The following is a 60,105-nucleotide window of genomic DNA, read 5'->3' as shown; positions in this document are numbered from 1 at the left end:
ACTTTCTGCTCAGACCAACGAAAAATTAGAGGGAACATTGCCCGCGACCCTAGTGAGGATAAAGCGGTTGAAAAAATAAGATGAGGAAATGTTTGAATGAATTGATTCATTCAATAAAAATTAAAAAGTACTGTATTTTGGAGTTGTTGTGTGAATGAATTAATACCCTTTCAAAGGGGAAAATTACCTTGATGGTCAGGTGTGCCGTGTACAATGTAATATTTAGAGAGAAAAATTAATATGACTATAACGAGATTAAAATTGAACTATTATAAGGTTAAAATCAAAACATGATGAGCGTTAAATTATAGATAATTGAAATTGTGAAACCATTATTTTTGCTTATTTTTCTCTAACATGAACTGGAAGTTGTTAGGTTTCGAAGGCATCAACTTTTGGTGACGTAATGTCTGGGTGAGCACAACATTTATTTTTAAATTAATATTAGGAAATTTAAGTAATATTTGGAGAAAAGTCATAAAATTATGCGATTAAAAATATTTCATTACTTAGTTTTGATCACTCGAACCGGAAGTTGTTCAGGGTCCGCAAACATCAACTTTTAGTGACGTTAGGTCAGTGTGGAAAAATTTGACTTTGGAATAATTTTGGAGGTTTATGTTATTCCTGCTGATAAAAAAATGATGGGAATGATTATTTTTAGTATAGGCGAAATAGGTTTAAGTTAAAAGATTTTTAGATGGTGTGCCCCTTGAGATTTTTTCAATGCAAAAAGTTTGGCGCAGCTAAAAAACGTTTGGGATGTGAGCATTAAACTGCTTCACACAGTAGTAACCACTAGAGGGCGACAATCAACCGTTATATTTATATTCAATCGCTCGTTAGACCCCAGAAAAACAAGAGAATTGTATTTTTGGTCATATATGTCAACCTCATGTCATTTATTCGCGTCCCTTAGTTTTAAAACATGATGTTTTTGTGGTTTTTTTTAATAATCACTGATGTTGGTAAATTGATTTAAAATAATCAAGAATCCAAGGCGATCAATATGTAATCCATTCATAAAATGTGCAAGATTTAAATGCCCCTCGCTGCTAAAATGGGGTTAAATGAAATCTAATTCCAGCGCACGTGCACAAAACCCACGTGCACACGCACTGGGTGTTTCTCTTATCAATCCACCTGTTCGCGCGCTTGCGGATGATGTGTTCTCGTTTCCCTTCGCAACCGAATGGAGAAAGCATCAGATCCCACCAAATAATCCGCCTTATTCGGTCGTATTTATTTTTCAATCTTCTTTCTCAAGGCACGAGTCTTCCGATCAAAGAGCAAATGGACTGACCTCGAGCCTATTTGGATTGATCAGTTGCAACACCCCTGCGTGGGAGACTCAGTGGACGCGCCGCAGTGAGGTTTTTCCTTTATTTTTATTTTTATTTATCCTTCTTCCTCTGATTCCTTGACATGGATGAAGTGATGGTACCGCTACGCCTTCTCGTGGCAGCGTGACAACTTTAATGGTCACTAAAGCCTGGTCTTTCTCTCTTCTTTTTTTAATGGGCTCGCATTGTTTCTGGGGAATTACCCACCGTTTTCTTTTCCAATTATGTTCACTTTTGCTGCCTTCTGCTACATGCTGTCTCTGGTTCTCTGCGTGTCCCTCATCTTCTTCGCAATATGGCATGTAAGTACTTTAGATGTGGTTTATTTTTAGATGTGTTTTCACAATGCATCGTAGCAACACATTTCAATACGTCTGATATTGTTGGAATGTGAACCCTCTGCAGTGCCATTTGTGTTAAAAAAAAAACTAAATAAATGAGTCCTGCACACCTGTATCAGATTCCAATGTCCTGTATTTATATGTATGGAGACAATTTGGCAAATATTTTTAGGGGGAAAATCCAGTATTGAGACAGCTCAATGCACCTGCAATATGATGCAGTGTTCTGTCACTAAATCAGCGATCATCCATTGATCTATTTGTGATCGATTCCAACATCTTTACTCAATCATGCATGCACAGATAATCACATCTATCATTACCTCTTCTAATCCGCCATGCAGTGCAGGGATGACTGGCAGCATCATCACTAGAGCTGCAGCTAATTATTGTAATTGATTAATCTGACGATTTTTAAAAAATCAATTTATTATGTTTTTATCATTCACTCATTCATTTTCTGAACCGCTTTATCCTCACTAGGGTCACGGGGGGTGCTGGAGCCTACCCCAGCTGACTTCGGGCCAGAGGTGGGGGACACCCTGAATCGGTGGCCAGTCAATCGCTGGGGACGAGTTTTAAAAATTCAAATGATTATGTTTTTATCATTCACTCATTCATTTTCTGAACCGCTTTATCCTCACTAGGGTCACGGGGGGTGCTGGAGCCTATCCCAGCTGACTTCGGGACAGAGGCGGGGGACACCCTGAATCGGTGGCCAGCCAATCGCTGGGGACGAGTTTTAAAAATTCAAATTATTATGTTTTTATCATTCACTCATTCATTTTCTGAACCGCTTTATCTTCACTAGGGTCACGGGGGGTGCTGGAGGCTATCCCAGCTGACTTCGGGCCAGAGGCGGGGGACACCCTGAATCGGTGGCCATCCAATCGCTAGGGACGAGTAGACGGACAACCATTTACTTGCACACTCATACCTAGGGGCAATTTAGAGTGCCCAATCAGCCTACCATCCATGTTTTTGGAATGTGGAGGAAACCAGGAGAAAACCCACACAGGCCCGGGGAGAACATGCAAACTCCACACAGGTGGACTGACCTGGATTTGAACCCAGGACCCTAGAGCTGTGAGGCCAACGTGCTAACCCTCGCCCCCGCCACTCGCTCGCTCAATTTTAAACACATTTCAAAACAAGATTGGTTTGTTGGTTGGTCAATTGATTGATTGCTACATTGATTATAATTCAGTCTTTGGTTTGTTTTGCAATTTATGCAATTTGCAAAATATGTTGTTATAATGACTGTATCGGGCAAGTTAAGTCTCGCGTGACCCTTGTGAGGCTAAGCGGTATGGAAAATGAATGATAAGAATAAACAAAGTATCCATATGGTTATGGGGTTTTGATGATCAACATCCAGCATTTTTATTGATCAGTTTCATTTAGTTAATTGAGCAGCTGTTCTACCAAGAAATAATTAATTTAACCCCCAGTACCGCTTATTGTCACAAGGGTGCTGGAGCCTAGCCCAGCTAACTATGGTCAGGAGGCGGGATATACCTTTTGCTACTGTCACAATGAAATTTCCCGAATACGGGATGAATAAAGTTATCCAATCCAATCCAATCCAATCCAAATCACCGAATCGCAGGACACCTACACGGTGTCTTCTCCAACAATGTATACACACGTTAGCAACAGGGGTGGTTAGCACGTCGGCCTCACAGTTCTGGGGTCCTGGGTTCAAATCCTGGTCATGTCCATCTGTGTGGAGTTTGGATGTTCTCCCCGGGCCTGCGTGGTTTCCTCTGGGTACTCTGGTTTCCTCCCACATTCCAAAAACATGCATGGTAGGCTGATTGGACACTCTAAATTGCCTCGAGGTATGAGTGTGAGCGTGAATGGTTGTTTGTCTCCTTGATCCCTGCGATCAGATGGCCACCGATACATGGTGTACCAGCCTCTGGCCTGAAATCAGCTGGGATAGGCTCCAGCACCCCCTCTGACCCTAATGAGGATAAAGCGGTTCAGAAAATGAGATGAGATCAGACGTTAGCAACTGATAACTAACCTGTCTAGTGTTACTTTTGCACATTAAAGCCATTGAAGCAATAGTGAAAGTCAGCCTGAATTTTGAAGAAAGGAAATGCATTTTAAAATGCCACTGCACGGATGAAAATGCAGTTCAAGTGTATGTTATATTATAAGCTATTTACATTCACAATGACACCAGCCTAGCATTTTGGAATGTTCAAAGGATTGCCAACTTCCATTGTGCTAACCACTCAGGCTCTGTACCATCACCACTTGTATACATTCTAACGTTTGAAAAATATAATGAATAAAATGAAAAATGGCCATCGTTGGTAGGGATGGGATCCAGCACCCCCCGTGACCCTTTTGAAGATAAGCGCGACGGAAAATGAATGAATGGGTAAAAACATAACAAGTGCAACAGAACCTAAACTCACATTTTAATGTCTATTCTCTCATGTTAAGTCTTTGAATAGGACACAAAGATGCTTTTTATTGGTACATACATTAACATAATTTCTTCAAATAGGAAAACAGAATATTCCGATTTCAGAATGAATTAATTGTGGTGTTAAAAAAATCTGAATTATGGGACACATACATGCATATTTGTTTTTGTATTTGAATCATCCCTGTTTATTGGAGTTTATCGTTTTATATGCCTTCTTTGTGCATTTTCTATAATGGACTAAGTTGCATAGCTCATGGCATTGTGTTCTATGTTTAATAGTAATTTATGAAGACTTAGTGAGTTCTTAGTTATAACATTGGTGCTACTAACAATGCTAGGAGTAAGAATTAATGAGTGGTCATAATGTGATCATGTCTTGTGGCCTGTGATCAACAGTTGTGTGGTTGCTTGATCACCCTGTCTGTTTCGCCATACCAATTTATTTCATGGAGGGTACTAATACTATATGAAGCTTTCTTGTTTCCCTTGCAAGCAAACTCCTGAGCTCCTGAGTTTTCTTGAGCTCAGGTATGACCAAGCAATATGGCAGATGGAAATCCCAGAAACATTCATTTGTTCGCTCTCTTGCTCTCTCTCTCTCTCACTCACTCACTTGCTTGCTCGTTCACTCACTCACTCACTCACTCACTCACTCACTCACTCACTCACTCACTCACTACTCGCCCGCTCACTCACTCACTTACTCACTTACTCGCTCGCTTACTCACTTACTCGCTCGCTCACTCACTTACTCGCTCGCTCACTCACTCGCTCGCTCACTCACTCACTCACTCACTCACTCACTCACTCACTCACTCACTCACTCACTCACTCACTCACTCACTCACTCACTCACTCACTCACTCACTCCTGGCAAACTCACTCACTCACTACTCACTCACTCACACACTCAATCACTCTCACTACTTGCTCACTCACTCACTCACTACTTGCTCGCTCATTCACTCCCTCCCTCCCTCCCTCCCTCCCTCCCTCCCTCCCTCCCTCCCTCCCTCCCTCCCTCCCTCCCTCCCTCACTCACTCACTCACTCACTCACTCACTCACTCACTCACTCACTCACTCACTCACTCACTCACTCACTCACTCACTCACTCACTCACTCACTCACTCACTCACTCACTCACTCACTCACTCACTCACTCACTCACTCACTCACTCACTCACTCACTCACTCACTCACTCACTCACTCACTCACTCACTCACTCACTCACTCACTCACTCACTCCTTGCCTCCCTCACTCACTCACTACTTGCTCGCTCATTCACTCACTGCTCGCTCACTCACTCCCTCCCTCCTTGCCTCCCTCCCTCCCTCCCTCCCTCCCAAAACTCCCTCCCTCCCTCCCTCCATCCCTCCCAAAACTCCCTCCCTCCCTCCCTCCATCCCTCCCTCCTTCCCTCCCTCACTCACTCACTCACCCACTCACTCACTCACTCACTCCCTCCTTGCCTCCCTCCCTCACTCACTCACTCACACACGCACTCATTTATTCATTTTCTGAACCGCTCATCCTCACGAGTGTCACGACATCTTGTCATCTTGTAAATATGACACAATGAGCAAACACTGCAAATACCTGCTTTTCTTGAATGATGATCTGCTATTCAGCTGATTTGTGACTTTAAACATTAGTTTATTATTTGCCATCCTTATGTGTGTGTAAACACAATGCGATTTGGACCAGATTAAGACAACACTGCCTAAAACATGATTTTCAGCGAAGGCTGTGTTTTTCCGGACAGTTCAGTCTTATTAAAATAGTCCCTTTGAATATTTGAATTGACTTCCAATTTGAAAATGACATGTAAACCTAGTAATTGAAATGTTGTAACATGGAAGAGAAATGGTGAATATTGTAGCATATTAGGACTCAGCACATCTAAAAATTACCATCCTAAACCATTTCCGTTTAGCAAATAATTGACAGAATGCAAACCAACTCCACCAGACCATGCATGTATTATTTTGTTTACAACCACATGTATTATATGGAAGGTATAACAATAGGCAATACTGTGAGGGGCTTCATTGTGTTTTCTGCTTAAGACTGCAGAAAGAGTGACAGTGATGCTTTTTCCTCTTTCCCTCTTACACTGGCCTATAGACACGAAGTATTATAAGATCAGGCTCCCCACTGAAAAAAAACAATTAGGTAGAGGGTGTGTGGGGGGGCGGAATATGATACTGGGGCTATGGAAGTATGTTGCAGAGCCGACTCTGCACATTTAAACTAGACACCTGACGAAAGCTGGAATGTTGGTTAATTTATTTTTGTTTAGCAAAAGTTATCGTTCTAATTGTTCTTTGTTGTGAGTTTCTACTCCTTTACTGTACATTCAATATACACCATATTTTCACGACTATAAGTTTGACCAGGGGTGCCACTTATACCCCAGTGTGACATACGTATGTGTGAAATTATTCACAGATTATTATATTATTTCTCATCGGGTGGACCATTGACTTAATCGCTCAGGAATCGCCTGTAACTTATAAAATCAACTGACATCAGACGAATCAACTTCTTTGCTGCTTCTATTCTTTCGTCTTTAAAAAAAAATCCTCCAAAATTGCACCTTATACCCAAGTGACACTAATATGTTTTTTTTTCTTTCATTGTGCATTTTTTTGCCATCGAGTTTTACAGGCAGGTGCGATTTATAGTCTGAAAAATGCAGTACTTTAACTTGGGATGTCAATAAACTATGAATATGAATTGCCGAACAGTAAAGTAAAACCAAGCTACTGAATAAATAATAACAAATTACACTAAAAGCAACAAAAGCAGGCCAAAGATGAAAAGACAGTGGAAATATAATGAATCATGAACTTTTGAGTCTGGCATGACTGTTATTTTTACACACATTGTACCTTTTGGCCTAGTTTCACACACATTTTACAAAAGGCAAGAGGATGCATGCATAATGAATTACTTGGAGAGAAGAAAGTGTATAATATTGTAAAATCATGGATATGTTTATAGAATTGTTGCGATTCTGCTGTAATTTTTACATTAACCTTTATAATAATTTAAAAAAAAACACTAAAAAAAAGCGTTCACGGTCTCACAAAGTTTCAAGTGATATACATCATAACAACAATACAGTGGTACCTTGACATACGAGTGCCCCAACATACGAGCAATTTGAGATACGAGTAAAATCATGGATATGTTTATAGCATTGTTGCGATTCTGCTGTAATTTTTACATTAACCTTTATAATAATTTTAAAAAAACACTAAAAGAAAGCGTTCACGGTCTCACAAAGTTTCAAGTGATACACATCATAACAACAATACAGTGGTACCTCGACATAAGAGTGCCCCGACATACGAGCAATTTGAGATACGAGTAAAATTTTGAGCAAATATTTATCTTGAGATACGAGACACATTTTGATATACGAGCAGACAGCGGACGCGGGAGGCTGCTCATAAGAATATCATATCTCTCCCCACAACTCCCTCGTGTAATGTCTCTCTGGTCGCAACTCCCTCGTGTAATGTCTCTACGAGCACTGGGTGGAGCGTTGCATTTTTTCAGTGGTTTTTTTCCCGTTAGTCAGTGCGAATGGCGTATATACTACTTCTCGTTGGCAAGTGGTCGTGCGTTATCCTATTGTGAGAACATTTGTGTGCATCATTTTCGGAATATTTTGAAGGGAATACAAAAGCAAACAACCCTCGATAGGTTGCATCTGAAAGTCAGGGTGGAGGCGGGGCAAATAGAGTCAACCCGGCCGGGAGAAGAAAGGTATCAAAATTTAAAACAAAATTAGAATTAAGTTTAGTTTAAGGTTAGATTAAACTTATTTTTGAGTGTGTCTGCATCGTAATTCAAGTTCATTTAAATTTGTTTATGTTGTGTTACGAGCGCGTTGCCATGCGAAAAGTCTCCCATCTCTCTCGGTTGCTCTTTCTCTCCCTTCCGCGAAATCCCTCTAATTTTAGTATACTATTAACCACATTTTAGTACTATTAAACCACTAGTTATTTGTTACTTTGTTAAAAGATGGCAAATTAGAAGAAATAAAAATGTTTTTCCAATCCAATATCCTGTTTTTGGTGTTTTTTCAGTGTTGGAACAAATTAATTTGTTTTTAGTTCATTTCTATGGGAAACGTTCGTTTGAGTTACGAGAAAATCGACATACAAGCTCAGTCCAGGAACGCATTAAGCTCATATCTCGAGGTACCACTGTAACGGTTTTACAAACCGTGGAACAAGGAGCACAAAACAGTAATTGGACATATCAGTCTGCTCATTGCACAAGAAACAAGACCAGTTGCCCATAGGGAAGCTCAAAGAAACAATTATGAAGTCATTGTAATTAACATACAAGGTGAACTGAAATCTCCCTTGAGCTTTAATGCACAACGCTTCACTAGGCCAACTCCATTTGAGTAATATTCTTCCCATGTAATAGTAGTCGGTAATGTCCTCCATGTGTCATCCATGTTGGAATTGTGCCAAATAATCCCCTGGCACTCCTCTGAGAGATGGGAAAGACCTCTGCTGCCGATGATATATAGACTTTATAGACTGTCTGGCCAGTCTGGGACAATAGGAAAACAGCATTCTCTCTCTCACCAATGGGACATTAGCTATTGCCCACAACATCACATACATGTAAAAAAGAAACATCTGCAAAGTAATTTGTCGAGGGTCATAGTTTCAGTGATTTTATTAGCTTATTGGCTTTACAACTCTATGCAACAAACTTTATGGAAAAGGGGTTAATAAGGTTGGGTATTGGATTGGATAACTTTATTCATCCCGTATTCGGGAAATTTCGTTGTCACAGTAGCAAGAGGGTGAGGATGCAGAAATAGGAAAGGCATTTTAGACATAAATATATATAAGTAAGTTAATAAATAAACACATGAATAAATATATAAATAAGCGTGTTGCTGAAGTATATATATATACATATACATATAGACATACATGTACATACACCTATACATATACATACACATACACATGTATAAGCACATATACATACATACACATAAATGTACATGCATGCATACGGTAGGTCTTAACACTCAGCCACTTTTTTTTTAAAGAGCCTGACAGCTGATGGGAAAAAGGATCTGCGGAAGCGCTCCTTCCTGCAATGAGGGTGCCGCAGTCTATTGCTAAAAGAGCTTCAGAGGGACTCCACAGACTCATGCAGGGGGTGGGAGGTGCTGTCCATGATGTACATCATCCTGGTCAGCATCCTCCGCTCTCCCACTTCTTCCACAGAGTCCAAAGGACAGCCCAGAACAGAGCTGGCCCTCCTGACCAGCTTATTCAGGCTGTTCCTGTCCCTCTCTGTGCTCCCGCATCCCCAATAGACCACTGCATAAAACACCGTAGATGCCACCACAGTGTCGAAACCTTTCTTTTTTTTCATCGATTTCATCGATTAGTCGGAGCAGCTTTACCCAAGAGGAGAGCATACGAGAAAAAGAAAGAGCATGGTGCCATAGATGGAACTGTGTAAGGAAATTTGCATATGTAAGAAGCACAATAGTTATCTTGAATTTTTCTTATGTTGACACGAAATATAGGTGAACACCAGAAATTAACTCATTTGTCTCTTGCATTAGAATCTTTTGAATCCCAAATACGGTTTGATCTTGAATGCTGTTAACATCTAGAAGACAGAAATTGCTGCTACTGTAGAACTAGGCTGCCAACAACACAAGAGAATAGATAAAAGAGCTGAAAGATATAAGAGCAATAGAACCTTGGCCACAACCTCCTGCAATGATGGAAAAGAAAAAGAAGAGAGGCCATTGATACTACAAAGATTGCTTACTAGGGCATATCTCCCTTCTTGATAGGCGAGTGGAGCTGAATTCAAAATGATCAAATGTAAACAAGAGATCAAACTGTTTGTGAAAAGGAAATTAAACACAGATATAGCAATTGGGGAACCCTTAATGTTGAAATGAAATCATTCTGAGAAATGGGTTTTAAACCACTGATTTCTATACATCTTTACGACATTCCTCTACAGAAAATATAAATAAACTGAATCCTTTCTAACAATATCTTTAATAAGGTTCCCCTTTTTAACTACTTAACCTGAGAATCAGTTAATTCCAAGATGAATATTCAGCATCATAAACATCAACAAAGCTTGAAGTATATCCAAATTATTTGACCAACAACTCGGATCTGTCCTGTTAACTGCCACAATTAAAATTACACTTGACTTTTATGAACTGGCAAAAAAGTGAGATTAACAGCATTGTTTTCGTATCTAAGTAGCATATGCTGTATAATAAAAATTGTTTCTGAAATGGCATTCCATTTATTTCTTCTTTATAGCTCCCCTAAGTCTTCATTACATTTGAATTTTATGATTAAACACTATAATTCCTTCATTCATCTTATCTTCACAAAGGTCACAGGGGGGCTGTTGCCTTTCCCATACAACAGCGGTAGGTGTGGGGGGAATTGTTTGCCTGCTAATCGCAGGACATAATGAGACGAACTCACACTCATACCTAGGGGCAATTCAGAGTGTTCAACCAGCTTACCATGCATGTTTTTGGGATGTAGGCAGAAACCAGAGTATCCAATGAAAACCCATGCAGGCACGGGGAGAACATGCAATGTGGTAATCCATCACACCGGATTGAAACCTCGATCTCAGATCTGAGGCGGATGTGCTAACCACTCGTCCACCATGCCGTTGAAGACCACAATATTATTAATTCATTCATTTTCCAAACCGCTTACTAGCACCCCCGCGACCTTTGTAAGACAAGGGTGCTGGAGCCTATCCCATATAACAATGTAATTGCATCCAAAGCAGATAGATTTACCATGCCTTGTCAATTTGAATCTGGCGTCAATGAAACAGTTATCAAAAAAGCACAACGGAATTATTGCTGTAAATCTTCCAATATTGGATTGGATAACTTTATTCATCCCGTATTCGGGAAATTTCATTGTGACAGTAGCAAGAAGGGGGGGAAACGCAGATACAGAAAAAAAAAACCACATAGTTACAAGTTAGACAGGACAGTCGCAAAGGCCGCAGAACAACAAAGCACAAAGTACAAAGCAAAGCAAAGTAAATGGGATCATTAAGAATCACCAAATCAAATCATCAAGACAGAAAAGCAGCAAAAACCCAAAACAAACAAGCGTGGACAGAGCTACCGCCACCGGCTGCCACTTGAACGGTGCCATCTTGGTTGCGGTAGCAAAAACGGATACAGACTCAAGAAAAAGACGTTGTAAAGTTGGATAAAACTGGAACCACACACAGGAAGTCTTCCACAAGATGGGGAACTTCTGCAGACTGGGACCGAGATAGAGAATATGCAGAGTCACTCTTCCAAGCTTATCCACACAGTTGCTCAGTAGTCTGGAGCTGAAGACAACAGTAGCAGAGTAGAAGCCCTCGACTCCGTCTCTGGCCTGGAAAGCGCCGACAGCTCTTCCATCTTATCCCATGATGGAATGGTTGGTCTGAAGTGTTGCTTCTTCTCCCGGCACTTTTGTCCAGCTCTGAATTTCCAGCGATATTGAGGTGTTGCTCCTTCTGCTGCGTATTGTAACAGCTAGTCCCATGCGTATGACAGTGTAGGCATGGCTGAATGGTTCCAAAAAAAGAAGTAGCAGAAAGCAAAAAGAAGTAGGGTAACAGAACAAAGAAAGTTGAAAAACATTAAAGTATAAAGTCCAAAGTAAAGTAAAAAGGAATGTATTAAGAAATATTAAAACGTAATTAAAAAAAGATGGAAGGGCTGTAAATCACGAAAAACAAATAAGAGTGGACAGAGCTACTGCCACTGGCTTCCGCGTGACAGCGCCATCTTGGAAAAGATGCCAAACAATTGGCAGTGGTGTACTGCCGAAGTTCAGTTAAAATTAGTGAACATCACTTTAATTTCGCATTGTAGCTATTTTAAATGTATTGTTTATGTATTTCTATCGTTGTGCTGTTGTGTGTTACCATTTGTTTGATTGTTTTGTATGTGGAAATCACAGTGGGGTACTAATATGTGCAGTGTACTGTAAACTACATGAGGTAGCCAAAGTATTAAATCATGTGTTATGCAAGGCACAGCATCATGTACTGGATAGGCTAGAATGTCATGGATGGTAGGTATTGCACAACACAAGCATGTTTATAAATAACAGAACAAGAATACAGTAAAGTATATCTTGGTCCTGATGGATTTCTCCACATATGAACGGTATAGGTTTCAGCCATACTTACTGAGCTGAAACGTGTGATTAAGGCTCCGTAGTGAGATTTCAATTGGAAAGAAATTCATAGGTGCTCCAATTGATTGTAATCTCAATGAAGCAAACAGTCAACATGGTCTTTGGCAGCATGCAATGGAGGTTAATGGAGGTGGCATTTGGTATAAAACTGGCTTGGCTCAGCATTGATTCACATGTTCATTAACCCCCACTGGCTCCTCATCCATCATCCTGACTCCGTAATTTCTATTGTTTCATTGCACAATGCTGGATGATTATATGAGTGATCGTCATCCTTCCATCTTTTTCACTTCTTTTTTTCCCATTTTTCCTAACTAGCTAAAATGTTATCTCTCTCTCTCTCTCTCTCTCTCTCTCTCTCTCTCTCTCTCTCTCTCTCTCTCTCTATATATATATATATATATATATATATATATATATATATATATATATATGTATATATATATATAAATATATATATATGTATATGTATATGCATAAAATAGTTTCTGAGGGTTGGATTGATACGTTGAAGGCGCTACGGGAAAATGCACAGACCGCTACTGACTATATATATATATATATATATATATATATATATATATATATATATATATATATATATATATATATATATATATATCAGTGGCGGGCGGTGCATTTTCTGGTAGCGCCTTCAACGTATCAATCCAACCCTCAAAAACAATTTTATGGCTATAAAACCTCTACTGCAGCTACAGCTGCGACACATAAAAAATAATCAATAAATTAATGCACAAAAATGGGGTAAAATCCACTTCCTAGCAGCATTTCATGATTAAATACAAATACTGGAGCTTTTCAGACATTAAAACCAGGCCAGGGGGTGATTTTCCCGGGAAAAGACAGCGATGAACGTCAATGGCGTACGGGCAAACATTGCCCGAAAATGGGGTAAAATCCAGCCGAAAACAACATTTATTGATTAAATACAAATACTGGAGCTTTTTAGATATCAGAACCGGGCCCGGAGTATCATTTCCCCGGTAAAAAGACAGCGATGAACGTCGATACGTCCATACGTGAAATGACAAAAAATGCGCTAAAATTAGGTCAAATCCACTTCCTAGCATCATTTATTGATTGAATACAAATACTGGAGCTTTTGAGACATTACAACCAGGCCAGGGGGTGATTTTTCCGGGGAAAAGACAGCGATGGACGTCAATGGTGAAACGCCAAAAATTAAACTGGGGTAAAATCCACTTCCTAGCACCATTTTGTGATTAAATACAAATACTGGAGCTTAATTACAAACACTGGGGCTTTTCAGATATCAGAACTTGGCCCACAATTGAAATATTATTTAGGAATATAGCCATATTTGTAATTTTACTCAACAAAAATCCTTTTTACACAATATCCATCCTCCTTTCTTTCTTCCTTCTTTCCTATTGCCATCGAAGCTAATGATGAAAGTCGAGCCTGTCCTGTCATATTTCCGGCATAGTCCGTTTTGAAAATAGCATTAAATCAACACAACAATATACTATTTGCTTGTGGAGCTAAGTTAGCGCGCTGAAAGTGCCCCACACACCATTTTCCCGGCTGTAACAGGCTTGCTAGCTTCGGAGTTGACCGCCCTTTCTTAATTATGTCCATTTCTTTTTCTGGAAAAGTCCGTCTGGAAAATAGCTTTGTGAGCAAACAGAATCAATTTGTTTTTGCTTCTGCTTCTGTCGGCCATAGTGGGTGGAGTTTGCGATCTCGGCTGCCTAGGGTACTACTTTGGCCCGCCTACTAGCCAATTATAGTTTGTGAAAGCAATGACATGTCCCAGCCAGCAAAATGCTAACGCCTATGAAAAATCATTGTGGGGTTGCCAACTCGAAATCTGATTGGTTAAAAGCAACAGTCTAGTTTAATGCAGCAAACCCCGCAAGAACTGATTGTGATGGCTTTGAGGCAGATTTTATCTGGCAACAAATAATGGCTGAAATGTGATTGGTTAAATGCTTCAATATGAAAACACACATCTGGAAGCAGTGCAACCAGGGGGAAAAGCAATGAAAGGAAGCTAACAGACCATTTGGAATAATAAGTATTGATGGACAAAATATAATATGATTCAGATATTTCTTAGGCCAGCAGAGAAGGCCCTGACGGCCCGCCACTGATATATATATATATATATATATATATATATATATATATATATATATATATATATATATATATATATGTATATATATATATACACACATATATATATATATATATATATATATGTATATATATATATATATATACACACATATATATATATATATATATATATATATACACATATATACATATGCATATGTATATGTGTATATATATATATATATATCAGTAGCGGTCCGTGCATTTTCTCGTAGCGCCTTCAACGTATCAATCCAACCCTCAAAAACTATTTTATGGCTATAAAACCTCTACTGCAGCTATAGCTGCGACACATAAAAAATAATCAATAAATCAATGCACAAAAATGGGGTAAAATCCACTTCCTAGCAGCATTTAATGATTAAATACAAATACTGGAGCTTTTCAGACATTACAACCAGGCCAGCGGGGTGATTTTCCCGGGAAAAGACAGCGATGAACGTCAATGGCGTACCGGCAAACATTGCCCAAAAATGGGGTAAAATCCAGCCGAAAACAGCATTTATTGATTAAATACAAATACCGGAGCTTTTCAGACATTACAACCAGGTCAGCGGGGTGATTTTCCCGGGAAAAGACAGCGATGAACGTCAATGGCGTACCGGCAAACATTGCCCAAAAATGGGGTAAAATCCAGCTGAAAACAGCCTTTATTGATTAAATACAATTACTGGAGCTTTTTAGACATCAGAACCGGGCCCGGAGTATCATTTCCCCGGGAAAAAGACGGCGATGAACGTCGATACGTCCATATGCGAAACGGCAAAAATTGCACTAAAATGGGGTAAAATCCACTTCCTAGCAGCGTTTATTGATTAAATACAAATACTGGAGCTTTTCAGACATAGCCAGAGTGCCCCAAAACAGGTTCACGCGACATCGTGTTTTAGCAGAAATAGTTTATTAGGATGAACCGCAAGATAGTAACCAGGCACAGGATTTCTGGGGCCTTGGTGTTCTCAGTGATCCTGGCCAATGGTACAAGAGGCGAATGTGAAATCTTGGGGACAAGCAAGATGTTAGAGAGCAGATAAGCAATTTTAATATAAAAGAACACAAGATGGTACTGGGAGTAAACTGTGAGAGTCAATCCAGCTGTGATGCTGACTTAAATTGGCAGGTAATAATGATTGATGACACCTGCCATTCCTCCAGCCATTTGGTGCTCGCTCTGTAATGGGATGACATACACACCCACACACAAAAAATAGAAACCACCAAACATAAGTGCAGACCAGACAGCCAGTCTGAGACCTCGGCGGAGAGGTGGTCTCGTGGCGTAACTTTATATTTGGGTTTCTTCTGGCCACGTTGCGGTCGCTTCCGCATGTAAAGCAAACGGCATCATGGCCTGTTTCAAAGCGATCCAATGATATCATACATTTTATTTACTTTGTAAAACATTGGACAATAATTAATACAGATTTTTCCACACTCACTTAATTTTTTTATTTGACATTAAACTGACTGGCCACAAATGTTAAATGTATAAAATTGTGTTGCAACGTAAACTAAACAGAAGCAGCACAGTAGGATATATATTTTTGCTTATATGAAAAGATAAATAAGCCGCATATAAGCCGTATTTGTAACAAACAAAAAAATAGGACTGTATCAAGGCTTATGTGTGCATAAGTGTGAACGTCTTTTTGAGTCTGTATCCATTTTAGCTACCGCAACCAAGATGGCGCCGTTCAAGTGGCAGCCGGTGGCGGTAGCTCCGTCCACTCTTGCTCGTTTTGTGTTTTTGCTGTTTTTCTGTCTTAATGATCTGATTTGGTGATTCTTAATGATCTCATTTACTTTGATTTGCTTTGTACTTTGTGCTTTTGCTTTGTTGTTCTGTCTAATCACCCTCTGCTACTGTCACAATGAAATTTCCCTAATACGGGATGAATAAAGTTATCCAATCCAATAAATTAGACTTGACATGCACGAAACTGCATGGTGAAAAAGACTAAACGCCATAATGCAAGACAATTTCAAAAGAGTGAAAAGATAAAACGCTAAACAAAATGTATTTTGACGTCAATGAATATAAGTCAAGAACGTGAACAGGAGCCTTTCCCAGGTGACTTTCGGGCATGAGGAGGCCGACAACCAGTCATGCTCACTCTCATACCTAGCGGCAATTTAGAGTGGGAGGAAACCGGACTACCTGGAGAAAATCCACGTAGGCCCAGGGAAAACATGCAAACTCCACACAGGAAGACCGACCTGGATTTGAATCCAGGAGCCCAGAACTGTGAGGCCGATGCACTAAACACTCATCCGTCGGGCCGCCCACACCGTTATATAAGATAAAAAATATAAAAGATGGACACTTTTCAAGATTCCAAAGAGTGTGTGGCATCTTCAATTTTATGAAGATTCACTACCATGGCTTTTTAAGCCAGAACATAAGGTCGCCATACATGGAAATAGCTTACCAATAGCACAAGTTTGGCACCATCACTTTGTAGTATATTTCCACTGTTAACATTATTTGAAGCTCTCATCACATCCTAGCTGGCAAAAAAACACAATAAGAAACCAAATCAAAACATTTCAATCTTCTGTTAAACTATTAAAATATGCTTTTCTTCATTATTTGTAGATATTAAATATCTATTTATTGCCTGGAAACCAATTCAGGTTATCCCCTGCCTACTGTCCATAGTTGGCTCTCATAGGCTCCAGCGGTACACGGTCAATTGGTCGCTGGTCTTTTGGTCGCCCGGAAAGTAAGTGATAATTACCACTTAAATCGTTGCTCAAATTCCCTAAATAAAAACTGCAAATTACTATTTAGTCATACTTAATGCCCTAGTAATTATTAGGCTAAAGAAAAGCTCCAAATTTCCCAGACTTTTATTGTTTTTTGTTGGAGAACTTGTTAAGACCCTGACTGACGTAGCTTCTTAAAGGGACAACGCATGTACATACAAACTCTTATACACTCACACGTCGGCTCAGTGAAACTGCTCATGGCCATTGTTGGCTTTTATTGATGCGTAGACCGTGTTGTTTTACCTTGTTTTGTCGCCGGTCTTTTGGTCGTCGGTCTTTTGGTCGCCGGTCTTTTGGTCGCCGGTCTTTTGGTCGCCGGTCTTTTGGTCGCCCATTGTCGCGGTCGGGGCGACCAAAAAAACGCAACCAAAAGACCGGCGACCAAAAGACCAGCGACCAAAAGACGGCGACCTAAAGACCGGCGACCAATCGACCGTACACGGGCTCCAGCACCCCAGCAACACTTGAGTATAAGTTGAACTGAAAATGAATGAATCTTCTCATATTTATGGGTAGCATAATCATACAATATAATATTTTATCACATTTATATACTCCTTATTCTGAAGTGTTGCTTTTGATTTTTTTTACTGTAGAATATTATAATACAAATTGATTTAGATAAGGTTTTTTAGGATTGCTACGATGTCTTTCCAAGTTTTTCCTCATAGAAAGTCTCACTGTTATGTACAACTCCTCGGAGATGTCAATGAGGAAACGATTAGTTTCATTTGATTTCCTCAGAGTGATGTAAAGGGTTAACTGTGCCAACACTATTTATCAACATCAGGGAAACTGGCTTCTCCAGCTCTCTCCCTCTGCCAAGGTGTTCCGCACAGATACAGCCCTGTAGGGAACATGCATGCGATTAAAGTAGAAGCCAACTCCCAGCTTATGGACTGCCATTGACCTCTGGGAAGACTGCAGCCCAGACTTCAATCTTACTAAATCCTAGTAAGTTTTAGTTAGCTAAATGGGAAAAAAATCCAATGTTTTGTTGTTTAATCTTTTTGAATTTGTTTCCTGAACAGCTTTACAAACTAACAAATTGGTTTCGTCGAAAGACGTTTGGTCCGCGGACGTTTGGTCGACCGGACGTTTGGTCGACCGGACGTTTGGTCGACCGGACGTTTGGTAGAACGGCCGTTTGGTAGAACGGACGTTTGGTAGAACGGACGTTTGGTAGAACGGACGTTTGGTAGAACGGACGTTTGGTAGAACGGACGTTTGGTAGAACGGACGTTTGGTAGAACGGACGTTTGGTAGAACGGACGTTTGGTAGAACGGACGTTTGGTAGAACGGACGTTTGGTAGAACGGACGTTTGGTAGAACGGACGTTTGGTAGAACGGACGTTTGGTAGAACGGACGTTTGGTAGAACGGACGTTTGGTAGAACGGACGTTTGGTAGAACGGATGTTTGGTCGCCGGGTTGTTACTGTTGAAACCAGCTCTCAAAATTATAATCATGAGAGAGAGAGAGTGAGTTTAATATTTGTCGACCAAACATCCGGTTGACCAAACGTCCGGGGACCAAACGTCCGGGGACCAAACGTCTTTCGACGAAACGTCCGGTCACGGCTAAGAACAATATGGCTTTACCTGCTTCATAGAATACTGTCCCATTCACTGGTATAAAATAATGAGCAATGCTCTTTTGCTTCTTTGCAAAACTATCCTTTCTAAAATGCTCACTCGGTGCAAAGATGGTTTTCCGTCGGTGATTCCTCCCCCCTTTTTTATCAGAACAGTTTGTATGCCCCGTTAATCGACGGCAGCATATAAATGAATAAAAACCTTTTCATGTTTGTCCTTTTGAGTTTGAGTTTGATAATATGAGTTTTATTTAATAAAGGGACAGTACATATTAATGAACATAGTATATATCTCTCATCTCATTTTCTGAACCGCTTTATCCTCACTAAGGGCCACGGGGGGTGCTGGAGCCTATCCCAGCTGATTTCGGGCCAGAAGCGGGGGACACCCTGAATCGGTGGCCAGCCGATCCCAGGGCACCATATTATACATATTCATGGTAATGAGCATATATATGTAAATATGTAAGATTATAGCCAAATGCTAATTTGTATCTTTAGTTCCTTGTGCAGGTTAAAGATAAACGATGAGACATACAAACACCCACGTAGCACAATTTTGATTGTTTAACAAACAGGCTTAAAGATGATTGGCGAAGCGGTTCAAAGATGGGAGTTAACGAGTTAATTTTGCAATTGCGTACATATTTTTATCCCACTTGTTACATGTTGTTTTTGATTTTTTTAGGGGGTTAGGTTAGAACTTTATTTCATCCCGTATTCGGGAAATTTCTTGGTTGCAGTAGCAAGACAGACACAAGACACACAAGACATTGTAGACCTAGGTAAAAAACTGGAGCCACACACAGGAAGTCCACAAGGTGGGGACCTTCTGCAGACTGAGACTGAGGTTACCGCATAGTCCTTCAGTAGTCTGGAGATTTTAAAGATCATCTTCCTTGCCTAGATTCTCCTAAGCTGTCCTATCACCTAATCAGCAGCAGCGCAGAGGCCGGTGGGAGGCTTCAAAGCATCATTCCGGGAATGCATCACTTTTGCAAATCAACTCTTCCAATATGTGAGGTGGGAGGGGATCCAGTAATAGATGGCTCCATTTGTGTGGCTTTTAATAAAGTCTTTTATTTTATCTCCTCATTTTTGTTCATTTAAATAATGTCACCATGTTGTTTAGTGCAGTGTGGGAGCCAGTATATGTGAATATTAAAGGCATTGTGGTATCGGTCCTTGCTAAAATGGAAACCCGACTGACTTATACAGTGATAGGGGCGGACCAGAACGTAATGGCGACACTTGCCTTCAGCTCGTAATAACAGCAGGTCGAGTTTTAAACCCACCTAGAACAAACATGATAAAAATCAGACCAAAAGAGTTTCTACCTATAACTCAGAGATTCAGAACTCACCTGTTCTTATCTTGCGCCCATGTTTTCAGCACTTATCTTAAATTGTATTCCATGTATTCAGAAGATAATTATCAAAATGAATAGATAAATAGTATTTGCCACCAATATATGCCTCAACTTTCAGAGAAAATATGGCTTGTTTTGTATTTTACATATTCAGTGGTACCTCGACCTACGATCAGCTCTACCTACGACATGCTCGAGGTACGATGAAAATTTCGATCGAATAATTCGCCCGGGATACGAACAAAATTTCGAGATGCGACCAAGCCAGGTGGCCATGACAGGAGAGGCTGTTTATCATTGTAGCGCACTGTCTTTTTTTGCCAAATCTCTTTCGTGTATAACAGATATCTACGAGCACTGAACGATTTATTCAGACGAGTTTCCGCTGGTGTTTTTTCAGAGGGTTGGAACGAATTAATTTGTTTTTAGTTCATTTCAATGGGAAACGTCCGCTCGAGTTACGAAAAGCTCGACATACGATCTCAGTCCAGGAACGGATTAAATCGTATGTTGAGGTACCACTGTAGTTAGCATGAGTTTATAGAGGGTAACACAGTTTTTGAGAGCCAAATTCACTTCAAACTGATTTCATATAAAAAAAAAACATCAAATTACCTTACAGCAACTTTACTGACATTTTCAGTGGGTATATTAGACAATATTAGCCCATTTTACAAAATATTGAGTCAAAGAGATAACATGGGGCTAACAATTTTCCAAGTTTTAGCCATGTAATCTTTTACAATAGATTGGAATTATCAGGACCCTCAGGCTGAATAATGCAACAAGTCAAATGCCACATGAACATTCATTAAACAGTAACACACTGATGTGTTTCCATGTCACATTGTGATGCGCATTCACCAAATTAACTTGGTGTTAAGTAAAAAAAAATGCTGCAGTTTGTGCTGTGCATGACGATGGATGGGGCTCTATGTGGCATGTTTTGCACAGTATCTCAATACGCTAAGATCTATGCACACTTGACAACACTTTAGTATATGCAATCTCATCAGGCATGAGGTTTGCCTCGGGAAGCTAACACTGTAACAGGGTGAGATAATGAACCAGGATCATGCTTTGCTCCACTTGGTAATAACATGTAAAAAGCAACGTGTCAGATATGGAGTCAAGGGAAATAATCAGAATCACAGCAAACCTCTGATGATCTTTTGCGCAACAGATTTTTAATTTATTTTATTCCGGGGACTTTGGTTTCCTCCAATATCCCAAAAATATGCATAGTCAGTTGGTTAATCACTCAAAATAGTTCATAGATAGGAGTCTGTGCGCATTAGGGCTGAGCAATATTGGTTAAAAACTGACAATGCGAATTTTTGTGTGTTTGCGATATTTTCCAATATATACGGTGATGTTAAAAATGTAAGTTTTTTTCTCCATCAAATGATTTCAATGGCTCTATTTGGTTTACACACCATGACCACATTGTATTCATATAATTTTGTTTAATCCAGGCTAAGCAGTAAGGGTGGGCATAAGGCAAAAATATGACGAAAATATGACAAATCTTCTAGTATATTACAATTCACAATCACATTCTTGATTTCAGCACAATTCTTTTTCAGATTCTTTATTTCTGTGTTTCACAACCTCCATGAGTGATCGTCCGGTGTGCCGTGGGAATGTCCTGAAGTCATACATTATAATTTTCTGAGAGAAAAGTTAAAATATTACACATTTAAGTCATTTTATGAACCGTTTTATCCTCATGTTTTTGGAATGTGGGAGGAAACCGGAGTACCTGGAGGAAACCCACGCATGCCCGGGGAAAAGATGCAAACTCCACACAGGTGGACGTGACCTGGATTTGAATCCAGGACCCCAGAGCTGTGAGGCCGACCCGACACGCTAACCATTCGCGTCACCGGGCCGCCCCATTTATGTCATACATTGTAATATTACAAGATTAAAATCATACTTTACAAGAGAAAATGTTATAATTATGAGATTAAAGTCTTATTTTTGCATTACATCAACCAGAAGTTGTTTGGTTTCACAAGTGTCCGTAAGGTGAGGTCTTGATTTAGACACTGCATGAAAAAAAGGGCCCCCTAAGTGTTGTCTTTGAGTTGTACTGAACAATTTGCGTTAGTGCAGCATTTTGACCGTGAGAGTGTTTGGCAGAGAATTTCGATGTTTAGTCAACTCAAGATGTTTATACATACTGAAGTATATACATCTACTCGACATTGAGTATGCAATAAATATCATAGACAATATAATTAAATAATAAAAATGCAATACACTTTAGAAAAACCTAATCAAAGCAATACACGCAATACACTTTGTCAAAATATCTTCATATGTAGTCTGATGTAACAAAATTATTTCTGTGTGTGTGTGTGTGTGTGTGTGTGTGTGTGTGTGTGTGTGTGTGTGTGTGTGTGTGTGTGTGTGTGTGTGCAGTAATCCCTCAATTATCACGGTTAATGTAGACCAGACATGGCCGGGATAAATTACAAACTGTTGTAGATCACCCCTATTTGAAAAAAAGGTTGTTTTTTTTTTAATTCAGTGCTGAGTCCTAGAAGCAAGCGGAGGACGCGGGAGTGGCTTCCGCTTGCAAATTTCAGCGTGGATTTTCACATTTTTATGAACTCACAAAAAATTATTAACAAAAAACAATTTCCCCCAGAAAAAAAAACGCGATGTAGTGAAGCTGCGATAATGGAGGGATTACTGTGTATGTATGTATGTATGTATGTATGTATGTATGTATGTATGTATGTATGTATGTATGTATGTATGTATGTATGTATGTATGTATGTATGTATGTATGTATGTATGTATGTATGTATGTATGTATGTATGTATGTATGTATGTATGTATGTATGTATGTATGTATGTATGTATGTATGTATGTATGTATGTATGTATGTATGTATGTATGTATGTATGTATGTATGTATGTATGTATGTATGTATGTATGTATATAGGTATATATTTTATATATATATATATATATATATATATATATATATATATATATATATATATATATATATATATATATATATATATATATGTAGAGATCAACAGCATCATAGTGTTCACAACTTTACATTGGTGCTTGGATAAAAGAAAATTGTAAAATGCCCAACGTTAAACCAACAATTAGTATATTGACAAAACAGCAAGTAAGAAGTTCCAAGCAATAACTTTTTTTGGGCTACAGATTAACTTCCATCTGCTCTAGTGTATGGACAGTAAACACAAAAAGTGTGCTCTTTGTCAACAGATGATTAGCCCATAATGTCTTCTGCCTCTCATCTTAAATACGTGCGTCGATTCTTCCTCTTATTGAAATTCGATCATCTGTAATAATTCAAAGGGTCACAAATCACAAAGTAACTATTTATTTTCTAATTATTAGATAACAGCGTTTGATGAGCTTCAAGCTGACTTCAAGGTGCCAATCGATCAAGGCAATCCACTCCACGCGGTAAGTTCAGGCTCTCTATTTTAACTCATTGGCTGTCAATCATGGCAACAGACTTCAAATCCATTTGAATCGGGAGTCCTGGCAATCATCACTAACCTGTCTCATAATGGTCTAAAACAACAACAACAAAACACAATCCAATTCACACATTTCAAATCTATCATTCGCTGAAAGTTGAAAGCACAATTTAATTTCTCCTCATAAAACATGCTGCAGGACAGGGGTCAGAAACCTTAGAGGGAACATTGCCTACAAGTACAATCATTGGATTGGACTCAGGTGCGTCTTGTTTTCTGCAGAAATCTCATTGGTCAAAGTGTCTGTGCTGGATTGGTTGGAACAAAAACCTGCACCCACAGCGGCCCTCGAGGACCGGTTTGCCCATCCCTGGTCTAGGGTGTAGTCTGCCTTTCTCCCAAAGTCAGCTGGGATAGGCTCCAGCAACCCCCGCAATTCTTTCAAGGATGCACAGTAGGGTTGATGGATGAAGAATGACAGATACTGACTGACATGGCTAGATTAGAGTCCGTATAGAATGAACCAGAACTTTTTATGCATACTGTAGTTTTAGTGACCCTGTTTTATTACATCTTGTCATTTACAGGGAACCCAAGTATTTTACAGAGATTAACGACTGTGAAGCATGGATAAAATTATTAAATAAAACAGAGAAAAACATGTTCTGGCACTGAAATAAGCACTTATAATAAATAAAATAGCAAATATTTGCACCCCATTCTTTAGAACTGTAGCAACACTGGATAGAAAAACCCAGAATTGTATGGGATTTGTTAAATATTTGATGATGACGTTAAAAGCTTATAAGTGCAATAGTGGCTGCTACAGTCAGCACTTTGGAGTGCTGATTTCCGCTTCTGAAGCTTTTTACACGTTATTCCATGAGTCGAAAACCCAACACATTATTAATAAATTTTGCGTGATGTTTTTTTTTTAGTTTCTTGGCGTCACAAAACACAACTAACTGGTAGCAATTGATGATCTCCCAAATCGTTTGATGTGATGTCTTCGCAAAAGTCTCAATTAGTCCAAAACTCAAGAATTGCTAGAAATGTGTCATATTCTCTGTGTACACATATACGTACATACATACATATATGTAAATCAGTGGCCACCCAATCACAGGGCATCAGGGGACAAACATGGCTAGATTAGAGTCCGTATAGAATTGATATCACGCTCACACTCATACCAAAGGGCAATTTAGGGGCATGCAGAGATTACTCTGGATTTCCCATAAGGAGAACAAGAGAAGGATTTTCCTGAAGCAGCTAGAAAGGGAACTTGTTACTGCCCTTATTGAAAGAAGGTAGCATGTCCTTCACAGAGAAACCTCAGCAGCTGTTGTAAAAGCAATTCAGAGTCCAGGAGCTCCTGATCCACCTGAGGTTCCAAATATCAAAGCCACCTCCCAGACAAGGGCAAGTAAGAGGAGGAGATGTAAGTTCTGCCATCAAAGGACTGTAAAACACATGCTCTGTGCTCCAGGGGTAAGAAATATATATGCGTAGGTTGTGCACTTGTATATTATGCCATGAGCTTATTAGTTGAAAGGGTTATGTTATTGACAATAGCAATTATTCCCGAAATTGCATTTTCTATTTTTTTGTAATTTTGCAATATACATTGCGTTAAAATGTTAGCTGAAGAAAAATAAAGAAACTTTGGTCATTAATTAATAAAAATGCTTTTAAACTCATTTTCACTTATTTTCCTTTTCTTTTCCTAAGCTACAGAAATACAAGTTAAAAGACAAAACCCAGCTATTAGCACATCTTGTGGAGAAAGACAGGTTGTTTCTTCAAAAAATATCACATTTGGTGTTTAAAATTCAACTAAACTGCTTACATTGGATGAGCTGAGTGATATAACGACAACGATAATTATCGTGAAATATTTTTTGTCAACGATTATATTAAAAACTTATAAAAATAAAAAATAAAAATTCGATAATTTCAAACTGCAATTAGACCAATCGATCACCACATAGAACAACGCTAGTTGCAGACCAACGCTCGGGAGAAGAAGAGAAAATGTGTTTTTCAGCATGTTAGCAATTGAGGCTAACACGGAGCATGAATGCAAAGAACCATAACAAGGCCAAAATGAGCGATTATGAGATGCATGACAAAACAGATCCGATCCACTAAAAGATCCAAGTGAATACTCCCTGGCGTTTTCTTCCTTTTATAATGCCTCGTAAATGTGTAAAGAGCAGCCTTATTGAAAATGTCCTTAACCCACTGTCCTCATTTGAGGACAGCCTGTAATATTTTTCTGACTTGATATCAAGATGTTTCCCCATTCTATGTAAATGAAAACGTTGCAAAACTCAAAAATGTTTTATCATGGGTAAAAATGGGTTTATTTCATCCCAACTTTTTAAATTTTTGTATTATATTTTTATTTGAATCCATATTCTACTTATTATGGATTAAATTATGGACAAAGTAATTATACGACGTACTACGACGACATCAACATGTTCGATCACTCCCGATCCATTAAATTCCTCAAGGCACTGATTCGCCAGACAATGTCATGTGATCATCTGAAGCCAGTGATGGCCAAGCAGGGCATGTTGACGTCCCTGGCAGAGGCTCCACTGAACCCCTATGGTTTGATCAAACCCATCTTAAGAACTACTGTCATTTTCTAGACATGTTAGTTTCACTTTCACACTGTTTTCGGAGGTGGAGCATGATGGTGAGCGTTGTTCTGCACCCATGGGGCCCTGCTGGGCACAGCCCGAAGAGGCTAGATGGGTTCCCGTTCCCATGGGCTCACGACCTGTTGGCGGGGCTAAGGATGTCGGGTGCGAAGTGACGAGTGTCAGAGTAAGGTCCACGTAGCCAAGAGTAAGTCGGATCCGTTTCCAGTGAGGGTTAGACTCTGCCAAGGCTGCCCGATATCATTGAATCTGTTCATAACGTATATGACCAGAATATCTAAACACAGCCAAGGCATTGTGGCTGTACGATTTGGTGGGGACAGTATTGCATGATGGAGTTCTGTTGGCTTCATCAGGCTGCGACCTCCAACTATCACTGAAGCGATTCGCAAAGTGAAGTGGTCATGATGAGAATCAACACCTCCAAATCCAAGAGCATGTTTTGCGCTTGTTAAAGGGTGGAAGGGTGGTATGTCGTCTCTGCATCAGGAATGAGATCCCGTTCATGAGTGAGGGAAGAATGGAATGAAAGATCCACAGGCGGATCGGTGTGGCGTATGCAGTGAAGCAGACTCTGCATTGGTACGCTGTGTTGAAGAAGGAGCTGAACCGAAAGACCTGTTGATCTCCATTACCAGTCTCATTTATGGTCACAATCTGTCATTCATGACCGAAAGAATAAGATCCCGGCCGGATACAAGCGGCTGAAATGAGTTTCCTCCGCAGGGTGTCCGGACTCTCCCTTAGTGATATGGTGAGAAGCTCAGTCATCCGGGAGGGGATCGGAGTAGAGCTGCTGCTGCTTCGCATCCGGATAACTCCCTGGTGAGATGCGCTGGGCGTGTCCCACCAGGATGACGACATAAATCCGAGGACATTCTGGGGAGACAATCTCACCTAGCTGGCCCGGAATGCCTTGGGATCCTCCCGGATGAGCTCAATGAAGTGGCTGGAGAGAGGTCTGGGCTTCCCTGATGAAGCTGCTCCTGCACGCAACTTAACCTCAGATATGCGGAAGAATATGGGTGAACTGAGTTAATTTCACTTCTATAATGAGGAGTGAGCCAATGAGAAAAGGGATGAACATTACTTTTACAACATTACATTGTACTTTGCTTGGTTGGAAATCTTAGGTTGATTCACAGATGTTATGCACTTGCTCTAAAGCCCCACCTTCCAGCAGTGCCATGGTTAACTACGGGCTAGTGAAAAAGATCAACTCGTTTCCTCTTGTTTGAGCGTCACTTTCTCTGGATCCTGGTTTGCAAGCAGTTTTTCTTAAGATTGGGACATGAAACCCCTTAACTATAATAAACTGATACCTAATGTTGGAGATCATATTAGTACCCTTGTACTCAAGTGTGTGATTCAAATTCTAGAAGGCACAGTAAAAAATTATCTTCAAAGCGAATAATTATTTACCTGAATTACTTTTCAGATTTCAGAGGTTCGAAATGCCCCCCAAATAATGAAACAGATGAATGTAATTTTTGCACCATTTTATCAGATACCAGCTAAGCTACAGTGTTCTGCAAAGACACCAAAGTGACATAATTTCTTTTTTTATTGTCTTACAGCGAGAGAGACTGAGAAATATTGAGAGGATCTGCAACCTGCTGAGGAAGGTAGGCATCATTTTGCCTTCTGACATCTCAACATCTTTGATTAACCGTTCATGTCCAAATTACTACAAAAAAATCACTTTATTTCGAACAAGCATTTTTATTGCTTCGAACCCTGTCCAGCATAACCGATTACCTCTGGCCCCCAATATCCAACACCACGCGTTTGGCGCCGCATTCTGAAATCCTATGAGGGCTGTCATACGATCGCCATAAAGGACCGCGTTGCGTGTCATGGTGCAGGAAAACATATTTAGCAGAATGTAAGGACGACAGGACGTGGGCCTCAGGGGTACAGTGGTGCGAGGCTGGAACTAGGGCAAACCTAATAGTGAACTCCAACATGTCAGCCCTCGGACCCGAGGCGAACCACGGAGCGGTAGCATCAGAAATAAAATCCGCTGGAAAGCACAAAACCTGCCCATAGACCAATTCTGCGGACTCCCTGCAGATTCTCTTTGGGTGCACACCTAAGAAGTAGTTCTATCAACCATTGTGAGCAAGAGAGTAAATCCATGTGAGGTGGGATGTGGCCCAAACAAGTTTACATTGACTTGGTCGAAATACTTCTCAGGGACACGGAAAGGTTCGAGGGGTGCCTTGATGTGACACTGTACATTCTCGTGCTGGTAAGTGACACAAATATAAGCCCATGCTAGGACATCCATCTTGAGGCCTTGCCACACGAATTTCTGCGCTACCAATCGAGGGGATGACTTTCGCTTTGGTGGGAAAGACTATAGACCGTGTCAAATCCCTTACGGCACCAGAGTGCAGGAACCAAAGGGCGAGCACTGGCGGTGGAAACATTGCACCACAACGCCATGCTCGTGCTGCCAATTGGAATCCTCTGACCGTTTACGCCAGAGTTTGAGAACATTAGCGCACATACGCTATCTTCCTGGTTCTGACCTGATGCCATGGCGGTATAATCTAAGCCGAGTAGTAAAGTTTTAGACAGGGAGTTGGCCACAACGTTGGATGTACGTGGTAAACTCAGAAATATACGAGAGTACAGGTATGCACGTCTTGCACTGGGGCCATATAGTCCGGAGGGGCAGGCACCAGCAACATGTCTTCATGCGCGGCGGTAATGAACCTAATTATTTATTGGGTTACAATAATAATAAAATAATACTAATAATAATGAAATAATTTTCTCAATCATTTCTCTCGTGTGTGTTTCTCACATATTTCATGCAAAATTGGGATATTTTGATCATTTTTAAAGGATTTAATAGGTTTTTTTTTTTTTAAATGACAGTGGAATGAATGACAGAATTTACATATAAAATACAGCTTTTTTCCCGAAAAATCAAAGTTACAAAACAAGTTCTGGAACAAATTCATTTTGTAAATACAGGTACCACTGTAGTTCCACTCAGCAGGCATGTTTGCTTTGTAGTTTGATTTATACTGCCAAAAAGCACAAAGGTAAGAAAAAAAAACCAATCAACTACTGGTTCGGATCTGATCTTTTGACCAAATATAGATTTATAAAATCGACAATCTCAGTGCATTGGAGACTTGTCTCACATGGGAAGTATCTTCAATTCAGGAGGTGACTAAAGTACTAAAGTGACGATTTTCTCATTCACACATTAAATGCAGACAATTCACAGAGTATATTTTCATTTTGTTCCGTGGCTGCTTGAGGCTGTAAAGCAGGAGGTTCTGCACCATTGAAACAGTAAACACCCTTTTACCCAGCGATCTCTTCAGCTCTCTCCAACTAGTGCAGTAACACCATGGTGGTGCTGATTGATTTGGGCCAAAGTTTAAGCTTTTTTTTAATTGCTGGCTAGCTTGCATTTATATTGAAAAATAAATTGAAGTATGGAATGTTAAATTTTTGGGCCGGACATGTACTGAGTGCTTTTCTCTTGCATTTTTTTGTAAAGCCATTGGGGTGCAGATGGAATTAACACTAGTAATTTTGGGCACTTTTTCTACAAATGTGAATGTTATTCATTAGAAGTTCAGACTTGTGGCTTTAAGCAGTGAGCCAGAATGTTTTCAAAGCAGCTCAGCAAGTGTACTCATTAAAACTTTATTTTTGGTGTGCAGGCTTTTCTTCACTTTTCCTATTTAATGCATTCTCTGGATCCAAGATTATTAAACCAGTGACTTTCACGAATAAGAGCTGGAACGAGTGCCTGATTAAATCTCAGTACTATTTTGTCAGTGCTCTAATAATTTGAATATGACTTAGGATTGTTATTAGTTAGTGTGAAGCTTGGTATACATATTGTGGTTTGATTGTACATCGTGATGTCACACCGCACATTAGTGTGCAGTTAACTGCCCAATTTATGTTTCTCCCCTCAACAATGGCCATGCGATTTCTTATATAAAAACTTGCCCATTTACACACACACACAATCACACAAGAGTCTAAGCATGAATAATAAATATTCAAATTTGATGCAATCTGTAGGAAGTAAAAACTAAAGAGCTTGGCATTTTTATCACACACTGTCTTGAAAAAGCTGTTAAAATTACATAAATTTATGTATATATTGGATAGAAGGTCACCATTAAAATCACGTCCTACATTGGGTACATTTGCTACATTTTGGTATTTCAAATCGGCAAGATCACATGACCACTTCAGATATGATTTCAATCCCTGTTGTCAATCAAACCTACTGGCTCAATCTGTCTTAACAGTCATGGTACATTTGGATTCAATGTGCTGGAAGGTTGAAGTCTGTAGGGATGCTTCCTGTCGGAATCAAGGCCCTGTGGGTGCTCTGTTGCAGTAATGAAATGACTAATTAAAGGAAGTGAGTTATTTAAAGGCTAATTAAAATGATTTTATCTGACCTTGAATTGAAATAAATATGTAATATATATAAATATTAAACTGTCTTTTGTAAACAATTTCACATTTTAGTGACTTTTACTTAAATACAATGATCTGAAAATACTTCAAGGGCTTTTCATTTGTCACTAACAAGTTCGACATATGCATTTTCTTCTAAGGAACATTAATCTCCCAATGAGATCAGTGCATTTTGTAGCAATCTGTAAATACCTGCCTCTGTACGCTCCCTTTAAATTGTCCAGATTCACACCAGCCATCATATTTTTAAATTGGTAGTAGTTATACATCAGGGAGATATAAGAAGGAAGCGAAAAGGTGCAATCAAATGCAACAAAGGATAGGCAATGACAAATATCTGGCAGTGTGTCCGACTCTCGCTGAGGCTGCAATCACCCTCTCAGTCCATATTTAGTTAGAATGCAGCAATGAAACCGGTACCTGAACAATGTCAGGCCTACCTTTAGTACAATGAAAGAATACATTTAGATCACCCTTACTGCATGACTAAAATTTAGAGAAAAAATAAATAAAAATGGAAAACATCAGCCAAAAATCGATCATTTGATTCAAAGGTTTTAGTGTAAATTTAATTATTTAATTTAGGAATAAGCAAATTGTATGCTAAGAAGGGAAAGTGCAAGTCTGGACTTCCAGGTCTGCATGAAATTCAAATATGTGAGTTGAAGTAGCACTGCACATACAAAAGAATGTGTGTTGGGTTTATTATGGAATGTTCTATATGTGTTGTAAGCATTTTTAATAAGTAATAAGGCTATAAACCAATTCATGGGACCATGGACATTTTTTCCTCCACATCGTCTCCTCAAGGCCCTACAGCTCGAGGACACATTGTTTTCGGACGCTTTTCGGCAGAACACTACGGGACTGTTTTGACAGGACTCCAGCAGCAGATGGCGATAATCGCATTATTGTTTGAAAATACGGATGCTTTGTTTACATTATAATACTGCTTTGTTTACATTATAATACTGCTTGGTTTACTTTAGAATGCTTTGTTTACCTTATAATGAAAATATTATGCAATTCCTCACACCGTTGTTTGGGTGCCTTGTTCAACTTTTATGCTTACTTTGGCAATTCTCACACAGTTGTTTTTCTAACCATCTAGGGTGTTATTGTACTGATTACATAACATGTTTTTCGAGTGTCGCGATTAAATACAATGATTCAGTTACTACAATTTAGAATGCCTTGTGGACTAAGACGACGTCACAAGGTACCCTCCTTGCAAGTGTAACCAGTTATGTTGAAAGATGTTTTCCTATTTTAATTAAATATTACTAATAATGATTTAAAAGGTTTTAATCATTATTCCATCATTTTGGTCCTTCGAGCCGGATCTGAACCAGCGACCTAAGGATATTATTCCATCAATGTGTTTCATTGAGGAAACATGAAAAAATACAAAGTTTTAACTCAAGTTTGGTTGTAACAAAACAAGTTAGTAACGTGCAATGTCAAGCAGAGGAAAAGCGCGTTTCGGCATTGTCAGGCGCTCGCCATTGTGCTCCGCCGGTGATCCACCTCTGGGTGAGAGAAAACTTAGCTCATAGTTAGGACTCCTCATAGGTACACCATGTAGTACGTCAACTAAAGCAACAAAACTGAGTCTCTATCTGGTTAATATATAAGCTTTTCAGTATGTATGAGTGAGATTTCTGATGTGGTAAAGTGTAAATCTTAGTCTGAATATTGATCTGTGGAAACCAAATCACTATGTTGGTCCATGCAGTACAAGCAGGAAGTCTTCAGTTGTGAAGAACACTGTGTAGGAATTGTGTCAGGGGCAGAGAAAGAACTAGGCAGCAAACAGGATAATAATAAGAAAGCCAAGATGGGGGAAGGGAAGCCCATCTTAGAGAGAAAAATAGCAGCCACTAGGGGATCTATAGGAAATTAATATTAATAGCGCTGTGACTCATGCCTGAAACAGAATACATTGTCACAATTGTATTAGTCTGTGTGGTCACTGGGATTGTATTCTGTGTTGCCCAAAATCCGACTGAATGGATAATTATAGCGAGTGCTCAGAGTTTACAATATTCACTAATTCTATTGGTTGTTTTCACTCTTTTAACAGACAATGAATAAACATACATAACATTACATAAACAATGCTACAACTGGGGGGGCCCGGCGGTTGAGTGGTTAGTCGGCCTCACAGTGGGGGACCTAGGTTCAAATCCAGGTCGGTCCACCTGTGTGGAGTTTGCATGTTCTCCCCGGCCTGGCGTGGGTTTTCTCCGGCTACACCCTTACCGGGTGCTGTCTCAGTTGTGGGCAATTTCTGTATTTTGCACGTATACAAGGCCCTTCGGCTCAATGGGAGTAAGACAGTAGTGCTAGCGTAATTGCTTGCATGGATGCTGGCGTATGTTTTTAAAAAAGCCACTAGGAGCAAAATTGAGTTTGATTGTGCTTTATTGATGTAATATATACTCACGTTAATACAGGTCAAAGCATTCAAACATCTACAAATTCATTCAAGGCCTTATCTTCTGTGGTACTCTGTCGTTTGGTCGCCGGTCTTTTGGTCGCCCGGAAGGTTATTGATAATTACCATTTAAATCGTTGCTCAAATTCCCTAAATACAAACTGCGAATTATTATTTGGTCATACTTAATGCCCTATTAATTATTAGGCTAAAGAAAAGCTCCAAATTACCCGTACTTTTATTGTGTTTTGTTGGAGAACTTGTTAAGACCCTGACTGACATCCCTTCCTAAGGGGACAACTCATGTACATACAAACTCTTATACACTCACAGGTCGGCTCAGTGAAACTGCTCATGGCCATTGTTTGCTTTTATTGATGCGTAGACCGTGTTGTTTTACCTGGTTTTTGTCGTCGGTCTTTTGGTCGCCCGTTGTTTGGGTCCGGGCGACCAAAAGACCGGCGACCAAAAGACCGGCGAGCAAAAGACGGCGACCAAAAGACGGCGACCAAAAGACCGACGACCAAACGACTGCACACGATCTTCTGTAGCCAACATAAAGAGTTCCATCTCACTTTAAGAGTCAGAGTTGTCGCAGGGGGCTATAAGTGATGACAGCTTTGGCAAAAGCTCAAACTACAGTGCTAGCCAACACTTTAGCCCAGGCAACAATAATCTATTCACAAATTGTTGTGTAACTTACCTGACACTACCTGCCAATTTTTGTATTACTATGTTTGCCATCAGACATCAATCGCTTCTGTGGACTTCTTGATTTTTTGTTGTCTTACTTTGTGCTGAGTAAAAGATGTTATGACACCAAAAGTGGGAGGAAAAAAAGACAAAATGATGTAATGGTGAGCACGAGGCGTCGAACAGGGAAGAAACCGTAATCAGTCAAAGAAGCAATAAACTGAAGTATGCTTGGGTTTAGATGCCTTTTCCTTTCACCTTCTACATCTTTCTCCTCACAAACATCTTCTCAACTCAGAAACGGCATTATTTTAATAAAATTATGAAGAAAATAAACAATTATAAACCAATGACAACAAGAACGAGAACATATTGAGATAATAACAAACAAAGAAAATGTAGAACAGATTTGGAGAGACGGTTGACATAAAATGTTGGTTAATCTTGTTCTCAAAAAGTCTTGAAACAATAAGAAAAATAAAATCAGAAAGTGTTCAAATCTATTTAAATATCAAAATATTTAGTAAAAAGAGGGTGAGCGGGTGTAGTTTAGATAAATATTCACTGAAATTTATAAAATGATAAAAGGGAATGAATCCACTGTATCCCATAAGTGTACCCGGGGTTCTTAAAGTAAAGGTACAGCTCAGTCTGCAATCTAAACCCAACCAATCAGTAATGGGAGTTTGGTTGAGCTATCGTGGTGTGTAAAAGTTGAAGAGGTTCCACTGTGATTTCCATGAAGCTTTTTGATCTTTCACTACAAAGGGTCTTGACGCCGCCTCTCTTTCGTTCCTTTTTGCTGTGTCCATCATACATCACATTCATCTCTTCATCTCATACTCTGTTCCTCGTCCTCTCATTTTTTTTATCTCCCCACTGGGTCCACGTACACACGCACGCACATGCAGAAACTGCAGCAGCGGAGCTTGCTGATGCTTTAGTCAGTGTGAAGTAGATTGTCTGAGATGGTGCCACTGAGGAGCTGTCCTGCATACTTTGAAAAGTTTGCCAAGATACATAGATGGATCTATCCAGATCGTGGTTTTATTTTCAGTGAGCTCAAGTTCAAGAGAAAGGTCTTCCAAATCCAGGTACCGCATATTATAATTGGGCTGATTTATGCAAAACACCAAAAAGGTCATGAAATTTCTCTGACCCACAAACAAAACAAACAAAAAAAACATGTTTACTTCGGTGATGAATGAGACGTCAGATCTAAATTGATATAAAGGTATTTTTATGTCCATTTTTATTTGTTTTTTCCAAAGTGACATTCAAAAACCACAATAATTGTCTTAATATGTAGTATCAGGATCAATTCCAAATTAGGAATCGTGATACTAATCGTATCACCAGAAATGAATGAGGCAATAAACACAATAGAACAATAGATAATTTAACCATAACTCCAAACACAACCTTGGCAAACATTTCAAATAAATAATATAGCTCCAAGAGTATTATTATCTTACATGATAAGGTAAAGTGTAAAACACCCACCCACCAATGGTACGGCGGTTATTTTGTCTGACTTCGGGGAGGGCAGCGTGGGATCGATTCCTACCATGTGGCGCTGTGATTGTGAGTGCGAATGGTTGTCTTTCTCTGTGTGCCCAACGTCTGCCTAACGACCAGTCTAGGGTGTAGTCCATCTTTCCCCCAAATGACAGCTGGGATAGGTTGCAAAACCCATGATACTGATAAGGAAAAGCACTTTTGAAAATGAGTGAATGGATACAAGACATATTGTAGCTCTTGCGTTCGGAGTCATTAGATTTCACTTGAGTAATAAGAAGAAACACTTGAGCTGGATTTGCTAAAATGAAGTAGCCGTTGCTAAATTACTATGTGGTTTCTATCAGATTGTATGCGCAGTTGTAAGTGGAGAATTTTTTTAGACAGGGTTTTATACTGCAGATAACAACTTTTGTGTACGACTCTATAAAACAGATTTTCAAACCAGTCCTCAAGGGCCGCCCGCAGTGGATGCATGAAACAGACAAAGAGGATACATTTTCACCAATCTGGTGTCTTAAAAGTATAATCAGTTAAATGCAGTCAGGTCATGCTCCTTTCATGAGAAACTTCACTGATTAAACTGTTTTTACTGGATCAGTTGGAACAAAAACCTGCAGCCCTATGTGGAAGCATTTGGACACAGCTGGCACATTTTTACCTTCTTTTAGTATTTATTTGGGTGATATGATGGTCTATTAGTTTGTCGATAGTAAACACTGTTCTTGTTAACATTTTCAAGTGAAACGACTTTGTCCTGTGACATTAGGTATTTGGTTAAAAATTGTACTGTTTTGTTGACTGGATTTATTTTGTCACCATCAACTTTTCTTTCATCTCCATTATAATACATATAAATTGCCTCCTTCATTTTGATTTTATTTTAATTTTTGTCTCTTGGCGGCCCTGTTGGCAAGTGGTTCGCTCCGCCTCACAGTTCTGGGATCGAGGGTTCGATTCCAGGTGAGCCCTCACTGTGTGGCGTTTGCATATTCTCCCCGCGCTTGCGTGTGTTTTTTCCCGGTAGTTCGGTGTCCTCCCACATCCCAAAAACATGCTTGGTAGGCTGGTTGAACACTCTAAATTGCCCATAGGTATGAGTTTGAGTGTGGATGGTTCTGTGTCTACTTGAGTGTTGATAAGCATGACTCGATGCCCCTGAACACTTTATTGACTGATAGAATTTATCCCAATACTGGATTCTTCACTACATACTATACTAACATTGCGCATGCACTCATCCATTCGCACACATCCATCTAATCTTTCCTTTTTCTTTCTTTTGGTTACTTACCTCTGTAAGAGTAACAGCAATGCGACTTGTATTAAGTAGCAAAATAAACAACCAAAATATGGTCATGATGCACCCATCTGGCACATTAAGTAACATGTAGAGCAGTGAAATCACAGCTTATCAAGGCCACATGCAATGCATATGCGTAGATGACATATCTGGAAAACAAATCAAGATTTTATATCTTCCATATACAGTGTTTGATGGACTGTACCTGCTCTAAAACAGCACACCAGCTGTTACTGCTGGTTATAGAGGATGAATGTGTCCCTCATCATCTGAAACAGAAATATAAACTGGAGAAGATAACGATCTGAATTAAAAATGGGCCAAGGGGATTTTACAGGGTTTGTCTTTCTTCAGTATGTCATATTATATTTTTGCGACATCAAAATAGACTTTAAACAGATAAATAGTATTTTGATTATGTTCACTATTAAATGGTTTTAGAGCACATAGCCCCTTTTTGTCAAAGGAAATAGTTAAGAAATTAGAATTTTAAATACCTTGCCGAACATGAACCTGTTGGAATTTTTGCCAGAGACTTCTACACTTAACAAATATAAGAACAGATTCATTAGTTTCCCTCACTTCTATTAAAATAGGAAACACAAAAATGTGCTATATGATGAACTCTACATTTTCATTTGAAAATATTGATCTTTATATATTAAAAATGTTTTGCCCACAAAACTTTCAGTCCTCTAAATGTACATTTGAGAAATATTCTTGCAGACATAATATGTCCCCACATATTCCCAGAATGTGGTTATACTTTCTGATCAATGTTCCCTCTAATTTTTTGTTTGTCTGGGCAGAAAGACAACCTCCTTGAGCACACTGAGTACCGGTGTGAGCAACATCATAATTGCTCGCTATGGGCACACACCAGTATCACACCTGCCATAAGCAGGTGCATGTCTACTACACATAAATTATTTAGTAATAATAAAATATAATGATTAATATCTATGAATGGGGCGGCCCGGGGGGTGAGTGGTTCGTGCGTCGGCCTCACAGCTAAAAAAAAAAAAAAAAAAAGGGATTTTATTTTGTGCGCTCCATATGATTTTCTGTGCGCAGAGAAGACAAGACTACTGCGCAATTGCGCATGCGCGCAGCTTAGAGGGAACATTGGTTCTGATCTTGTTGCACTTCATTACCAACATCAGAATACATACCGGATAAAAAGAAGTAACCAATTTTCCTTTCACTGTCAAATTTGCCTTGCTGAATCAGCTGGCATCTCTTTTAAATCTCAACACACTCTCACCCCATGCCGATACGTTTCTTACTCGCCTAATAATCACAGGGTTGCAACTGTAGAAATTACCTTATAGTGGTATAATGATGTTATGTCATGAAAAAACATCCCAGGAGTGAAATAACATTTTTGATTCCCAAATAAATGAAGCCTGCCAATGGTATAGGAGAAAAGCTTCTTAGCGGATCAGATGGATGTGATGATGGCCTTCAGGCACTGTAACACTGCAACAAGGGACACAGCTCCAGTCCCAGATGGACACAGTCCCAGATGGGTCCCTCTGTCAACACATAGGAACTCACTTACTCATTTAGAATACTAGTTGCCTAGTAATTAGATTATATGTCTGCTTTTCGTACACTTTCACACCTAGAATCAGATCTGCTGTAACATTAGTGTTTACTTGGTGCCTTATATTTGCAGGCACCAAACAGTGCAGGTGTGACTATTCCTTACTTAAATGTAATTTAAAGTGTAAAAGCTGTACCATGAAAAGGTAAACATGGAAAAATACAAAACCTTTCAGGGACCCATTCTCCAGTCTTCCATTATGCAGATAGAAACAGTGTCCACTCTCCAGTATATTAAAGTTGATGTTGTGCTGTTCCTAAGCATGGCTGTTTGATTTTTCATGAGCTGATTTCAAAGCCCAGCCTCCTGTCTTTCACAGTTAAGTGTTTACAAATCTTGCAGTACTGAACTTTGGCCACTTCAAGTTTTTGAAAAGCCTACAGTACAGTGGTACCTCGACATATGATCTTAATCCGTTCCGGGACTGAGATCGTATGTCGAGCTTTTCGTAACTCGAGCGAACGTTTCCCATTGAAATGAATTTAAAACTAATTAATTAGTTCTAACACTCTGAAAAAACACCAAAAACAGGATATTGGATTGGACTTTTTTTTAATTTCTTCAAATGCGCCATCTATTAACAAAGTAACACATAACTAGTGGTTTAATAGCAATAAAATGTGTTTAATATAACTAAAATTGGGCGGATTTCGCTGACGGGAGAGAGACGCACAGAGGCAGCGAGGGGATTTCGGGGGGACTTTCCACGACAAAGCACTCTTAACGGAACAAACAAATTTAAATTAACTTGAATTAATATATACAGACACTCAAACATACGTTTAATGTAACTTTACACAAAACTGAATTATAATTTTGTTTTAATTTTTTTTACCTTCGTTCTGACCGGGTTAGTTATTTGCCACGCCTCCACCCTCACGTTCGCTATCGATGGGCTGTTTGCTGTTGTATTCCCTTCAAAATATTCCGAAAATGATGCACACAGATGTACTCACAATAGGATAACACACAGCCACTTGCCAACGAGAAGTAGTCTTGAATTAGCGATCGCTCCGCCAACGGGAGCTAACATGCTAAGCGGGAATTATATATTGATTGTGGGTAATGAAGTTTTATTCTGAGAAAGGGTGCCATTGGCTATCGGTGTTGTGTGCACGAGTATACGTCATTACCCAGAAGGCCCTCTTTTTGCCCGCGCATGCGCGTTGTGCGTTTCCTGGTCAATGCGTAGGAAAAACGAGTCTGCATAAATCGTTCAGTGCTCGTAGATATCTGTTATACACGAAAGAGATGCAGCAAAAAAAGACAGTGCGTTACAATGGTAAACAGCCTCTCATGTCATGGCCACCTGGCTTGGTCGCATCTCGAAATTTTGATCGTATTGCGGGCGAATTATTCGATCGAAATTTTCATCGTACCTCGAGCATGTGGTAGGTAGAGCTGATCGTAGGTCGAGGTACCACTGTACTGTACATCTGACACTGGCTATTCAAGAGAGCATTTCATATTGAAACTGATGTTCAAACTAATTGTTTGAACTAAATGTTCAATAATTAGTAAATGCAATAGGAACCAAAACAAAAGGTTTTAGCTGGGGTTCTTTCCTCAGCCAACATTGACAAAAGTGCACCATTTTTAAAAAATCCCTGTTTTAATTTCAGATGATAAACTATTATATTTTCAATTACCATGATATTTACCATTCAGTAGATTCTATGGGAAAGCCTGAGATGCATTCATTCCGATACTGTGTCTGTCCTTTTCTAAGTCTTATGTGCTTTAACCTCCGGTTTAAACTTGTACGGTACCCTTATGTGTGTTCAATCAGCCTACCAAAGCATGTTCTTATGGATATGGGAGGAAAAGGGATTACGCAAAAAAAAAAATATGCAGGAAGGGGAGAACCTAAAACTTCACACAGGAAGACCACAGCCGGGAATTTAACCTTTTATCATAACTGTGAGGTGGACATGCTTACCATTTCGCCACTGTGCCGTTAAGTTGTCTTCTGTAAGATCTTAAATTTAACGTGGTGAAACTTGCAAGACCACAGAGGAAAATGTAGATTTCTGCATTACCAGTGGGTATGGAGAAAGGGCATGAATGTTTGCACTCCTTGCATCCTTGAATTTTGTTCGACGCTGCCAGGCAACAAGGACGGGTGCCTCCGTGTTTAAGATGAGGTGGGCAGGGAGATGTGAAGCATTGTGTGTTAGTTTTTTAATGAGCTTTTTGTTCATACAGGCAGCGGACAAGTGTTTTTGCACTCATCCATGCATACTGTAATACTTGGGGTTGTTAAATGGATAAATTTAGGTTTAGTCTTAACAGCATTTTCTTCCGTCTCCTGCTGATAAGAAGCTTTTCTGAGAAAATCTGTCCAAGTGCTTTTATAAAAGTGTACAGCCATTTGAATAATGCATCTACAACACAACCACTTAATGGAAATGGAAATATTGAACATTACTTTTAAAGTCTTTAAGTCACAATTCAATTGTAGATTAGTAGATGATACTGTCAAATCAAAACACAGAAATAATCTATTTCAGAAATATTTTTGCTTGCACTTTTATGATAAACACAAGATTACATTTAAGATTCATGATACATACATTTATCAAAGCATACACACTTTGCTATGAAACAAAACTCTGAACATTAAAAAGTCAAACTGACTGAAAAGAAACTTCTCCTGGAACTTTTCCAGATCAGGAATGGCGGCCCTCTAAACAATGTTCATTTCAGGCCACAGCCTTTCTAGATATAAACATTTTGATGAGTGACCTTTTGTCATAGCCACCCAATCGTGCAGTGGTTCTTTCGCCTCACTGCGGTGTGGGCAGCCTTGGATCAATTCCCAATCATTAAGGGTGTGATTGTGAGTGCAAATTTTTGTCTGTCTTCATGTGTACCCACCAACTTGCTGGGGACCAGTCTAGGGTGTAGTCTGCCATTCGCCGAAGTCAGCTGGGATAAGCTCCAAAACCATGTGAGGCTGACAAAGATAAGCGGTGTTTAAAAATGGATGAATGAATATTTGTCTTTGCTAAGAATCTTCAGCCATATTTGAAGTTTGCAGCGTCGAGACAATGATGAATGGTGCAACTGTAAATGTCATCCGATTAAATCTCAAATGTATCCCCAGCTAATCTTCCCAATGAAGAACGACATTTTTAATCATACTACTTAAAATACATTTATGTGTTTTCAAGTCAATCAATCATCTTCTATACCGCGTATCCTCGTAAGGGTTGCGGGGGTTGCCAGAGCCTATTTCAGCTGACTTCGGGCATAAGGCAGACTACACCCTAGAGTGGTCGCCAGTCAGCTGTAGGCCACCAGTGGGAATCGAGCCCGCGCCTACCCACTCCAAAGTCAGGCGAGTGAACCGCTACACATAAGACTCTTTTCAATTTGTAAACATTTCAGGCAAAATATTGGGGATGGTTGGTTATGTTGCAAATAATTCTTGTCATGACCAATCAACTTAAGCTAATCGAGGTTTCACCAACACTAAGTTCCATCTAAAGTCAGGGTGAGGTCTACATACTTGTTGACCTGGATAATTGTAATTTAAGGATCAAAGTAGCCATCTGAGTGTGTAGTTAGCACTCCTTCAAAGTCTTTCTCAGGTTAATTGAAGGTTCTGAAACACTTTGTAGTGGATTTTCTTTGAGTGGTAAGACCTACTACACTGAAGCCATATTAAGATATTGACTGAAGTCTGAAGGGCATTTTCCTGGAACATGAATCTGGCACATACATGGAGTTAGGTTCATCACTTGCTTGTGGGCAAAATGAGATGATCAGAGATTTAGGTGTGGAAAAAAAAACATAATTTCAAATGGTTTGTGACAAAAGTCTGTATGTCTGGAGGCGGAGTCTTTTTTTGCCACAATGTCAAAAATGGACATCTCAAACTGTTGCAATGTGTCATACTTTGACGCATTGATTTGTTGGTATGGAGTGGGAGCTCTCTGACTCATTCTTCTTTTTTCTCTCTGTGTCCCTCTCATCTTTCAGTTGGTGCTACCAGAGTACTCAATCCATGTGCTCTTTTGTATCATGTTCCTGTGTGCCCAAGAATGGCTGACTGTTGGCCTCAACATCCCCCTGCTCTTCTACAATACCTGGAGGTGAATACTAGTCACAAACTATTGCTGTATATATATATATATATATATATATATATATATATATATATATATATATATATATATATATATATATATATATATATATATATATATATATATATAATATGTATATGTATATACATACATATATGATTTATGAAACCTGATGCTATCCATGGGGAAATTGGGTCACCATTAATTTTTCTTTCATTGTTATTATGACTGTCCTTCCCATCAGTGTTATCCCAATGCAGACTGTGAGACACCTGATGGGTCTGAGCTCAGCTGGTTGTTGTTTCAAAGGAGAGGAGAGTCAGGGAGAGAAAGCACATCTTGCATCTTGCTGTTTCATTAATTGGAGGCTGTGCCAGATGCCTTCTGGCTACAGATGCTGCATCCCATGCAGCTGAGAGATGAGAAGACAAGAAAACAGGAGGGAGAGCAAGGCAGAGATGGAGAGTGGAATGAAAAGCAGCTGTAGGCTCGGACAGTGAGGCAGATGAGAGAGCATGTTAGTGATAGTTAATCTAGACAAGGTGATTCAGTGGGGAGTGACACTGATGAAGATCAAAACGCACACACATACTTTATGCAGATTGGAGAGTTCCACTTCAGCATGTGAGCATAGTTGCATTGGTTGTATTGGTTGATGGCCATTGGCACCATTGAAATTCTATCAAATAGCTAATTTACTGCTATTGAGGGTGCCTAATCGATTGGAAGGTTGGTAGTGAATGTTTGTGTTTCATGTTCATTGACAGGAAGAGATGCCATGTCATTTTAAACTTGAAGAATTTTTCAAGTCAGAGGTCCATATGACAACTGCAGTTCTTACATACCGACATGTAATGTTTGGAAGAAAGCCTCGTGACCCACATTTGCTCAGATCCACTTTAACAGCTTCTTACTGTAACGACAGGAAAAATGAACCAAAAGATAAAGCCCCATGTGCACTTCTCACTCTCACTATTTCAAGAACCTGAAACACAAGCAAATGCTGAGAAGACTGGTCAATCTATGTTCCTACCCTCATATCTATGGTCAGGAGCTGTGTGTGGTGACCATAAGAACAAGATCTCGAATTCGAGTGGCTGAAATTAGTTTCCTCTGTTGGGTGTCAGGAGTCTCCTTTCGAGATAAGGTGAGAAGCGCGGTCATCCTGAAGGGGCGCAAAGTAGAGCCGCATTGAGAGGAGCTAGATGAGTTGGCTCGGGCATCTGATTAATATGCTCCTAAACGCCTCCCTGGTGAGTTGTTCTGAGCACGTCCCACCAGGAGGAGGCCACGGGGTCGATCCAGGACACACTGGGGTGATTATGTCTCCCAGCTGCCACCAGAATGCCTTGGGATCCTCCCAGAAGAGCAGGATGAAGTGGCTAGAGGGAGGGAAGTCTTGGCTTCCCTGCTAAAGCTGCTGCCCCCACGACCCTACCTCGGATAAGCGAAAGATAATGATGATTGCTATTACTTAGTTCCATTAAAAATTCATCTGGCTGTGAAATGAGAATAATCAGTAGGTAAACAAAGCTCTTTTCACTTTATTTTTTTTCTAATTTCTTCAATATAGCTTTTAATTGCAGTAAATCTCATTGGAATTGTGAATTTCCAGGAAACATCCCAAGATCCCTTCAAAATAATCCAGCTATTTCAGTCCACATTAGTTAAATTCAAATTGCACACCTTTTGAAATAGAACAAATCTTTTCTTGCCAAACAGATGCAAACGGCATTCATTAATCCACCAACTACCTAATAAATCATATATCTCATCTATTCATTATCCTCTCCAGTTTTATCTGACAACATATTAGCACATAATACTTTTACTATACCTTATCAGGTCTGCCATTTCCATCCACTCAGCTGTTAAAAACCTATTTTAGTTATCTCTTTTTTCTGACATCTTTAGTTGCTTGTGCATGCATAACAGTACATTTGAGTGTCTCTAAAGGTTGAAAGAGTGTTAATATGCCATAGGGGAGAATTAGGGTTGTTTATATTGTGTCGTTTACTACTTGCAGCTGGACAGAAGAGAATTTAAGCTGAGAGATAGAAGCACACTTAAAGAATCGTGATACAAAAACATGATTGAATACACCACAGTATATGTTTCTTATCTGTAAGTAGTGCTTCAAACTCTATTACTACCCTCGAGGGTGTACTATGCGGGATAGAAGAGGGATGTTGGCTTCAATTACAGTGTAGCAGGTTAAAGTGAGTGCACAGGAAAGTGTTTTAAGATGATAAATGGGGAACCCAGGAGTTCAGATTCTTCCATATCTTAATCTTTTCACTCATTCAACATCAAATTTAAATTCCATCTTACCTCCAAACTCACACATACATAGTGTTGAACAGGTCAACTACCCGTAGTATGTTCTTACCCCTGTGGTAGGTACTTCCATTCCCCAACGGGACCCAGGAATTCAGATTCTTCCATATCTTAATCTTTTCATTCATTCAAGATCAAATTTAAATTCCATCTAACCTCCAAACTCACACATACATAGTGTTGAACAGGTCAACTACCCGTAGTATGTTCTTTACCCCTGTGGTAGGTACTTCCATTCCCCAACGGATACCAAGGAATTGATCTATGACCCAGCTTCAGTTATGAACGGCGATACACTCAAGTTCTGCCTGAAGGAGGCCTGGTGCAAGCTGTCCTTCTTTGTCCTGTCCTTCTTCTACTATCTCTACTGGTAAGCACCCAGCATTAAGTGAGAGAGCCATTGACGTATCACGGGTCAAGCAGTCGATTACAGCAGTTGCAGGTAAAATGAAGCCTAAAAACAGAAATAGAGCAAGGTTACATCACACATATCTTTGATTCCAACTTTTCACAGTCAAGACAAAGCAGTATGAGTGCAACTCACTGAATAAAGTAACCATTTCTCTAGCAATCACATGCAGGTTAGGGTTTACATTTAGGTTTGTTGTCGCTAATGCATGTGATGTTAGGAGAATTTGATTCTTTACTTCATTGACAAGCACTTGGAAGAATTTACATATTATGTACATCCATACTGGATGGTTGTTTTTATTGAATGTTACTCTTCTTGTGAATATGTGCTCTGTTCTTTTCTGATGATAATCACTGCGGATTTTGTTACATGTCATTTGGGGGCTGCAGTGTGTGGAACCTGGAAATATCCCTCTAATAGCTCTTTTCAATGGGAACACTTGAAAGGTACCATCCTTACATTTATCACATTATATATATATGTATTTCTTATTTTTATTGACAATACAGTTATCTTGTTATCCACACTGGTAATAATTTTATTCATGTGTCAATAGATACTTCTGATATACAGTGGTACCTCGAGATACGAGCTTAATGCGTTCCGGGACGGAGCTTGTATGTTGATTTATTCGTAACTCAAATGAACGTTTCCCATAGAAATGAACTAAAAACAAATTAATTTGTTCCAACCCTCTGAAAAAACAACAAAAACAGGATACTGGATTGGAAATAACATTTTTTATTTGTTCTAATTCGCCATCTATTAACAAAGTAACAAATAACTAGTGGTTTAATAATACTAAAATGCGTTTAATTATACTAAAATTAGACGGATTTCGCGGACGGGAGAGAGAGAGGGACAGAGAGTGTGGGTGGGGGCGGCCGAGAGAGAGACTCTTTTCACGGCAACGCACTCGTAACATAACATAAACAAATTTAAATGAACTTGGATTACGATGCACACACTAAAAAAAAAGTTTAATCTAACCTTACACTAAACTTAATTCTAATTTTGTTTTAAATTTTTATACCTTTTTTCTGGCACTATTTGCCATGCCTCCACCCTGACTTTCAGATGCAACCTAGTGAGGGTAGTATGTTTTTATCTACCCTTCAAAATATTCCGAAAATGATGCACACAAATGTCCTCACCATAGGATAATGCACGACCACTTGCCCAGGAAGTAGTACTCCTCTCGTATTGGTGAACAAGCTCCGCCATTCGCACTGACTAACGGGAAAGAAAAACCACTGAAAAAATGCAATGCTCCGCCCAGGGCTCATAGAGATATTACACGAGGGAGTTGCGACCAAAAAGAGAGTGCCCATGATGTTCTTATGAGCAGCCTCTCGCGTCCGCTGTATGCTCGTATATCAAAATTTGTCTCGTATCGCAAGATAAATATTTGCTCGAAATTTTACGTATCTCAAATTGCTTGTATGTCAGGGCACTCGTATGTCGAGGTATTACTGTAGCATACAATATACTGACCACAACATTATGCTCCAACTAATGAAAATTACTCAAATTATGTAGTGTATTAAACAAGTCCAAAATCTCTACATGGCTTTCTCTACTGACTAGCACAGAACATACAAACAAACACAAGTCTGCAATTAACTGTAATTAATCTAATGAATTTTAATTTACTTAATTAATTATTACATTTAATTACATCTACATTAATTAATATCAAATTCATTCATTACGACAGTATACCTACCAAATTTTATTCTGATCCATCCATGAATAACAAAGGACTAGCAATTTTATTTAATGTCCCCAAGAAATAGGAAAACGAGAAGAAGAACAAAGTAAGCCTACAATTATTAGTAATTTTCAGTAATTTCATCAGACTGAATTACCTGGTACTTATTTATGTACATATCATTTGCCCCCAGATTAATTGAAAACTGCACCCTCCATATTGAGCAAGCATTTAAAAACGTTTGTTCACCTGCTTTAATTTCATTGTGTGGATATGAGAGTGGATATATGTGGCTTTTAGCTGCATTGTGATTATTATTTTTATAGTGATGTCAGTGGGTTTTTATTACATATACGTGTGCTAAATGTATTTATTTTTGCAGCTTTGGATGTGTTGATAGACTACAAACGAACTAATATGCACATTAACACTATTCACAGTGAAAAAAAATGTTTTTTAAGCACCAATTAAAAACTAAATTTTCTTGACCTGTACTGAAAATGATTATTTTCTGCATAGTGCAAATAATCGTGACCGGACGATTCGCCAAAAGACGTTTCGCCGACGGACAGTTCGCCAAATGGACGTTTCGCCGAACGGACGTTTCGCCGAATCGGGATTCGCGAATAAATGTTTTTATTGTTTGTTTGTTGTGTTGTTTTTTAACCTCGGCACAAAAAAACAACACAATGAGAAACATCCCGACTTTTATTTGTTTAATAAAATAATAAATTAAACACTTTAATTTTTTCGGTGAAACGTCCGTTCGGTGAAACGTCCGTCGGCGAACTGTCCGTCGGCGAAACGTCCGTCGGCGAAACGTACATCGGCGAAACGTCCGTCGGTGAAACGTACGTCGGCGAAACGTCTTTCGGCGAAACGTCCGAGTACCGCAAATAATATACTATGTATTTACATGTGTAAAATACAGCAGATTCCCAAATATAGCAAATAAATGTTTTTATTGTTTGTTTGTCTTGTAGACATTGATATTAAAACTTAAAGACAGGAAATGTTATCCACTGGAAATTATTTTGATCCCTTCCTGGCGTGATAATGGTGTTAATATGTCGTATGTTACTTATTAATACATACTTTAGTGATACTTTCTGTCCATTTTCTTGTATTTTTTCATGCCAGTTTTCACAGAGAACGCAAATTGGGTTAGGTTGGTATACCCTGGGGGGGCTGGTTAAAAAAAATGCAGACTAAATATGTATAATTAAAGGTATGATGAAGACCTGTGGTAAACAGAGGTTTTGTGTTTGGTAGTTAGTAATAGTAGAGATATTAGAATTAATTAGACACTGGCTGAAAACGGCACATTCACCTGAATTTGAATCGTGTAAGATACCTCTGTCAAATTATCTTGTAACATACTTAACTTCAAGCGTAAAAAGTTTAATCACATCAGTTTTAAAAACGGATTCAACAAGAAGCAAAACAACCAAGAAATTACTAGTGATTTGTGGCCCATTTTCTAGGCACACCAGATGTTTTTATCTTGTGCCTGTGTCTATTTTTCACAGAAATGATCTCTGAATCAGAATGTACATCTCGATGCAAAATTTAACATTTTTGCATGGATTGGTTCATTAAAGGTGGTCTCATCTACATCTAAATCAAAAGAATAAAGAATAAACCAGCACCACACGTATGGTATTTTTCCAAGCATAGTTCATGGTGGAGAATAAGGTGAGGGACACACGCAAGAAGGTTGGACGGATATCCGCAAGGAGACAACTCTACATTATTTTATCTTACCGTGGATGTCAGCTTGCAGTTGCTATTCCTCCTAGTTTGCAGGAAATATTTTTTTCTTCCATCACGTCCAGGATTTTTTTGTACGCCCTTTCTTCCATGCCATATTTAAAGGACGTGAAATGGTGATTGCCCGTATATGGATAACACTCATAGCCGTGTGCGGTCGATTGGTCGTTGGTCTTTTGGTCGCCGGTCTTTAGGTCGCCCGTTGCCGCGGTCGGGGCGACCAAAAGACCGGCGACAAAACAAGGTAAAACAACACGGTCTACGCATCAACAAAAGCCAACAATGGCCATGAGCAGTTTCACTGAGCCGACGTGTGAGTGTATAAGAGTTTGTATGTACATGCGTTGTCCCTTTAAGAAGCTATGTCAGTCAGGGTCTTAACAAGTTCTCCAACAAAAAACAATAAAAGTCTGGGAAATTTGGAGCTTTTCTTTAGCCTAATAATTACTAGGGCATTAAGTATGACTAAATAGTAATTTGCAGTTTGTATTTAGGGAATTTGAGCAACGATTTAAATGGTAATTATCACTTACCTTCCGGGCGACCAAAAGACCGGCGACCAAAAGATCGGCGACCAAAAGACCGGCGACCAATCGACCATGTACCCTCACGGCAGTACTGCCCAATCTCTTTCCAATTAGCTTGCTTTGGAAGATTTGTAAAATCACTAAACCTCAATTTAATCTCCCTCTGCACAGATGTAAAGAGCGGACGGCCAGACTCCGACCTTTCCTCAAAATAGGGAACATTATGGTTTTTTTTTTAAATAAATTACATAGTTATCAAATCCAAGTGGCCAGCTGCACACATGGTTGAGGAATAGTATGACTATATTTTTGAATGACCATGTGTTAATATTAACTCATTTATCCTGCTTTTTCCTCTAATCATGTGTTGTTTCTGTCTAAGAATTGTTGTTCCTTCGTCACTCATGCACTTACCTTCCTTCTTTAACGAGTCTTATTCTGTATGTGCGTTTGTGTATTTTTCTAAAACAGAAGAGATTTTTAAAGATGAGTATTAGTCTTATTCTGTTTAATTTTTGAAATACTGCATTTAATGAATGAATGCTCTCCTCAGAGCCAACACATTTTACCTAGTAATTAAGAAAATATTTACATATTTCATAAGAAAGACTGAGAATATTCAGAGTAATTTCTTCCTGAGTATAACATTGCAAAATACTGTCTCAGACGTTACGCTTGGTGTTAAATGTCAAAACATCTGTTGACAAGGTCATGATTTTTACAAGCCCCAATGCGCCATGTTGCGATGCTGCTTGCAGTTTTCAGAGTTGGATATGCTTGCTATCCTTATAATTTTCTATTGCCTCATGTGCTGTAATCTCAGAAAAGTGCTTGCCACAACCTCAAAACTCATTTAAAATTGATCTCCCTCTGTCACATTCTTGTGCACCAGTAATGGAAACATACAGTATCTCATAAAAGTGAGTACACCCCTCACACTTGTGCAATTTTTTAATTTCTTTTATCAAAATCTTTTCATGCGACAACACTGAGGAAATGGCACTTTGATACAATGTAAAGTAGTCACTGTAGAGCTTAGATAAAAACAGAAATGTATTCTCTCATTCTCATTTTCTGAACCACTTTATGCTCACTAGGGTCACGGGCAATGTTCCCTCTTAGCTGCACGGGTGCGCAATTGCGCACTAGTCTCGTCTTCTCTGCGCACAGCAAATCATATGGAGTGCACAAAATAAAAACCCATTTTTTTTCCTTTTTCTTTAGCTGTGAGGCCGACGCGCGAACCACTCCTCCACCGGGCCGCCCCATTCATAGATATTAATCATTACATTTTATTATTACTAAATAATTCATGTGTAGTAGACATGCACCTGCTTATGGTAGGTGTGATACTGGTGTGTGCCCATAGCGAGCAATGATGATGTTGCTCACACCGGTACTCAGTGTGCTCAGGAAGGTTGTCTTTCTGCCCAGACAAACTAAAAATTAGAGGGAACATTGGTCACGGGGGTGCTGGAGCCTATCCCAGCTGACTTCGGGGCGGGGGACACCATGAACTGGTGGCTAGCCAATCGCAGGGCACAAGGAGACAAACAACCATTCACGCTCACACTCATACCTACGGGCAATTTAGTGTCCAATCAGCCTACCATGCATGTCTTTGGAATGTGGGAGGAAAATGGAGTACCTGGAGAAAACCCACGCAGGCCAAGGGAGAACATGCAAACTCCTTACAGGTGGACCAACCTGGATTTGAACACAGGGCTCCCACTGTGAGCCAGACGCGCTAACCACTCAGCCGCCGGGCCAACCCAGAAATGTATTGTATCTTCGAAATAATTCAAAACACATCAATGAACGTGTAAAATACTGCCAACAAAAGTGAGAACACCCCAAGTGAAAATCTCAAAATGAACCCAGAATTGGTAAAAATTAAGCATTTCCCTTCCCTGTGTAAACCGACAAGTTAGTGTAACTAAGTGTCCGGTGTGATTGGGGAACAGATTATTAAATTGCCACTCTTTACTGGTCGCTGGAAGTTCAACATGGCAAAGAACTCCCTGAGGATCGGCAAAAAAAGAATTGTTATTCTAAATAAAGATGGCCGAGCCTATAAGAAGATTGCAAACACCCTGAAGTTGAGCTGCCGCACGGTGGCTAATACCATACAGCGGTTTAAGAAGAGATGTTCCACGCAAAACAAGCCTCGCCATGGTTGACTAAAGAGGTTGTCTGCATGTGCTCAGCGTCGTAACCAGTGGATGTCTTTGAAAAACAGGCCTAGGCGTGCTGCTGGCGTTGTTGCAGAGGTTGAAGGGGTGACCGCTCAGTCTGTCAGTGCTCAGAATGCCGGTCTGCACGGCTGTCTTCCTAGGAAAAAGCCTTTTCTAAAAACGATGCACAAAGATCCCTGTAAAGGTTTTGCTGAAGACAATCAGATTAAGGATATAGATTACTGGAACCATGTCCAAGCATTGAGGGTTCAATCCTTGGGGGTCCGGACTTCCTGTGTGGACTGCATGTTCTCTCCGTGCCTGCATAGGTTTTCTCCAGGTAGTCCGGTTTCTTCCCACCTCTTAAAAACATGTATGGTAGGCGGATTTAACCCTCTAAATTGTCAATGGGTATGAGTGTGTGCATGAATGGTTGCCTTATTGTGCCCAGTAATCACGTGGCAACCAATTCAGGGTGTTTCCACGCCATGGTTAGTATCTGCAGCACCCCCTAGACCACAGGTGTCAAAGTGGCGGCTCAGGGGGCAAATCTGGCCCACCGCATCATTTTGTGCGGCCAGAGAAAGTAAATAATGAGTGCTGACTTTCTGTTTTAGGATCAAATTCAAATATTGCTTATAGATGTATGTTATATTTCTTGATTTTCCCCTTTTAAAATCAATAATTGCAATTTTTAATCTTCTTGTGTTTTTAGTTCAAAAAGCATTTTGTAAAATATAAATATTTTCTGATTTCCACTTTAATATTGAACATAATTTAAAAATATATATTTTGTTTCCGGGTGGCCCGGTGGCGCGAGTGGTTACCTGGGTTCAAATCCAGGTCAGTCCACCTGTGTGGAGTTTGCATGTTCTCCCGGGGCCTGTGTGGGTTTTCTCCAGGTACTCCGGTTTCCTCCCACATTCCAAAAACATTCATAGTAGGCTGATTGGACACTCTAAATTTCCCATAGATATGAGTGTGAGCGTGAATGGTTGTTTGTCTCCTTGTGCCCTGCGATTGGCTAGCCACCAATTCAGGGTGTCCCCCGCCTCTGGCCCGAAGTCACCTGGGATAGGAGGCTCCAGCACCCTCCCGCGACCCGAGTGAGGATAAAGCGGTTCAGAAAATGAGATGAGATGAGACATTTTGTTTCCTTTTGAAATGAAATACAAACAATTAAAAGATGTTTTCCCTTACTAAGAAAAAAAGCTCAAATAAACATTGTTTTAGATCTTTTAAAAAATGAATATTTAGGGTTTTTGTCCAGTTCCTTTAATCTGAAAAAAAAAATCGAAATATTATATCTAAAATGGTCCGGCCCACATGAAATCGAGTTAACGTTAATGCGGCCCGCGAACCAACCCAAGTTTAACACCCTTTTCAGACCATTATGAGGATAAGCGAAATGGAAAATGAATAAATGAATGCTCATTTCACCAACAAGAAAATCTGCTCTAGTACACACACGTGCACACGAATAAACTTTGGCTCATTTACTTGACAGATGTGTTAAGTTATTGGGACATGAGCTAATCGACATCTGTCACTTGATATTGCACCCACGAAATTACCTCACATGACATGAGTTTTATGTAGGGCTAATGATAAATAATTAATAAATGAATACTAATAAAAAAAATAGTAATACTAGAATAGTACATTAAATTGTATGAGGCATTGGTAGTGGCCAATTTTTATTGCTTCTACCAATGCCAACCAATTTCAATGACATCGATTTGACGAAAACATGATTATAACATACATTATATGGCTTCAAATACCAATTCATACAAGCCATTTCACCAATATAAACATACTAGTATTGATAGGTTGGTACATTAATTGATTAAGAATTATTCAACATTAATGAGGGGACATTGTTAATTGAGGTGAATTTAGTTTTCGTTTTGTTTTCTTTTTTATTGACTGGATTAGATGACGCCTGAGAGTACTTCCATTGTCCCTGAAAGTATTTCTTGTGCAAAATGTATTACCATGATAATTAGTAATGTTTTTAAAAAGCTGAGCAAGAATCTCCATTATTTTTTGCTGTTTTTTAAATGTTTTTGTTAACCACAAATCTGAATTTATCCAAAAGATCCCTTTCAGGACTGGATCCAGACTGTTTTTACCTATTTAGGGCGTTTAATCTACAATATACAGGAAGCAGATGTACTCAATCTCAGGTGCCAGCTGCCTCGCTACAATGAATGACAATTCATGGAAGCATTTTTTAGCCACATGTGCTTCTTATTTACATTTATTTTCCATTGTGTATTCGTGAGTGAATATTACCAAGTGAACATTAATGAAAATTTCAAACACTCCCAAGGCACCAAGGATAAGGGAAGACTCATTAAACAGCTTTTTACAGGTCTGTCCTCGTCAATTCAGAATCTTTCACTTTTGTGGCGTCATTTGTTTTTACTGTTGTAATAGCGTTTTGTTTTGCCAGGTGCACCTCATAAAAGAGGGCTGAAAGGACACTTCTCATTTATTGATTAATATTTTCACAATCCATTGCATGCTTTTTCATTATTATTTTTGTTCAGCTGCTTTTATGCATCATGAATGTGACGAAACATAAAAGGAACTTGTTTAGGTATTCACTTCACGTTAAGGCACCGTTAAAATTTGCCAACACTAAATATTGGAATATTACCTTTTTTTGCATCTTCCTAAAAATAATGAAATACTATTTATACTTAATAATTAAAAGGATTTGATAGAAATTGAACGGCTCTCATCTTCACATTTTACCGCATTTACTTTATACTGTATATATATATATATATATATATATATATATATAATACAGTGTATATATATATATATGTGTATGTATATATATATATATATATATATATATATATATATATATATATATATATATATATATACATATATATATATATGTAAATATATATAATACAGTGTCCAATCAGCCTACCATGCATGTTTTCGGAATGTGGGAGGAAACCGGAGTACCCGGAGGAAACCCATGCAAGTCCAGGGAGAACATGCAACCTCCACACAGATGGAAATGACCTGGATTTGAACCCAGGACACCACAGCTGTGAGGCCGATGCGCTATCCGCTCGCTCCGCCGGGTCGCCAATTTATTTATTATAATTTTAGAATTTAGAATTTAGTTGTGAAGTTGAAACCGATTAATGACAAATTCTATGCCATACAGGTAAAGATGAAAGACCTTTTTATGGCGCATTCATTCACTATAAGACTTCCTAGTTCATATGTATCCTTGATTTCAATAGCCATCAGAGGCAGTGAATTACAATAGTAGGTGGAGTACCACTGTAATATGCAGTAAATATAGCTCAATTATAATTACAAAATTAAAAATGTTTCTACTCACTTTCTATCCTACCATTCTTCTTCTTGTGTTTCAGTATGATCTACTCCCTGGTTACCTCATAACTGACTTGTCAACAACTGGAAAGACAAAAAGCCTCTGGAAACACAAACTGCCATTTTTTTCAGAGCACTTTTTGAAAGAGACATGTAAAAGTATGCTTTTTGCTGCTTCCCTTTCAACTCAAAAACAAAAGGACCTATTAATGCTCAAATACCCTCAGAGAAGAAAACACACTTTTAAAGGGTTTTAAGTCGTAGCAAGTTGATCATTGCCTGGCTAAGAAAAGTATCCGACAGACACATACACTCACATAAACAGCTTATTTTGGAGTGGTGCAGTTATATACTGCATAGTAGCAGTGATGGTAGCGCACAGGATGAAAAGCACAGTAGCATTTGTACAATTTGTCTCAGGCACAACAGTACTGCCCGATCAGCCTAGTTCAGCAGTCAACCTTCTTTGAAAACTCACTGACAGTAGCAAGAGTGAGTCAGAAAAACGATGCGTGTTGGAATTGTAACACTGCTAAAGGAAAAAAAGGCACCAAGAGCAGCACATTCATACATTGTGATTTAATGTAGTGGCAATTTGATGTACTCTTTGCCAAAAGGCGTTAAACATGGAGACATTATACAGAAAATGCCTTCCTTATGCTATTTTAATGTTCTTTCAAAAAAAGAAAAGTCAAACTCCCAGCTAAAAGACAAGCAGCTTGTTAATAGTCTCATTTGCACATGCACACTGTTTGCGATATTTGGCTGTTTGTTCATTATTATCTATGATGTTTCAGGCACACAAGTGAAGGTCTTCCAAGTATGTTAATTGAAAACAGGGAAGCAATTTTTGTGACAATTTTCTAGTGCAATTTAAACAAGGGACCAAAATGTTTTCGGGGTAATATATTGATTATGATATTTTATTGCATCCATATTTACTGAATGAATAGTTCATCCCATTTTTAGAAAGAAGAATGACTCACCCATTCAACCAATTTTTAGGTTGATGGCAAACATTTCCACGAGTACGAGAGGCACCAAACACTTTACTGCCATAGCTCTCATCAGTCACCTCACCAAAGGAGGCAGATTATATTCTACACGAGCACAATTTCTCCCCTCTATCCCTGGGAAATATCTGTGCTACGTTGGAGTCGAAGGTCCTGAAGAGGAACTCTAAGCTCCTGAAGAGGGACTCTGCCAAACCTTCCCAGAAGACCCTCACAAACCTTTGCACTGGGCACCTCCCCATCCCCGCTTCCCCTCACTATATCACTTGCCACCAGGTAGTGATCAGTTTACAATTCCACTTAATTTGTTCAAGATTTGTGGCCACAAATCCAATGATAATATTATATTATTGAAAACCGCTGGACATCGGCATCAACCGGGCGTTCAAAGTAAAGTTGCGAGCGGCATAGGAAAAATGGATGATAGGTGGCGAACACAGCTTTACGAAGGTTGTCAGGCAGCGCTGGGCTAGTTACGCTACTATTTGCAAATGGATTGTGGCCGCTTGGACTAACGTGTCTGCTTGCACTGTTGTTCGAGCTTTTGCCAAAGCCGGCATCATTTCTGTGGAGCCACATGGCAATGACAGTGACTCTGACAACGAAGAGAGGGAACCTGGCGTGTTCGATGACTCATTTGGACAATTGTTCAATTCGGACACAGAAAATGAGGAGTTTGATGAATTTGTTCAAGATTTGTGGCCACAAATCCAATGATAATGACCACAAATCTACAGTTGAATTGCAGCCTTCAAGGTCCTGGTGTCAAGTACACATATGAACACCCTTATGCTTGAAACATCTCTGAGGGGCATTGCAATGGTAGGAAACCTAATTGGCTTCTGACCGGGGAAGCCATTCCTCCAATCAGATACTCTATGTTTCACTGTCGTAGCACATGTGAGAATTAGTGGGCCCCAGGAGAACAACCAAGTTCCCATGCTCCTCAGCTCATCCAAAGATTTCAAGAAGGTACAATTGTATGCACAAATATATGTCAAGACCTGTTCCCCTACCTAGAGGTGCAGCAACACTAGGCTAATTTACTGGGAGGGACCCCAAAGAACAGGCGTTGAGTCACCTTCACCTGCTCGGTGCCTCTTTTTGTGGGCGACTCCATAGTTGAATCATGTTGGATCCCTCTCTAGAGCAGTGTTTCACAACCTTTTTTGAGCTGCGGCACACTTTTTTGCATTGAAAAAATCTCAAGAGACGCCACTATCTGAAAGTCTTTTAATTTAAAACTATGTCGCCTATATTAACAATAGTCATTCTCATCAAACTTTTATCAGCAGGAATGACAGAAACCTCCAAAATTATTCCCAAATCGAATTTTCACACTGACCTAATGTCGCCAAAAGTTGATGTCTGCGGTCCCTGAACAACTTGCGGTTCGAGTGATGCAAAAATAAGTAATACCATGTTTTTTATCGCATAATTTTATGACTTTTCTCCAAATATTACGCAAAAAAATTGTGCTCACGCAGACTTTACGTCGCCAAGAGTTGATGCCCTCGAAACCAAACTACTTCTGGTTCATGTTTGAGAAAAATAGGCCACAAAATGACTGTTTCACAATTTCAATCTTGTAATAGTATCATCTATAATTTAACGGTCATCATGTTTTGATTTTAACCTTGTAATATTTACATTTTAATCTCGTTATATTCATATTAATTTTTGTCTCTGAATATTACGATGTATGACTTCTTGCAATTTCCCGCGGCACACCTGACCATGCCCTGTCACACTGGTTGGGAAACACTGCTCTAGAAAACTGGTATCACAGCTCATGCTGGTCGATTATATCTAGCCAGAACTTCTAAAACTTCAACACTATCTCAGTCTCTTTTTCTAAATGAGAGAGACCGCCTTAGGCCACCGCCAAGCCTGCCCTTGCCCTGACATTCTTTATCCCCTCCCACAGGCTACAGCTTGCCTATTCCCTGTCCGGCTGAACTCCCATCAGTGCCGGCCTGGCAAACAGGTGCTTGACATTGTGCTCCACCTGTAGGCCTGAGTTCAGCAGAATGACTTGTTGTGACCCGCATCCTGACGAAGGGAAATGTCATCTATTCATCAAACTTATCTAAGGTCACTCATTCTAAATCTAAAAGCAACTGTAGCAAGTGGTAATCGCGTCACCTACATTGACACTATATCCACCACCAATGTTTGCTATTATAATACATGATTCTCATGAAGATATTATCTCTATTTATAGGTCACATATTTTATTTTTGTCAATGCAGGCATTTCCTGATTATAGACTGCATCTTGTACGTTTCCTATTCTAAACCACCTCCAGTCCATGTTCTCACTATCATCATGGAATACTGGAGTAGAAGTCCTGCACCCTTCTCCCACCCTGTGTATTTTGTCCTCTACCAAGCAACATTTTATATCCTTATTGTCTATGTGAATTAAAATATTGTTTAAGAAATAAATTATTTTAAAAACAAACTGACTGCATAGGAAATTTGCATAAAGGCGTCAAGGTAGTAATAAGATTTTTATCACACAAAAAAACCTGTCCATGTATTGACAGTGCCAAACTTTTTTTTACCTAGGTCTACTATGTCTTGTGTGTCTTGTGTCTGTCTTGCTACTGCAACCAAGAAATTTCTGAAATAAAGTTCTAACCTAACCTAACCTAACAAAGGAAATGGAGGAAAAGGGAGATGGGACTTATCTTCAATGAAACATGGCCCTCTTCATTGTCTCTGCAAAATGGAAAAGCTTTTTTCCTATCTGGTTTGAGACAAATGGTCCACATTGAAGGTCTACTTAACTATGTTCATGTTGAATGTTAATTCAAATGAATGTATTCTGTGGGCAGCCAGGTGACCGATTGGTTAGCGCATCGGCCCCAAAGTTCTGAGATCAAGGGTTCAATCCGAGATCCGGACCTTCCTGTGGGGAGCTTGCTTGTTCTCTTGAGAATGGAGATTGAAGATTCTTTATTGTATAGCTGTGATGAGGTTTCCAGAGAACGAGGTGGGTCATCAAGCTGGTGGTAGTAGTCCAAGGTATCTGTCGGAGCGCGCAAATCAGGTCCTGAAAAAGAAGCAAAAGAAAAATCATGAGCCCGAGAATCAATAACCATGGAAGCGAGACGCAACTGACGTGGGAAACAAACAAGATCATCAGGCAACACGTGGAGGGTCCTTGCGGCTTTTAAGGATGGTAGAAAGTAACCGCCCTCAGCTGTCTATTTCACCCATCTGAAATGTGACCTGTTATCAATAAAATTCCTTCCACCTGCCTCCAGTGAGGAAATAGGGGGAGAGGCCCTAACAGCATGGGTTTTCTACGAGCATTCCGGTTTCCTCCCAAATACCAAAAACATGCAGGGTAGGCTGGTTGAATACTATAAATTGCCCTTATGTATGAGTGTTTGCATGAATGGTTGTCTGTCTCCTTGTGCCCTGTGATAGGATTCGTATTCGATTGGTTCAAGATGTCCCCTGTCCAGTGACCACAGTAGCAAACAACCCTTGTGAGGATAATCGGTTCCGAAAATTAATGAATACTATATTGTTTCCTATTACTGCTGACCTACTGTAAAATTGGTCCTTACATAATATAACAAAATACTACGTTGCCCATAAGAGAGATTGAAACTGAAGGTAATGTGAATAGTTTGCAGAACTGATCTTAATTACCCTTGAAGTACTCTATTATTGATATTCCATTTTAGACCAAAATAACCTGCTGAAGGCACCTGCAGATGGGTCTCGACGAACAACACTGCTTTGCATCTCACAGGCGGGTAACCAAAGCCACTTTTAGACATAATGTGTAATTTTACCCACAATTTACTTGTATTGTGGCATTCAAACATATATATATATATATTTATTTATTTAGAATGCACTGGAAGAAACAGGAAATTTAGTCCATCGATCTGACCCAATTCTTTGCAAAAGATCAGATTGAACAATGTGTTCTTAATCATAAGTTTTATTTACTTATTTTTATGAAAATTCTCTATAAACACACTTTGGTTTCCTCCTTATCCATAAGATAGAAAAATATTTGAGGGAATTTTTTGCTTATTTATGTAATTTTTTTCTCTGTTCACTGCTTGTAAAATTATGTTACGTTAAAGAGAAATGAGAAAATGTAGTCGTGTTTTTTATCAGCCTTTCTTTGAAACATTATCTGCTGATTTCAGACATAACACGAGCCGTGAATGTACTGGGCTTCTGATTAGGTCTCACACTATTAAAGTT

The 60,105-nt window shown here is 39.4% G+C and overlaps 1 protein-coding gene across 4 annotated transcripts; it reads left to right on the top strand.

The window, feature by feature from the left end:
- Positions 1 to 1,123: 1,123 nt before the first annotated feature.
- cnih3 (cornichon family AMPA receptor auxiliary protein 3) lies at positions 1,124 to 59,686 on the top strand. 4 transcript variants are annotated; one of them, XM_077587024.1, is made up of 7 exons: positions 1,124 to 1,645; positions 23,682 to 23,750; positions 28,017 to 28,064; positions 42,448 to 42,560; positions 45,118 to 45,261; positions 45,693 to 45,749; positions 54,899 to 59,686. In XM_077587024.1, the coding sequence occupies exons 1-6, from the start codon at positions 1,568 to 1,570 to the stop codon at positions 45,718 to 45,720; spliced, it is 480 nt and encodes a 159-aa protein (XP_077443150.1). In that variant the 5' UTR covers positions 1,124 to 1,567; the 3' UTR covers positions 45,721 to 45,749; positions 54,899 to 59,686. The 4 variants fall into 4 exon arrangements, with proteins under 4 accessions (XP_077443150.1, XP_077443148.1, XP_077443151.1 ...); XM_077587022.1 differs by having other exon boundaries at positions 45,115 to 45,261; XM_077587025.1 differs by lacking the exon at positions 45,693 to 45,749.
- Positions 59,687 to 60,105: the final 419 nt, after the last annotated feature.

The sequence above is a fragment of the Stigmatopora argus genome, chromosome 19 (assembly GCF_051989625.1).
Source record: "Stigmatopora argus isolate UIUO_Sarg chromosome 19, RoL_Sarg_1.0, whole genome shotgun sequence".
Lineage (NCBI taxonomy): Eukaryota > Metazoa > Chordata > Actinopteri > Syngnathiformes > Syngnathidae > Stigmatopora > Stigmatopora argus.
This window is presented reverse-complemented; position numbering and strand designations above follow the sequence as displayed.

Bases quoted from the DNA above. Each gene is read 5' to 3' on its own strand.
- cnih3 (XM_077587023.1), top strand. From the start codon at position 1,568: ATGTTCACTTTTGCTGCCTTCTGCTACATGCTGTCTCTGGTTCTCTGC. The intron at 23,751-28,016 runs GTAAGTTCAGGC...ATTGTCTTACAG, and splicing joins AAGGCAATCCACTCCACGCG to CGAGAGAGACTGAGAAATAT. The intron at 45,262-54,898 runs GTAAGCACCCAG...CTTGTGTTTCAG, and splicing joins TTCTTCTACTATCTCTACTG to TATGATCTACTCCCTGGTTA.